The sequence below is a fragment of the Salvelinus fontinalis genome, chromosome 40, assembly GCF_029448725.1.
Source record: "Salvelinus fontinalis isolate EN_2023a chromosome 40, ASM2944872v1, whole genome shotgun sequence".
Classification (NCBI taxonomy): domain Eukaryota; kingdom Metazoa; phylum Chordata; class Actinopteri; order Salmoniformes; family Salmonidae; genus Salvelinus; species Salvelinus fontinalis.
This window is the reverse complement of record NC_074704.1, coordinates 7095895-7167983: the sequence shown is the minus strand read 5'-3', so window position 1 is coordinate 7167983 and position 72089 is coordinate 7095895.

Below are 72089 nucleotides of genomic sequence, written 5' to 3'. Positions count from 1 at the left end.
ATAAACTCAGAGTGTTGTCAGATTGTCCCTTTATAAACTCAGAGGGTTGTCAGATTGTCCCTTCATAAACTCAGAGGGTTGTCAGATTGTCCCTTCATAAACTCAGAGGGTTGTCAGATTGTCCCTTCATAAACTCAGAGGGTTGTCAGATTGTCCCTTCATATACTCAGAGGGTTGTCAGATTGTCCATTCATAAACTCAGAGCGTTGTCAGATTGTCCCTTCATAAACTCAGAGGGTTGTCAGATTGTCCCTTCATAAACTCAGAGCGTTGTCAGATTGTCCCTTCATGAACTCAGAGGGTTGTCAGATTGTCCCTTCATAAACTCATAGTGTTGTCAGATTGTCCCTTCATAAACTCATAGTGTTGTCAGATGGTCCCTTCATAAACTCAGAGGGTTGTCAGATTGTCCCTTCATAAACTCAGAGGGTTGTCAGATTGTCCCTTCATAAACTCATAGTGTTGTCAGATTGTCCCTTCATAAACTCAGAGGGTTGTCAGATTGTCCCTTTATAAACTCAGAGCGTTGTCAGATTGTCCCTTTATAAACTCAGAGCGTTGTCAGATTGTCCCTTTATAAACTCAGAGCGTTGTCAGATTGTCCCTTTATAAACTCAGAGCGTTGTCAGATTGTCCCTTTATAAACTCAGAGCGTTGTCAGATTGTCCCTTCATAAACTCAGAGTGTTGTCAGATTGTCCTTCATAAACTCAGAGCGTTGTCAGATTGTCCTTCATAAACTCAGAGCGTTGTCAGATTGTCCTTCATAAACTCAGAGTGTTGTCAGATTGTCCTTCATAAACTCAGAGCGTTGTCAGATTGTCCTTCATAAACTCAGAGCGTTGTCAGATTGTCCTTCATAAACTCAGAGTGTTGTCAGATTGTCCTTCATAAACTCAGAGCATTGTCAGATTGTCCCTTTATAAACTCAGAGCATTGTCAGATTGTCCCTTCATAAACTCAGAGCGTTGTCAAATTGTTCCTTTATAAACTCAGAGCGTTGTCAGATTGTACCTTCATAAACTCAGAGGGTTGTCAGATTGTCCCTTCATAAACTCAGAGCGTTGTCAGATTGTCCCTTCATAAACTCAGAGTGTTATCAGATTGTCCTTCATAAACTCAGAGCATTGTCAGATTGTCCTTCATAAACTCAGAGTGTTGTCAGATTGTCCTTCATAAACTCAGAGCGTTGTCAGATGGTCCTTCATAAACTCAGAGCATTGTCAGATTGTCCCTTCATAAACTCAGAGTGTTGTCAGATTGTCCCTTCATAAACTCAGAGTGTTGTCAGATTGTCCCTTCATAAACTCAGAGCGTTGTCAGATTGTCCCTTTATAAACTCAGAGCGTTGTCAGATTGTCCCTTCATAAACTCAGAGTGTTGTCAGATTGTCCCTTCATAAACTCAGAGTGTTGTCAGATTGTCCTTCATAAACTCAGAGCGTTGTCAGATTGTCCCTTCATAAACTCAGAGTGTTGTCAGATTGTCCTTCATAAACTCGGAGCATTGTCAGATTGTCCTTCATAAACTCAGAGTGTTGTCAGATTGTCCTTCATAAACTCAGAGCGTTGTCAGATTGTCCTTCATAAACTCAGAGCGTTGTCAGATTGTCCTTCATAAACTCAGAGTGTTGTCAGATTGTCCTTCATAAACTCAGAGCGTTGTCAGATTGTCCTTCATAAACTCAGAGCGTTGTCAGATTGTCCTTCATAAACTCAGAGTGTTGTCAGATTGTCCTTCATAAACTCAGAGCATTGTCAGATTGTCCCTTTATAAACTCAGAGCATTGTCAGATTGTCCCTTCATAAACTCAGAGCGTTGTCAAATTGTTCCTTTATAAACTCAGAGCGTTGTCAGATTGTACCTTCATAAACTCAGAGGGTTGTCAGATTGTCCCTTCATAAACTCAGAGCGTTGTCAGATTGTCCCTTCATAAACTCAGAGTGTTACCAGATTGTCCTTCATAAACTCAGAGCATTGTCAGATTGTCCTTCATAAACTCAGAGTGTTGTCAGATTGTCCTTCATAAACTCAGAGCGTTGTCAGATGGTCCTTCATAAACTCAGAGCATTGTCAGATTGTCCTTCATAAACTCAGAGTGTTGTCAGATTGTCCTTCATAAACTCAGAGCATTGTCAGATTGTCCCTTCATAAACTCAGAGTGTTGTCAGATTGTCCCTTCATAAACTCAGAGTGTTGTCAGATTGTCCCTTCATAAACTCAGAGCGTTGTCAGATTGTCCCTTTATAAACTCAGAGCGTTGTCAGATTGTCCCTTCATAAACTCAGAGTGTTGTCAGATTGTCCCTTCATAAACTCAGAGTGTTGTCAGATTGTCCTTCATAAACTCAGAGCGTTGTCAGATTGTCCCTTCATAAACTCAGAGTGTTGTCAGATTGTCCTTCATAAACTCGGAGCATTGTCAGATTGTCCTTCATAAACTCAGAGTGTTGTCAGATTGTCCTTCATAAACTCAGAGCATTGTCAGATTGTCCCTTCATAAACTCAGAGCGTTGTCAGATTGTCCCTTTGTAAACTCAGAGCGTTGTCATATTGTCCCTTTATAAACTCAGAGCGTTGTCAGATTGTCCCTTCATAAACTCAGAGTGTTGTCAGATTGTCCTTCATAAACTCAGAGCGTTGTCAGATTGTCCCTTCATAAACTCAGAGTGTTGTCAGATTGTCCTTCATAAACTCAGAGCATTGTCAGATTGTCCTTCATAAACTCAGAGTGTTGTCAGATTGTCCTTCATAAACTAAGAGCATTGTCAGATTGTCCCTTCATAAACTCAGAGCGTTGTCAGATTGTCCCTTTGTAAACTCAGAGCGTTGTCATATTGTCCCTTTATAAACTCAGAGCGTTGTCAGATTGTCCCTTTATAAACTCAGAGCGTTGTCAGATTGTCCCTTTATAAACTCAGAGCGTTGTCAGGTTGTCCCTTTATAAACTCAGAGCGTTGTCAGATTGTCCCTTCATAAACTCAGAGGGTTGTCAGATTGTCCCTTCATAAACTCAGAGGGTTGTCAGATTGTCCCTTCATAAACTCAGAGGGTTGTCAGATTGTCCCTTCATAAACTCAGAGGGTTGTCAGATTGTCCCTTCATGAACTCAGAGGGTTGTCAGATTGTCCCTTCATAAACTCATAGTGTTGTCAGATTGTCCCTTCATAAACTCAGAGTGTTGTCAGATTGTCCTTCATAAACTCAGAGCGTTGTCAGATTGTCCTTCATAAACTCAGAGCGTTGTCAGATTGTCCTTCATAAACTCAGAGTGTTGTCAGATTGTCCTTCATAAACTCAGAGCATTGTCAGATTGTCCCTTTATAAACTCAGAGCATTGTCAGATTGTCCCTTCATAAACTCAGAGCGTTGTCAAATTGTTCCTTTATAAACTCAGAGCGTTGTCAGATTGTACCTTCATAAACTCAGAGGGTTGTCAGATTGTCCCTTCATAAACTCAGAGCGTTGTCAGATTGTCCCTTCATAAACTCAGAGTGTTATCAGATTGTCCTTCATAAACTCAGAGCATTGTCAGATTGTCCTTCATAAACTCAGAGCGTTGTCAGATTGTCCCTTCATAAACTCAGAGTGTTGTCAGATTGTCCTTCATAAACTCGGAGCATTGTCAGATTGTCCTTCATAAACTCAGAGTGTTGTCAGATTGTCCTTCATAAACTCAGAGCATTGTCAGATTGTCCCTTCATAAACTCAGAGCGTTGTCAGATTGTCCCTTTGTAAACTCAGAGCGTTGTCATATTGTCCCTTTATAAACTCAGAGCGTTGTCAGATTGTCCCTTCATAAACTCAGAGTGTTGTCAGATTGTCCTTCATAAACTCAGAGCGTTGTCAGATTGTCCCTTCATAAACTCAGAGTGTTGTCAGATTGTCCTTCATAAACTCAGAGCATTGTCAGATTGTCCTTCATAAACTCAGAGTGTTGTCAGATTGTCCTTCATAAACTAAGAGCATTGTCAGATTGTCCCTTCATAAACTCAGAGCGTTGTCAGATTGTCCCTTTGTAAACTCAGAGCGTTGTCATATTGTCCCTTTATAAACTCAGAGCGTTGTCAGATTGTCCCTTTATAAACTAAGAGCGTTGTCAGATTGTCCCTTTATAAACTCAGAGCGTTGTCAGGTTGTCCCTTTATAAACTCAGAGCGTTGTCAGATTGTCCCTTCATAAACTCAGAGGGTTGTCAGATTGTCCCTTCATAAACTCAGAGGGTTGTCAGATTGTCCCTTCATAAACTCAGAGGGTTGTCAGATTGTCCCTTCATAAACTCAGAGGGTTGTCAGATTGTCCCTTCATGAACTCAGAGGGTTGTCAGATTGTCCCTTCATAAACTCATAGTGTTGTCAGATTGTCCCTTCATAAACTCAGAGTGTTGTCAGATTGTCCTTCATAAACTCAGAGCGTTGTCAGATTGTCCTTCATAAACTCAGAGCGTTGTCAGATTGTCCTTCATAAACTCAGAGTGTTGTCAGATTGTCCTTCATAAACTCAGAGCATTGTCAGATTGTCCCTTTATAAACTCAGAGCATTGTCAGATTGTCCCTTCATAAACTCAGAGCGTTGTCAAATTGTTCCTTTATAAACTCAGAGCGTTGTCAGATTGTACCTTCATAAACTCAGAGGGTTGTCAGATTGTCCCTTCATAAACTCAGAGCGTTGTCAGATTGTCCCTTCATAAACTCAGAGTGTTATCAGATTGTCCTTCATAAACTCAGAGCATTGTCAGATTGTCCTTCATAAACTCAGAGTGTTGTCAGATTGTCCTTCATAAACTCAGAGCGTTGTCAGATGGTCCTTCATAAACTCAGAGCATTGTCAGATTGTCCCTTCATAAACTCAGAGTGTTGTCAGATTGTCCCTTCATAAACTCAGAGTGTTGTCAGATTGTCCCTTCATAAACTCAGAGCGTTGTCAGATTGTCCCTTTATAAACTCAGAGCGTTGTCAGATTGTCCCTTCATAAACTCAGAGTGTTGTCAGATTGTCCCTTCATAAACTCAGAGTGTTGTCAGATTGTCCTTCATAAACTCAGAGCGTTGTCAGATTGTCCCTTCATAAACTCAGAGTGTTGTCAGATTGTCCTTCATAAACTCGGAGCATTGTCAGATTGTCCTTCATAAACTCAGAGTGTTGTCAGATTGTCCTTCATAAACTCAGAGCGTTGTCAGATTGTCCTTCATAAACTCAGAGCGTTGTCAGATTGTCCTTCATAAACTCAGAGTGTTGTCAGATTGTCCTTCATAAACTCAGAGCGTTGTCAGATTGTCCTTCATAAACTCAGAGCGTTGTCAGATTGTCCTTCATAAACTCAGAGTGTTGTCAGATTGTCCTTCATAAACTCAGAGCATTGTCAGATTGTCCCTTTATAAACTCAGAGCATTGTCAGATTGTCCCTTCATAAACTCAGAGCGTTGTCAAATTGTTCCTTTATAAACTCAGAGCGTTGTCAGATTGTACCTTCATAAACTCAGAGGGTTGTCAGATTGTCCCTTCATAAACTCAGAGCGTTGTCAGATTGTCCCTTCATAAACTCAGAGTGTTATCAGATTGTCCTTCATAAACTCAGAGCATTGTCAGATTGTCCTTCATAAACTCAGAGTGTTGTCAGATTGTCCTTCATAAACTCAGAGCGTTGTCAGATGGTCCTTCATAAACTCAGAGCATTGTCAGATTGTCCTTCATAAACTCAGAGTGTTGTCAGATTGTCCTTCATAAACTCAGAGCATTGTCAGATTGTCCCTTCATAAACTCAGAGTGTTGTCAGATTGTCCCTTCATAAACTCAGAGTGTTGTCAGATTGTCCCTTCATAAACTCAGAGCGTTGTCAGATTGTCCCTTTATAAACTCAGAGCGTTGTCAGATTGTCCCTTCATAAACTCAGAGTGTTGTCAGATTGTCCCTTCATAAACTCAGAGTGTTGTCAGATTGTCCTTCATAAACTCAGAGCGTTGTCAGATTGTCCCTTCATAAACTCAGAGTGTTGTCAGATTGTCCTTCATAAACTCGGAGCATTGTCAGATTGTCCTTCATAAACTCAGAGTGTTGTCAGATTGTCCTTCATAAACTCAGAGCATTGTCAGATTGTCCCTTCATAAACTCAGAGCGTTGTCAGATTGTCCCTTTGTAAACTCAGAGCGTTGTCATATTGTCCCTTTATAAACTCAGAGCGTTGTCAGATTGTCCCTTCATAAACTCAGAGTGTTGTCAGATTGTCCTTCATAAACTCAGAGCGTTGTCAGATTGTCCCTTCATAAACTCAGAGTGTTGTCAGATTGTCCTTCATAAACTCAGAGCATTGTCAGATTGTCCTTCATAAACTCAGAGTGTTGTCAGATTGTCCTTCATAAACTAAGAGCATTGTCAGATTGTCCCTTCATAAACTCAGAGCGTTGTCAGATTGTCCCTTTGTAAACTCAGAGCGTTGTCATATTGTCCCTTTATAAACTCAGAGCGTTGTCAGATTGTCCCTTTATAAACTCAGAGCGTTGTCAGATTGTCCCTTTATAAACTCAGAGCGTTGTCAGGTTGTCCCTTTATAAACTCAGAGCGTTGTCAGATTGTCCCTTCATAAACTCAGAGCGTTGTCAGATTGTCCCTTTATAAACTCAGAGGGTTGTCAGATTGTCCCTTCATAAACTCAGAGGGTTGTCAGATTGTCCCTTCATAAACTCAGAGGGTTGTCAGATTGTCCCTTCATAAACTCAGAGGGTTGTCAGATTGTCCCTTCATAAACTCAGAGGGTTGTCAGATTGTCCCTTCATGAACTCAGAGGGTTGTCAGATTGTCCCTTCATAAACTCATAGTGTTGTCAGATTGTCCCTTCATAAACTCAGAGTGTTGTCAGATTGTCCCTTCATAAACTCAGAGTGTTGTCAGATTGTCCCTTCATAAACTCAGAGCGTTGTCAGATTGTCCCTTTATAAACTCAGAGCGTTGTCAGATTGTCCCTTCATAAACTCAGAGTGTTGTCAGATTGTCCTTCATAAACTCAGAGCGTTGTCAGATTGTCCCTTCATAAACTCAGAGTGTTGTCAGATTGTCCTTCATAAACTCGGAGCATTGTCAGATTGTCCTTCATAAACTCAGAGTGTTGTCAGATTGTCCTTCATAAACTCAGAGCATTGTCAGATTGTCCCTTCATAAACTCAGAGCGTTGTCAGATTGTCCCTTTGCAAACTCAGAGCGTTGTCATATTGTCCCTTTATAAACTCAGAGCGTTGTCAGATTGTCCCTTCATAAACTCAGAGTGTTGTCAGATTGTCCTTCATAAACTCAGAGCGTTGTCAGATTGTCCCTTCATAAACTCAGAGTGTTGTCAGATTGTCCTTCATAAACTCAGAGCATTGTCAGATTGTCCTTCATAAACTCAGAGTGTTGTCAGATTGTCCTTCATAAACTAAGAGCATTGTCAGATTGTCCCTTCATAAACTCAGAGCGTTGTCAGATTGTCCCTTTGTAAACTCAGAGCGTTGTCATATTGTCCCTTTATAAACTCAGAGCGTTGTCAGATTGTCCCTTTATAAACTCAGAGCGTTGTCAGATTGTCCCTTTATAAACTCAGAGCGTTGTCAGGTTGTCCCTTTATAAACTCAGAGCGTTGTCAGATTGTCCCTTCATAAACTCAGAGTGTTGTCAGATTGTCCCTTTATAAACTCAGAGGGTTGTCAGATTGTCCCTTCATAAACTCAGAGGGTTGTCAGATTGTCCCTTCATGAACTCAGAGGGTTGTCAGATTGTCCCTTCATAAACTCAGAGGGTTGTCAGATTGTCCCTTCATGAACTCAGAGGGTTGTCAGATTGTCCCTTCATAAACTCATAGTGTTGTCAGATTGTCCCTTCATAAACTCATAGTGTTGTCAGATGGTCCCTTCATAAACTCAGAGGGTTGTCAGATTGTCCCTTCATAAACTCAGAGCGTTGTCAGATTGTCCCTTCATAAACTCAGAGTGTTGTCAGATTGTCCTTCATAAACTCAGAGCGTTGTCAGATTGTCCCTTCATAAACTCAGAGCGTTGTCAGATTGTCCTTCATAAACTCAGAGCGTTGTCAGATTGTCCTTCATAAACTCAGAGCGTTGTCAGATTGTCCTTCATAAACTCAGAGTGTTGTCAGATTGTCCTTCATAAACTCAGAGCATTGTCAGATTGTCCCTTCATAAACTCAGAGCGTTGTCAGATTGTCCCTTTATAAACTCAGAGCGTTGTCAGATTGTCCCTTTATAAACTCAGAGCGTTGTCAGATTGTCCTTTATAAACTCAGAGCGTTGTCAGATTGTCCCTTTATAAACTCAGAGCGTTGTCAGATTGTCCCTTTATAAACTCAGAGCGTTGTCAGATTGTCCCTTCATAAACTCAGAGTGTTGTCAGATTGTCCCTTCATAAACTCAGAGCATTGTCAGATTGTCCCTTCATAAACTCAGAGTCTTGTCAGATTGTCCTTCATAAACTCAGAGCGTTGTCAGATTGTCCCTTCATAAACTCAGAGTGTTGTCACAATGTCCCTTCATAAACTCAGAGTGTTGTCAGATTGTCCCTTCATAAACTCAGAGTGTTGTCAGATTGTCCTTCATAAACTCAGAGCGTTGTCAGATTGTCCTTCATAAACTCAGAGCATTGTCAGATTGTCCTTCATAAACTCAGAGTGTTGTCAGATTGTCCTTCATAAACTCAGAGCGTTGTCAGATTGTCCTTCATAAACTCAGAGCGTTGTCAGATTGTCCTTCATAAACTCAGAGTGTTGTCAGATTGTCCTTCATAAACTCAGAGCATTGTCAGATTGTCCCTTTATAAACTCAGAGCATTGTCAGATTGTCCCTTCATAAACTCAGAGCGTTGTCAAATTGTTCCTTTATAAACTCAGAGCGTTGTCAGATTGTACCTTCATAAACTCAGAGGGTTGTCAGATTGTCCCTTCATAAACTCAGAGCGTTGTCAGATTGTCCCTTCATAAACTCAGAGTGTTATCAGATTGTCCTTCATAAACTCAGAGCATTGTCAGATTGTCCTTCATAAACTCAGAGTGTTGTCAGATTGTCCTTCATAAACTCAGAGCGTTGTCAGATGGTCCTTCATAAACTCAGAGCATTGTCAGATTGTCCTTCATAAACTCAGAGTGTTGTCAGATTGTCCTTCATAAACTCAGAGCATTGTCAGATTGTCCCTTCATAAACTCAGAGTGTTGTCAGATTGTCCCTTCATAAACTCAGAGTGTTGTCAGATTGTCCCTTCATAAACTCAGAGTGTTGTCAGATTGTCCCTTCATAAACTCAGAGCATTGTCAGATTGTCCCTTCATAAACTCAGAGTCTTGTCAGATTGTCCTTCATAAACTCAGAGCGTTGTCAGATTGTCCCTTCATAAACTCAGAGTGTTGTCACAATGTCCCTTCATAAACTCAGAGTGTTGTCAGATTGTCCCTTCATAAACTCAGAGTGTTGTCAGATTGTCCTTCATAAACTCAGAGCGTTGTCAGATTGTCCTTCATAAACTCAGAGCATTGTCAGATTGTCCTTCATAAACTCAGAGTGTTGTCAGATTGTCCTTCATAAACTCAGAGCGTTGTCAGATTGTCCTTCATAAACTCAGAGCGTTGTCAGATTGTCCTTCATAAACTCAGAGTGTTGTCAGATTGTCCTTCATAAACTCAGAGCATTGTCAGATTGTCCCTTTATAAACTCAGAGCATTGTCAGATTGTCCCTTCATAAACTCAGAGCGTTGTCAAATTGTTCCTTTATAAACTCAGAGCGTTGTCAGATTGTACATTCATAAACTCAGAGGGTTGTCAGATTGTCCCTTCATAAACTCAGAGCGTTGTCAGATTGTCCCTTCATAAACTCAGAGTGTTATCAGATTGTCCTTCATAAACTCAGAGCATTGTCAGATTGTCCTTCATAAACTCAGAGTGTTGTCAGATTGTCCTTCATAAACTCAGAGCGTTGTCAGATGGTCCTTCATAAACTCAGAGCATTGTCAGATTGTCCTTCATAAACTCAGAGTGTTGTCAGATTGTCCTTCATAAACTCAGAGCATTGTCAGATTGTCCCTTCATAAACTCAGAGTGTTGTCAGATTGTCCCTTCATAAACTCAGAGTGTTGTCAGATTGTCCCTTCATAAACTCAGAGTGTTGTCAGATTGTCCCTTCATAAACTCAGAGCGTTGTCAGATTGTCCCTTTATAAACTCAGAGCGTTGTCAGATTGTCCCTTCATAAACTCAGAGTGTTGTCAGATTGTCCCTTCATAAACTCAGAGTGTTGTCAGATTGTCCTTCATAAACTCAGAGCGTTGTCAGATTGTCCCTTCATAAACTCAGAGTGTTGTCAGATTGTCCTTCATAAACTCGGAGCATTGTCAGATTGTCCTTCATAAACTCAGAGTGTTGTCAGATTGTCCTTCATAAACTCAGAGCATAGTCAGATTGTCCCTTCATAAACTCAGAGCGTTGTCAGATTGTCCCTTTGTAAACTCAGAGCGTTGTCATATTGTCCCTTTATAAACTCAGAGCGTTGTCAGATTGTCCCTTCATAAACTCAGAGTGTTGTCAGATTGTCCTTCATAAACTCAGAGCGTTGTCAGATTGTCCCTTCATAAACTCAGAGTGTTGTCAGATTGTCCTTCATAAACTCAGAGCATTGTCAGATTGTCCTTCATAAACTCAGAGTGTTGTCAGATTGTCCTTCATAAACTAAGAGCATTGTCAGATTGTCCCTTCATAAATTCAGAGCGTTGTCAGATTGTCCCTTTGTAAACTCAGAGCGTTGTCATATTGTCCCTTTATAAACTCAGAGCGTTGTCAGATTGTCCCTTTATAAACTCAGAGCGTTGTCAGATTGTCCCTTTATAAACTCAGAGCGTTGTCAGGTTGTCCCTTTATAAACTCAGAGCGTTGTCAGATTGTCCCTTCATAAACTCAGAGTGTTGTCAGATTGTCCCTTTATAAACTCAGAGTGTTGTCAGATTGTCCCTTCATAAACTCAGAGTGTTGTCAGATTGTCCTTCATAAACTCAGAGCGTTGTCAGATTGTCCTTCATAAACTCAGAGCATTGTCAGATTGTCCTTCATAAACTCAGAGTGTTGTCAGATTGTCCTTCATAAACTCAGAGCGTTGTCAGATTGTCCTTCATAAACTCAGAGCGTTGTCAGATTGTCCTTCATAAACTCAGAGTGTTGTCAGATTGTCCTTCATAAACTCAGAGCATTGTCAGATTGTCCCTTTATAAACTCAGAGCATTGTCAGATTGTCCCTTCATAAACTCAGAGCGTTGTCAAATTGTTCCTTTATAAACTCAGAGCGTTGTCAGATTGTACATTCATAAACTCAGAGGGTTGTCAGATTGTCCCTTCATAAACTCAGAGCGTTGTCAGATTGTCCCTTCATAAACTCAGAGTGTTATCAGATTGTCCTTCATAAACTCAGAGCATTGTCAGATTGTCCTTCATAAACTCAGAGTGTTGTCAGATTGTCCTTCATAAACTCAGAGCGTTGTCAGATGGTCCTTCATAAACTCAGAGCATTGTCAGATTGTCCTTCATAAACTCAGAGTGTTGTCAGATTGTCCTTCATAAACTCAGAGCATTGTCAGATTGTCCCTTCATAAACTCAGAGTGTTGTCAGATTGTCCCTTCATAAACTCAGAGTGTTGTCAGATTGTCCCTTCATAAACTCAGAGTGTTGTCAGATTGTCCCTTCATAAACTCAGAGCGTTGTCAGATTGTCCCTTTATAAACTCAGAGCGTTGTCAGATTGTCCCTTCATAAACTCAGAGTGTTGTCAGATTGTCCCTTCATAAACTCAGAGTGTTGTCAGATTGTCCTTCATAAACTCAGAGCGTTGTCAGATTGTCCCTTCATAAACTCAGAGTGTTGTCAGATTGTCCTTCATAAACTCGGAGCATTGTCAGATTGTCCTTCATAAACTCAGAGTGTTGTCAGATTGTCCTTCATAAACTCAGAGCATAGTCAGATTGTCCCTTCATAAACTCAGAGCGTTGTCAGATTGTCCCTTTGTAAACTCAGAGCGTTGTCATATTGTCCCTTTATAAACTCAGAGCGTTGTCAGATTGTCCCTTCATAAACTCAGAGTGTTGTCAGATTGTCCTTCATAAACTCAGAGCGTTGTCAGATTGTCCCTTCATAAACTCAGAGTGTTGTCAGATTGTCCTTCATAAACTCAGAGCATTGTCAGATTGTCCTTCATAAACTCAGAGTGTTGTCAGATTGTCCTTCATAAACTAAGAGCATTGTCAGATTGTCCCTTCATAAATTCAGAGCGTTGTCAGATTGTCCCTTTGTAAACTCAGAGCGTTGTCATATTGTCCCTTTATAAACTCAGAGCGTTGTCAGATTGTCCCTTCATAAACTCAGAGCGTTGTCAGATTGTCCCTTCATAAACTCAGAGTGTTATCAGATTGTCCTTCATAAACTCAGAGCATTGTCAGATTGTCCTTCATAAACTCAGAGTGTTGTCAGATTGTCCTTCATAAACTCAGAGCGTTGTCAGATGGTCCTTCATAAACTCAGAGCATTGTCAGATTGTCCTTCATAAACTCAGAGTGTTGTCAGATTGTCCTTCATAAACTCAGAGCATTGTCAGATTGTCCCTTCATAAACTCAGAGTGTTGTCAGATTGTCCCTTCATAAACTCAGAGTGTTGTCAGATTGTCCCTTCATAAACTCAGAGTGTTGTCAGATTGTCCCTTCATAAACTCAGAGCATTGTCAGATTGTCCCTTCATAAACTCAGAGTCTTGTCAGATTGTCCTTCATAAACTCAGAGCGTTGTCAGATTGTCCCTTCATAAACTCAGAGTGTTGTCACAATGTCCCTTCATAAACTCAGAGTGTTGTCAGATTGTCCCTTCATAAACTCAGAGTGTTGTCAGATTGTCCTTCATAAACTCAGAGCGTTGTCAGATTGTCCTTCATAAACTCAGAGCATTGTCAGATTGTCCTTCATAAACTCAGAGTGTTGTCAGATTGTCCTTCATAAACTCAGAGCGTTGTCAGATTGTCCTTCATAAACTCAGAGCGTTGTCAGATTGTCCTTCATAAACTCAGAGTGTTGTCAGATTGTCCTTCATAAACTCAGAGCATTGTCAGATTGTCCCTTTATAAACTCAGAGCATTGTCAGATTGTCCCTTCATAAACTCAGAGCGTTGTCAAATTGTTCCTTTATAAACTCAGAGCGTTGTCAGATTGTACATTCATAAACTCAGAGGGTTGTCAGATTGTCCCTTCATAAACTCAGAGCGTTGTCAGATTGTCCCTTCATAAACTCAGAGTGTTATCAGATTGTCCTTCATAAACTCAGAGCATTGTCAGATTGTCCTTCATAAACTCAGAGTGTTGTCAGATTGTCCTTCATAAACTCAGAGCGTTGTCAGATGGTCCTTCATAAACTCAGAGCATTGTCAGATTGTCCTTCATAAACTCAGAGTGTTGTCAGATTGTCCTTCATAAACTCAGAGCATTGTCAGATTGTCCCTTCATAAACTCAGAGTGTTGTCAGATTGTCCCTTCATAAACTCAGAGTGTTGTCAGATTGTCCCTTCATAAACTCAGAGTGTTGTCAGATTGTCCCTTCATAAACTCAGAGCGTTGTCAGATTGTCCCTTTATAAACTCAGAGCGTTGTCAGATTGTCCCTTCATAAACTCAGAGTGTTGTCAGATTGTCCCTTCATAAACTCAGAGTGTTGTCAGATTGTCCTTCATAAACTCAGAGCGTTGTCAGATTGTCCCTTCATAAACTCAGAGTGTTGTCAGATTGTCCTTCATAAACTCGGAGCATTGTCAGATTGTCCTTCATAAACTCAGAGTGTTGTCAGATTGTCCTTCATAAACTCAGAGCATAGTCAGATTGTCCCTTCATAAACTCAGAGCGTTGTCAGATTGTCCCTTTGTAAACTCAGAGCGTTGTCATATTGTCCCTTTATAAACTCAGAGCGTTGTCAGATTGTCCCTTCATAAACTCAGAGTGTTGTCAGATTGTCCTTCATAAACTCAGAGCGTTGTCAGATTGTCCCTTCATAAACTCAGAGTGTTGTCAGATTGTCCTTCATAAACTCAGAGCATTGTCAGATTGTCCTTCATAAACTCAGAGTGTTGTCAGATTGTCCTTCATAAACTAAGAGCATTGTCAGATTGTCCCTTCATAAATTCAGAGCGTTGTCAGATTGTCCCTTTGTAAACTCAGAGCGTTGTCATATTGTCCCTTTATAAACTCAGAGCGTTGTCAGATTGTCCCTTTATAAACTCAGAGCGTTGTCAGATTGTCCCTTTATAAACTCAGAGCGTTGTCAGGTTGTCCCTTTATAAACTCAGAGCGTTGTCAGATTGTCCCTTCATAAACTCAGAGTGTTGTCAGATTGTCCCTTTATAAACTCAGAGGGTTGTCAGATTGTCCCTTCATAAACTCAGAGGGTTGTCAGATTGTCCCTTCATAAACTCAGAGGGTTGTCAGATTGTCCCTTCATAAACTCAGAGGGTTGTCAGATTGTCCCTTCATAAACTCAGAGGGTTGTCAGATTGTCCCTTCATGAACTCAGAGGGTTGTCAGATTGTCCCTTCATAAACTCATAGTGTTGTCAGATTGTCCCTTCATAAACTCATAGTGTTGTCAGATGGTCCCTTCATAAACTCAGAGGGTTGTCAGATTGTCCCTTCATAAACTCAGAGCGTTGTCAGATTGTCCCTTCATAAACTCAGAGTGTTGTCAGATTGTCCTTCATAAACTCAGAGCGTTGTCAGATTGTCCCTTCATAAACTCAGAGCGTTGTCAGATTGTCCTTCATAAACTCAGAGCGTTGTCAGATTGTCCTTCATAAACTCAGAGCGTTGTCAGATTGTCCTTCATAAACTCAGAGTGTTGTCAGATTGTCCTTCATAAACTCAGAGCATTGTCAGATTGTCCCTTCATAAACTCAGAGCGTTGTCAGATTGTCCCTTTATAAACTCAGAGCGTTGTCAGATTGTCCCTTTATAAACTCAGAGCGTTGTCAGATTGTCCTTTATAAACTCAGAGCGTTGTCAGATTGTCCCTTTATAAACTCAGAGCGTTGTCAGATTGTCCCTTTATAAACTCAGAGCGTTGTCAGATTGTCCCTTCATAAACTCAGAGTGTTGTCAGATTGTCCCTTCATAAACTCAGAGCATTGTCAGATTGTCCCTTCATAAACTCAGAGTCTTGTCAGATTGTCCTTCATAAACTCAGAGCGTTGTCAGATTGTCCCTTCAAAAACTCAGAGCGTTGTCAGATTGTCCTTCATAAACTCAGAGCGTTGTCAGATTGTCCTTCATAAACTCAGAGTGTTGTCAGATTGTCCCTTCATAAACTCATAGTGTTGTCAGATTGTCCCTTCATAAACTCATAGTGTTGTCAGATGGTCCCTTCATAAACTCAGAGGGTTGTCAGATTGTCCCTTCATAAACTCAGAGCGTTGTCAGATTGTCCCTTCATAAACTCAGAGTGTTGTCAGATTGTCCTTCATAAACTCAGAGCGTTGTCAGATTGTCCCTTCATAAACTCAGAGCGTTGTCAGATTGTCCTTCATAAACTCAGAGCGTTGTCAGATTGTCCTTCATAAACTCAGAGCGTTGTCAGATTGTCCTTCATAAACTCAGAGTGTTGTCAGATTGTCCTTCATAAACTCAGAGCATTGTCAGATTGTCCCTTCATAAACTCAGAGCGTTGTCAGATTGTCCCTTTATAAACTCAGAGCGTTGTCAGATTGTCCCTTTATAAACTCAGAGCGTTGTCAGATTGTCCTTTATAAACTCAGAGCGTTGTCAGATTGTCCCTTTATAAACTCAGAGCGTTGTCAGATTGTCCCTTTATAAACTCAGAGCGTTGTCAGATTGTCCCTTCATAAACTCAGAGTGTTGTCAGATTGTCCCTTCATAAACTCAGAGCATTGTCAGATTGTCCCTTCATAAACTCAGAGTCTTGTCAGATTGTCCTTCATAAACTCAGAGCGTTGTCAGATTGTCCCTTCAAAAACTCAGAGCGTTGTCAGATTGTCCCTTCATAAACTCAGAGGGTTGTCAGATTGTCCCTTCATAAACTCAGAGGGTTGTCAGATTGTCCCTTCATAAACTCAGAGGGTTGTCAGATTGTCCCTTCATAAACTCAGAGGGTTGTCAGATTGTCCCTTCATGAACTCAGAGGGTTGTCAGATTGTCCCTTCATAAACTCATAGTGTTGTCAGATTGTCCCTTCATAAACTCATAGTGTTGTCAGATGGTCCCTTCATAAACTCAGAGGGTTGTCAGATTGTCCCTTCATAAACTCAGAGTGTTGTCAGATTGTCCCTTTATAAACTCAGAGGGTTGTCAGATTGTCCCTTCATAAACTCAGAGGGTTGTCAGATTGTCCCTTCATAAACTCAGAGGGTTGTCAGATTGTCCCTTCATAAACTCAGAGGGTTGTCAGATTGTCCCTTCATAAACTCAGAGGGTTGTCAGATTGTCCCTTCATGAACTCAGAGGGTTGTCAGATTGTCCCTTCATAAACTCATAGTGTTGTCAGATTGTCCCTTCATAAACTCATAGTGTTGTCAGATGGTCCCTTCATAAACTCAGAGGGTTGTCAGATTGTCCCTTCATAAACTCAGAGCGTTGTCAGATTGTCCCTTCATAAACTCAGAGTGTTGTCAGATTGTCCTTCATAAACTCAGAGCGTTGTCAGATTGTCCCTTCATAAACTCAGAGCGTTGTCAGATTGTCCTTCATAAACTCAGAGCGTTGTCAGATTGTCCTTCATAAACTCAGAGCGTTGTCAGATTGTCCCTTCATAAACTCAGAGTGTTGTCACAATGTCCCTTCATAAACTCAGAGTGTTGTCAGATTGTCCCTTCATAAACTCAGAGTGTTGTCAGATTGTCCTTCATAAACTCAGAGCGTTGTCAGATTGTCCTTCATAAACTCAGAGCATTGTCAGATTGTCCTTCATAAACTCAGAGTGTTGTCAGATTGTCCTTCATAAACTCAGAGCGTTGTCAGATTGTCCTTCATAAACTCAGAGCGTTGTCAGATTGTCCTTCATAAACTCAGAGTGTTGTCAGATTGTCCTTCATAAAGTCAGAGCATTGTCAGATTGTCCCTTTATAAACTCAGAGCATTGTCAGATTGTCCCTTCATAAACTCAGAGCGTTGTCAAATTGTTCCTTTATAAACTCAGAGCGTTGTCAGATTGTACCTTCATAAACTCAGAGGGTTGTCAGATTGTCCCTTCATAAACTCAGAGCGTTGTCAGATTGTCCCTTCATAAACTCAGAGTGTTATCAGATTGTCCTTCATAAACTCAGAGCATTGTCAGATTGTCCTTCATAAACTCAGAGTGTTGTCAGATTGTCCTTCATAAACTCAGAGCGTTGTCAGATGGTCCTTCATAAACTCAGAGCATTGTCAGATTGTCCTTCATAAACTCAGAGTGTTGTCAGATTGTCCTTCATAAACTCAGAGCATTGTCAGATTGTCCCTTCATAAACTCAGAGTGTTGTCAGATTGTCCCTTCATAAACTCAGAGTGTTGTCAGATTGTCCCTTCATAAACTCAGAGTGTTGTCAGATTGTCCCTTCATAAACTCAGAGCGTTGTCAGATTGTCCCTTTATAAACTCAGAGCGTTGTCAGATTGTCCCTTCATAAACTCAGAGTGTTGTCAGATTGTCCCTTCATAAACTCAGAGTGTTGTCAGATTGTCCTTCATAAACTCAGAGCGTTGTCAGATTGTCCCTTCATAAACTCAGAGTGTTGTCAGATTGTCCTTCATAAACTCGGAGCATTGTCAGATTGTCCTTCATAAACTCAGAGTGTTGTCAGATTGTCCTTCATAAACTCAGAGCATAGTCAGATTGTCCCTTCATAAACTCAGAGCGTTGTCAGATTGTCCCTTTGTAAACTCAGAGCGTTGTCATATTGTCCCTTTATAAACTCAGAGCGTTGTCAGATTGTCCCTTCATAAACTCAGAGTGTTGTCAGATTGTCCTTCATAAACTCAGAGCGTTGTCAGATTGTCCCTTCATAAACTCAGTGTTGTCAGATTGTCCTTCATAAACTCAGAGCATTGTCAGATTGTCCTTCATAAACTCAGAGTGTTGTCAGATTGTCCTTCATAAACTAAGAGCATTGTCAGATTGTCCCTTCATAAATTCAGAGCGTTGTCAGATTGTCCCTTTGTAAACTCAGAGCGTTGTCATATTGTCCCTTTATAAACTCAGAGCGTTGTCAGATTGTCCCTTTATAAACTCAGAGCGTTGTCAGATTGTCCCTTTATAAACTCAGAGCGTTGTCAGGTTGTCCCTTTATAAACTCAGAGCGTTGTCAGATTGTCCCTTCATAAACTCAGAGTGTTGTCAGATTGTCCCTTTATAAACTCAGAGGGTTGTCAGATTGTCCCTTCATAAACTCAGAGGGTTGTCAGATTGTCCCTTCATAAACTCAGAGGGTTGTCAGATTGTCCCTTCATAAACTCAGAGGGTTGTCAGATTGTCCCTTCATAAACTCAGAGGGTTGTCAGATTGTCCCTTCATGAACTCAGAGGGTTGTCAGATTGTCCCTTCATAAACTCATAGTGTTGTCAGATTGTCCCTTCATAAACTCATAGTGTTGTCAGATGGTCCCTTCATAAACTCAGAGGGTTGTCAGATTGTCCCTTCATAAACTCAGAGCGTTGTCAGATTGTCCCTTCATAAACTCAGAGTGTTGTCAGATTGTCCTTCATAAACTCAGAGCGTTGTCAGATTGTCCCTTCATAAACTCAGAGCGTTGTCAGATTGTCCTTCATAAACTCAGAGCGTTGTCAGATTGTCCTTCATAAACTCAGAGCGTTGTCAGATTGTCCTTCATAAACTCAGAGTGTTGTCAGATTGTCCTTCATAAACTCAGAGCATTGTCAGATTGTCCCTTCATAAACTCAGAGCGTTGTCAGATTGTCCCTTTATAAACTCAGAGCGTTGTCAGATTGTCCCTTTATAAACTCAGAGCGTTGTCAGATTGTCCTTTATAAACTCAGAGCGTTGTCAGATTGTCCCTTTATAAACTCAGAGCGTTGTCAGATTGTCCCTTTATAAACTCAGAGCGTTGTCAGATTGTCCCTTCATAAACTCAGAGTGTTGTCAGATTGTCCCTTCATAAACTCAGAGCATTGTCAGATTGTCCCTTCATAAACTCAGAGTCTTGTCAGATTGTCCTTCATAAACTCAGAGCGTTGTCAGATTGTCCCTTCAAAAACTCAGAGCGTTGTCAGATTGTCCCTTCATAAACTCAGAGGGTTGTCAGATTGTCCCTTCATAAACTCAGAGGGTTGTCAGATTGTCCCTTCATAAACTCAGAGGGTTGTCAGATTGTCCCTTCATAAACTCAGAGGGTTGTCAGATTGTCCCTTCATGAACTCAGAGGGTTGTCAGATTGTCCCTTCATAAACTCATAGTGTTGTCAGATTGTCCCTTCATAAACTCATAGTGTTGTCAGATGGTCCCTTCATAAACTCAGAGGGTTGTCAGATTGTCCCTTCATAAACTCAGAGTGTTGTCAGATTGTCCCTTTATAAACTCAGAGGGTTGTCAGATTGTCCCTTCATAAACTCAGAGGGTTGTCAGATTGTCCCTTCATAAACTCAGAGGGTTGTCAGATTGTCCCTTCATAAACTCAGAGGGTTGTCAGATTGTCCCTTCATAAACTCAGAGGGTTGTCAGATTGTCCCTTCATGAACTCAGAGGGTTGTCAGATTGTCCCTTCATAAACTCATAGTGTTGTCAGATTGTCCCTTCATAAACTCATAGTGTTGTCAGATGGTCCCTTCATAAACTCAGAGGGTTGTCAGATTGTCCCTTCATAAACTCAGAGCGTTGTCAGATTGTCCCTTCATAAACTCAGAGTGTTGTCAGATTGTCCTTCATAAACTCAGAGCGTTGTCAGATTGTCCCTTCATAAACTCAGAGCGTTGTCAGATTGTCCTTCATAAACTCAGAGCGTTGTCAGATTGTCCTTCATAAACTCAGAGCGTTGTCAGATTGTCCTTCATAAACTCAGAGTGTTGTCAGATTGTCCTTCATAAACTCAGAGCATTGTCAGATTGTCCCTTCATAAACTCAGAGCGTTGTCAGATTGTCCCTTTATAAACTCAGAGCGTTGTCAGATTGTCCCTTTATAAACTCAGAGCGTTGTCAGATTGTCCTTTATAAACTCAGAGCGTTGTCAGATTGTCCCTTTATAAACTCAGAGCGTTGTCAGATTGTCCCTTTATAAACTCAGAGCGTTGTCAGATTGTCCCTTCATAAACTCAGAGTGTTGTCAGATTGTCCCTTCATAAACTCAGAGCATTGTCAGATTGTCCCTTCATAAACTCAGAGTCTTGTCAGATTGTCCTTCATAAACTCAGAGCGTTGTCAGATTGTCCCTTCAAAAACTCAGAGCGTTGTCAGATTGTCCCTTCATAAACTCAGAGGGTTGTCAGATTGTCCCTTCATAAACTCAGAGGGTTGTCAGATTGTCCCTTCATAAACTCAGAGGGTTGTCAGATTGTCCCTTCATAAACTCAGAGGGTTGTCAGATTGTCCCTTCATGAACTCAGAGGGTTGTCAGATTGTCCCTTCATAAACTCATAGTGTTGTCAGATTGTCCCTTCATAAACTCATAGTGTTGTCAGATGGTCCCTTCATAAACTCAGAGGGTTGTCAGATTGTCCCTTCATAAACTCAGAGCGTTGTCAGATTGTCCCTTCATAAACTCAGAGTGTTGTCAGATTGTCCTTCATAAACTCAGAGCGTTGTCAGATTGTCCCTTCATAAACTCAGAGCGTTGTCAGATTGTCCTTCATAAACTCAGAGCGTTGTCAGATTGTCCTTCATAAACTCAGAGCGTTGTCAGATTGTCCTTCATAAACTCAGAGTGTTGTCAGATTGTCCTTCATAAACTCAGAGCATTGTCAGATTGTCCCTTCATAAACTCAGAGCGTTGTCAGATTGTCCCTTTATAAACTCAGAGCGTTGTCAGATTGTCCCTTTATAAACTCAGAGCGTTGTCAGATTGTCCTTTATAAACTCAGAGCGTTGTCAGATTGTCCCTTTATAAACTCAGAGCGTTGTCAGATTGTCCCTTTATAAACTCAGAGCGTTGTCAGATTGTCCTTTCATAAACTCAGAGTGTTGTCAGATTGTCCCTTCATAAACTCAGAGCATTGTCAGATTGTCCCTTCATAAACTCAGAGTCTTGTCAGATTGTCCTTCATAAACTCAGAGCGTTGTCAGATTGTCCCTTCAAAAACTCAGAGCGTTGTCAGATTGTCCTTCATAAACTCAGAGGGTTGTCAGATTGTCCTTCATAAACTCAGAGCGTTGTCAGATTGTCCTACATAAACTCAGAGTGTTGTCAGATTGTCCTTCATAAACTCAGAGCATTGTCAGATTGTCCCTTTATAAACTCAGAGCATTGTCAGATTGACCCTTCATAAACTCAGAGCGTTGTCAGATTGTCCCTTCATAAACTCAGAGCGTTGTCAGATTGTCCCTTTATAAACTCAGAGCGTTGTCAGATTGTCCTTCATAAACTCAGAGCATTGTCAGATTGTCCCTTTATAAACTCAGAGCATTGTCAGATTGTCCCTTCATAAACTCAGAGCGTTGTCAGATTGTTCCTTTATAAACTCAGAGCGTTGTCAGATTGTACCTTCATAAACTCAGAGGGTTGTCAGATTGTCCCTTCATAAACTCAGAGCGTTGTCAGATTGTCCCTTCATAAACTCAGAGTGTTGTCAGATTGTCCTTCATAAACTCAGAGCGTTGTCAGATGGTCCTTCATAAACTCAGAGCATTGTCAGATTGTCCTTCATAAACTCAGAGTGTTGTCAGATTGTCTTTCATAAACTCAGAGCATTGTCAGATTGTCCCTTCATAAACTCAGAGTGTTGTCAGATTGTCCCTTCATAAACTCAGAGTGTTGTCAGATTGTCCCTTCATAAACTCAGAGTGTTGTCAGATTGTCCCTTCATAAACTCAGAGCGTTGTCAGATTGTCCCTTCATAAACTCAGAGCGTTGTCAGATTGTCCCTTCATGAACTCAGAGCGTTGTCAGATTGTCCCTTTATAAACTCAGAGCGTTGTCAGATTGTCCCTTCATAAACTCAGATTATTGTCAGATTGTCCCTTCATAAACTCAGAGTGTTGTCAGATTGTCCTTCATAAACTCAGAGCGTTGTCAGATTGTCCCTTCATAAACTCAGAGCGTTGTCAGATTGTCCCTTCATAAACTCAGAGTGTTGTCAGATTGTCCTTCATAAACTCAGAGCATTGTCAGATTGTCCTTCATAAACTCAGAGTGTTGTCAGATTGTCCTTCATAAACTCAGAGCATTGTCAGATTGTCCCTTCATAAACTCAGAGCGTTGTCAGATTGTCCCTTTGTAAACTCAGAGCGTTGTCATATTGTCCCTTTATAAACTCAGAGCGTTGTCAGATTGTCCCTTTATAAACTCAGAGCGTTGTCAGATTGTCCCTTTATAAACTCAGAGCGTTGTCAGGTTGTCCCTTTATAAACTCAGAGCGTTGTCAGATTGTCCCTTCATAAACTCAGAGTGTTGTCAGATTGTCCCTTTATAAACTCAGAGGGTTGTCAGATTGTCCCTTCATAAACTCAGAGGGTTGTCAGATTGTCCCTTCAAAAACTCAGAGGGTTGTCAGATTGTCCCTTCATAAACTCAGAGGGTTGTCAGATTGTCCCTTCATAAACTCAGAGGGTTGTCAGATTGTCCATTCATAAACTCAGAGCGTTGTCAGATTGTCCCTTCATAAACTCATAGTGTTGTCAGATTGTCCCTTCATAAACTCATAGTGTTGTCAGATGGTCCCTTCATAAACTCAGAGGGTTGTCAGATTGTCCCTTCATAAACTCAGAGGGTTGTCAGATTGTCCCTTCATAAACTCATAGTGTTGTCAGATTGTCCCTTCATAAACTCAGAGGGTTGTCAGATTGTCCCTTTATAAACTCAGAGCGTTGTCAGATTGTCCCTTTATAAACTCAGAGCGTTGTCAGATTGTCCCTTTATAAACTCAGAGCGTTGTCAGATTGTCCCTTTATAAACTCAGAGCGTTGTCAGATTGTCCCTTCATAAACTCAGAGCGTTTTCAGATTGTCCCTTTATAAACTCAGAGCGTTGTCAGATTGTCCTTCATAAACTCAGAGCATTGTCAGATTGTCCCTTTATAAACTCAGAGCATTGTCAGATTGTCCCTTCATAAACTCAGAGCGTTGTCAGATTGTTCCTTTATAAACTCAGAGCGTTGTCAGATTGTACCTTCATAAACTCAGAGGGTTGTCAGATTGTCCCTTCATAAACTCAGAGCGTTGTCAGATTGTCCCTTCATAAACTCAGAGTGTTGTCAGATTGTCCTTCATAAACTCAGAGCGTTGTCAGATGGTCCTTCATAAACTCAGAGCATTGTCAGATTGTCCTTCATAAACTCAGAGTGTTGTCAGATTGTCTTTCATAAACTCAGAGCATTGTCAGATTGTCCCTTCATAAACTCAGAGTGTTGTCAGATTGTCCCTTCATAAACTCAGAGTGTTGTCAGATTGTCCCTTCATAAACTCAGAGTGTTGTCAGATTGTCCCTTCATAAACTCAGAGCGTTGTCAGATTGTCCCTTCATAAACTCAGAGCGTTGTCAGATTGTCCCTTCATGAACTCAGAGCGTTGTCAGATTGTCCCTTTATAAACTCAGAGCGTTGTCAGATTGTCCCTTCATAAACTCAGATTATTGTCAGATTGTCCCTTCATAAACTCAGAGTGTTGTCAGATTGTCCTTCATAAACTCAGAGCGTTGTCAGATTATCCTTCATAAACTCAGAGCGTTGTCAGATTGTCCCTTCATAAACTCAGAGTGTTGTCAGATTGTCCTTCATAAACTCAGAGCATTGTCAGATTGTCCTTCATAAACTCAGAGTGTTGTCAGATTGTCCTTCATAAACTCAGAGCATTGTCAGATTGTCCCTTCATAAACTCAGAGCGTTGTCAGATTGTCCCTTTGTAAACTCAGAGCGTTGTCATATTGTCCCTTTATAAACTCAGAGCGTTGTCAGATTGTCCCTTTATAAACTCAGAGCGTTGTCAGATTGTCCCTTTATAAACTCAGAGCGTTGTCAGGTTGTCCCTTTATAAACTCAGAGCGTTGTCAGATTGTCCCTTCATAAACTCAGAGTGTTGTCAGATTGTCCCTTTATAAACTCAGAGTGTTGTCAGATTGTCCCTTCATAAACTCAGAGTGTTGTCAGATTGTCCCTTCATAAACTCAGAGTGTTGTCAGATTGTCCCTTCATAAACTCAGAGCGTTGTCAGATTGTCCCTTCATAAACTCAGAGCGTTGTCAGATTGTCCCTTCATGAACTCAGAGCGTTGTCAGATTGTCCCTTTATAAACTCAGAGCGTTGTCAGATTGTCCCTTCATAAACTCAGATTATTGTCAGATTGTCCCTTCATAAACTCAGAGTGTTGTCAGATTGTCCTTCATAAACTCAGAGCATTGTCAGATTGTCCCTTCATAAACTCAGAGCGTTGTCAGATTGTCCCTTCATAAACTCAGAGTGTTGTCAGATTGTCCTTCATAAACTCAGAGCATTGTCAGATTGTCCTTCATAAACTCAGAGTGTTGTCAGATTGTCCTTCATAAACTCAGAGCATTGTCAGATTGTCCCTTCATAAACTCAGAGCGTTGTCAGATTGTCCCTTTGTAAACTCAGAGCGTTGTCATATTGTCCCTTTATAAACTCAGAGCGTTGTCAGATTGTCCCTTTATAAACTCAGAGCGTTGTCAGATTGTCCCTTTATAAACTCAGAGCGTTGTCAGGTTGTCCCTTTATAAACTCAGAGCGTTGTCAGATTGTCCCTTCATAAACTCAGAGTGTTGTCAGATTGTCCCTTTATAAACTCAGAGGGTTGTCAGATTGTCCCTTCATAAACTCAGAGGGTTGTCAGATTGTCCCTTCATAAACTCAGAGGGTTGTCAGATTGTCCCTTCATAAACTCAGAGGGTTGTCAGATTGTCCCTTCATAAACTCAGAGGGTTGTCAGATTGTCCATTCATAAACTCAGAGCGTTGTCAGATTGTCCCTTCATAAACTCATAGTGTTGTCAGATTGTCCCTTCATAAACTCATAGTGTTGTCAGATGGTCCCTTCATAAACTCAGAGGGTTGTCAGATTGTCCCTTCATAAACTCAGAGGGTTGTCAGATTGTCCCTTCATAAACTCATAGTGTTGTCAGATTGTCCCTTCATAAACTCAGAGGGTTGTCAGATTGTCCCTTTATAAACTCAGAGCGTTGTCAGATTGTCCCTTTATAAACTCAGAGCGTTGTCAGATTGTCCCTTTATAAACTCAGAGCGTTGTCAGATTGACCCTTTATAAACTCAGAGCGTTGTCAGATTGTCCCTTCATAAACTCAGAGCGTTTTCAGATTGTCCCTTTATAAACTCAGAGCGTTGTCAGATTGTCCTTCATAAACTCAGAGCATTGTCAGATTGTCCCTTTATAAACTCAGAGCATTGTCAGATTGTCCCTTCATAAACTCAGAGCGTTGTCAGATTGTTCCTTTATAAACTCAGAGCGTTGTCAGATTGTACCTTCATAAACTCAGAGGGTTGTCAGATTGTCCCTTCATAAACTCAGAGCGTTGTCAGATTGTCCCTTCATAAACTCAGAGTGTTGTCAGATTGTCCTTCATAAACTCAGAGCGTTGTCAGATGGTCCTTCATAAACTCAGAGCATTGTCAGATTGTCCTTCATAAACTCAGAGTGTTGTCAGATTGTCTTTCATAAACTCAGAGCATTGTCAGATTGTCCCTTCATAAACTCAGAGTGTTGTCAGATTGTCCCTTCATAAACTCAGAGTGTTGTCAGATTGTCCCTTCATAAACTCAGAGTGTTGTCAGATTGTCCCTTCATAAACTCAGAGCGTTGTCAGATTGTCCCTTCATAAACTCAGAGCGTTGTCAGATTGTCCCTTCATGAACTCAGAGCGTTGTCAGATTGTCCCTTTATAAACTCAGAGCGTTGTCAGATTGTCCCTTCATAAACTCAGATTATTGTCAGATTGTCCCTTCATAAACTCAGAGTGTTGTCAGATTGTCCTTCATAAACTCAGAGCGTTGTCAGATTGTCCCTTCATAAACTCAGAGCGTTGTCAGATTGTCCCTTCATAAACTCAGAGTGTTGTCAGATTGTCCTTCATAAACTCAGAGCATTGTCAGATTGTCCTTCATAAACTCAGAGTGTTGTCAGATTGTCCTTCATAAACTCAGAGCATTGTCAGATTGTCCCTTCATAAACTCAGAGCGTTGTCAGATTGTCCCTTTGTAAACTCAGAGCGTTGTCATATTGTCCCTTTATAAACTCAGAGCGTTTTCAGATTGTCCCTTTATAAACTCAGAGCGTTGTCAGATTGTCCCTTTATAAACTCAGAGCGTTGTCAGGTTGTCCCTTTATAAACTCAGAGCGTTGTCAGATTGTCCCTTCATAAACTCAGAGTGTTGTCAGATTGTCCCTTTATAAACTCAGAGGGTTGTCAGATTGTCCCTTCATAAACTCAGAGGGTTGTCAGATTGTCCCTTCATAAACTCAGAGGGTTGTCAGATTGTCCCTTCATGAACTCAGAGGGTTGTCAGATTGTCCCTTCATAAACTCAGAGGGTTGTCAGATTGTCCATTCATAAACTCAGAGCGTTGTCAGATTGTCCCTTCATAAACTCATAGTGTTGTCAGATTGTCCCTTCATAAACTCATAGTGTTGTCAGATGGTCCCTTCATAAACTCAGAGGGTTGTCAGATTGTCCCTTCATAAACTCAGAGGGTTGTCAGATTGTCCCTTCATAAACTCATAGTGTTGTCAGATTGTCCCTTCATAAACTCAGAGGGTTGTCAGATTGTCCCTTTATAAACTCAGAGCGTTGTCAGATTGTCCCTTTATAAACTCAGAGCGTTGTCAGATTGTCCCTTTATAAACTCAGAGCGTTGTCAGATTGTCCCTTTATAAACTCAGAGCGTTGTCAGATTGTCCCTTCATAAACTCAGAGCGTTGTCAGATTGTCCCTTTATAAACTCAGAGCGTTGTCAGATTGTCCCTTCATAAACTCAGAGTATTGTCAGATTGTCCCTTCATAAACTCAGAGTGTTGTCAGATTGTCCTTCATAAACTCAGAGCGTTGTCAGATTGTCCCTTCATAAACTCAGAGCGTTGTCAGATTGTCCCTACATAAACTCAGAGTGTTGTCAGATTGTCCTTCATAAACTCAGAGCATTGTCAGATTGTCCTTCATAAACTCAGAGTGTTGTCAGATTGTCCTTCATAAACTCAGAGCATTGTCAGATTGTCCCTTCATAAACTCAGAGCGTTGTCAGATTGTCCCTTTGTAAACTCAGAGCGTTGTCATATTGTCCCTTTATAAACTCAGAGCGTTGTCAGATTGTCCCTTTATAAACTCAGAGCGTTGTCAGATTGTCCCTTTAAAAACTCAGAGCGTTGTCAGATTGTCCCTTCATAAACTCAGAGGGTTGTCAGATTGTCCCTTCATAAACTCAGAGGGTTGTCAGATTGTCCCTTCATAAACTCAGAGGGTTGTCAGATTGTCCCTTCATAAACTCAGAGGGTTGTCAGATTGTCCATTCATAAACTCAGAGCGTTGTCAGATTGTCCCTTCATAAACTCATAGTGTTGTCAGATTGTCCCTTCATAAACTCATAGTGTTGTCAGATGGTCCCTTCATAAACTCAGAGGGTTGTCAGATTGTCCCTTCATAAACTCAGAGGGTTGTCAGATTGTCCCTTCATAAACTCATAGTGTTGTCAGATTGTCCCTTCATAAACTCAGAGGGTTGTCAGATTGTCCCTTTATAAACTCAGAGCGTTGTCAGATTGTCCCTTTATAAACTCAGAGCGTTGTCAGATTGTCCCTTTATAAACTCAGAGCGTTGTCAGATTGTCCCTTTATAAACTCAGAGCGTTGTCAGATTGTCCCTTCATAAACTCAGAGCGTTGTCAGATTGTCCCTTTATAAACTCAGAGCGTTGTCAGATTGTCCCTTCATAAACTCAGAGTGTTGTCAGATTGTCCCTTCATAAACTCAGAGTGTTGTCAGATTGTCCTTCATAAACTCAGAGCGTTGTCAGATTGTCCCTTCATAAACTCAGAGCGTTGTCAGATTGTCCCTTCATAAACTCAGAGTGTTGTCAGATTGTCCTTCATAAACTCAGAGCATTGTCAGATTGTCCTTCATAAACTCAGAGTGTTGTCAGATTGTCCTTCATAAACTCAGAGCATTGTCAGATTGTCCTTCATAAACTCAGAGCATTGTCAGATTGTCCTTCATAAACTCAGAGTGTTGTCAGATTGTCCTTCATAAACTCAGAGCGTTGTCAGATTGTCCCTTTGTAAACTCAGAGCGTTGTCATATTGTCCCTTTATAAACTCAGAGTGTTGTCAGATTGTCCCTTTATAAACTCAGAGCGTTGTCAGATTGTCCCTTTAAAAACTCAGAGCGTTGTCAGGTTGTCCCTTTATAAACTCAGAGCGTTGTCAGATTGTCCCTTCATAAACTCAGAGTGTTGTCAGATTGTCCCTTTATAAACTCAGAGGGTTGTCAGATTGTCCCTTCATAAACTCAGAGGGTTGTCAGATTGTCCCTTCATAAACTCAGAGGGTTGTCAGATTGTCCCTTCATAAACTCAGAGGGTTGTCAGATTGTCCCTTCATAAACTCAGAGGGTTGTCAGATTGTCCCTTCATAAACTCAGAGGGTTGTCAGATTGTCCCTTCATAAACTCAGAGCGTTGTCAGATTGTCCCTTCATAAACTCAGAGGGTTGTCAGATTGTCCCTTCATAAACTCAGAGCGTTGTCAGATTGTCCCTTCAAGAACTCAGAGGGTTGTCAGATTGTCCCTTCATAAACTCATAGTGTTGTCAGATTGTCCCTTCATAACCTCATAGTGTTGTCAGATGGTCCCTTCATAAACTCAGAGGGTTGTCAGATTGTCCCTTCATAAACTCAGAGGGTTGTCAGATTGTCCCTTCATAAACTCATAGTGTTGTCAGATTGTCCCTTCATAAACTCAGAGGGTTGTCAGATTGTCCCTTTATAAACTCAGAGCGTTGTCAGATTGTCCCTTTATAAACTCAGAGCGTTGTCAGATTGTCCCTTTATAAACTCAGAGCGTTGTCAGATTGTCCCTTCATAAACTCAGAGGGTTGTCAGATTGTCCCTTCATAAACTCATAGTGTTGTCAGATTGTCCCTTCATAAACTCAGAGGGTTGTCAGATTGTCCCTTTATAAACTCAGAGCGTTGTCAGATTGTCCCTTTATAAACTCAGAGCGTTGTCAGATTGTCCCTTTATAAACTCAGAGCGTTGTCAGATTGTCCCTTTATAAACTCAGAGCGTTGTCAGATTGTCCCTTCATAAACTCAGAGCGTTGTCAGATTGTCCCTTTATAAACTCAGAGCGTTGTCAGATTGTCCCTTCATAAACTCAGAGTATTGTCAGATTGTCCCTTCATAAACTCAGAGTGTTGTCAGATTGTCCTTCATAAACTCAGAGCGTTGTCAGATTGTCCCTTCATAAACTCAGAGCGTTGTCAGATTGTCCCTTCATAAACTCAGAGCGTTGTCAGATTGTCCCTTCATAAACTCAGAGCGTTGTCAGATTGTCCCTTTATAAACTCAGAGCGTTGTCAGATTGTCCCTTCATAAACTCAGAGTATTGTCAGATTGTCCCTTCATAAACTCAGAGTGTTGTCAGATTGTCCTTCATAAACTCAGAGCGTTGTCAGATTGTCCCTTCATAAACTCAGAGCGTTGTCAGATTGTCCCTACATAAACTCAGAGCGTTGTCAGATTGTCCCTTTATAAACTCAGAGCGTTGTCAGATTGTCCCTTCATAAACTCAGAGTATTGTCAGATTGTCCCTTCATAAACTCAGAGTGTTGTCAGATTGTCCTTCATAAACTCAGAGCGTTGTCAGATTGTCCCTTCATAAACTCAGAGCGTTGTCAGATTGTCCCTACATAAACTCAGAGCGTTGTCAGATTGTCCCTTTATAAACTCAGAGCGTTGTCAGATTGTCCCTTTGTAAACTCAGAGCGTTGTCATATTGTCCCTTTATAAACTCAGAGCGTTGTCAGATTGTCCCTTTATAAACTCAGAGCGTTGTCAGATTGTCCCTTTAAAAACTCAGAGCGTTGTCAGATTGTCCCTTCATAAACTCAGAGGGTTGTCAGATTGTCCCTTCATAAACTCAGAGGGTTGTCAGATTGTCCCTTCATAAACTCAGAGGGTTGTCAGATTGTCCCTTCATAAACTCAGAGGGTTGTCAGATTGTCCATTCATAAACTCAGAGCGTTGTCAGATTGTCCCTTCATAAACTCATAGTGTTGTCAGATTGTCCCTTCATAAACTCATAGTGTTGTCAGATGGTCCCTTCATAAACTCAGAGGGTTGTCAGATTGTCCCTTCATAAACTCAGAGGGTTGTCAGATTGTCCCTTCATAAACTCATAGTGTTGTCAGATTGTCCCTTCATAAACTCAGAGGGTTGTCAGATTGTCCCTTTATAAACTCAGAGCGTTGTCAGATTGTCCCTTTATAAACTCAGAGCGTTGTCAGATTGTCCCTTCATAAACTCAGAGCGTTGTCAGATTGTCCCTTTATAAACTCAGAGCGTTGTCAGATTGTCCCTTCATAAACTCAGAGTATTGTCAGATTGTCCCTTCATAAACTCAGAGTGTTGTCAGATTGTCCTTCATAAACTCAGAGCGTTGTCAGATTGTCCCTTCATAAACTCAGAGCGTTGTCAGATTGTCCCTTCATAAACTCAGAGCGTTGTCAGATTGTCCCTTCATAAACTCAGAGCGTTGTCAGATTGTCCCTTTATAAACTCAGAGCGTTGTCAGATTGTCCCTTCATAAACTCAGAGTATTGTCAGATTGTCCCTTCATAAACTCAGAGTGTTGTCAGATTGTCCTTCATAAACTCAGAGCGTTGTCAGATTGTCCCTTCATAAACTCAGAGCGTTGTCAGATTGTCCCTACATAAACTCAGAGCGTTGTCAGATTGTCCCTTTATAAACTCAGAGCGTTGTCAGATTGTCCCTTCATAAACTCAGAGGGTTGTCAGATTGTCCCTTCATAAACTCAGAGGGTTGTCAGATTGTCCCTTCATAAACTCAGAGGGTTGTCAGATTGTCCATTCATAAACTCAGAGCGTTGTCAGATTGTCCCTTCATAAACTCATAGTGTTGTCAGATTGTCCCTTCATAAACTCATAGTGTTGTCAGATGGTCCCTTCATAAACTCAGAGGGTTGTCAGATTGTCCCTTCATAAACTCAGAGGGTTGTCAGATTGTCCCTTCATAAACTCATAGTGTTGTCAGATTGTCCCTTCATAAACTCAGAGGGTTGTCAGATTGTCCCTTTATAAACTCAGAGCGTTGTCAGATTGTCCCTTTATAAACTCAGAGCGTTGTCAGATTGTCCCTTTATAAACTCAGAGCGTTGTCAGATTGTCCCTTTATAAACTCAGAGCGTTGTCAGATTGTCCCTTCATAAACTCAGAGCGTTGTCAGATTGTCCCTTTATAAACTCAGAGCGTTGTCAGATTGTCCCTTCATAAACTCAGAGTGTTGTCAGATTGTCCCTTCATAAACTCAGAGTGTTGTCAGATTGTCCTTCATAAACTCAGAGCGTTGTCAGATTGTCCCTTCATAAACTCAGAGCGTTGTCAGATTGTCCCTTCATAAACTCAGAGTGTTGTCAGATTGTCCTTCATAAACTCAGAGCATTGTCAGATTGTCCTTCATAAACTCAGAGTGTTGTCAGATTGTCCTTCATAAACTCAGAGCATTGTCAGATTATCCTTCATAAACTCAGAGCATTGTCAGATTGTCCTTCATAAACTCAGAGTGTTGTCAGATTGTCCTTCATAAACTCAGAGCGTTGTCAGATTGTCCCTTTGTAAACTCAGAGCGTTGTCATATTGTCCCTTTATAAACTCAGAGTGTTGTCAGATTGTCCCTTTATAAACTCAGAGCGTTGTCAGATTGTCCCTTTAAAAACTCAGAGCGTTGTCAGGTTGTCCCTTTATAAACTCAGAGCGTTGTCAGATTGTCCCTTCATAAACTCAGAGTGTTGTCAGATTGTCCCTTTATAAACTCAGAGGGTTGTCAGATTGTCCCTTCATAAACTCAGAGGGTTGTCAGATTGTCCCTTCATAAACTCAGAGGGTTGTCAGATTGTCCCTTCATAAACTCAGAGGGTTGTCAGATTGTCCCTTCATAAACTCAGAGGGTTGTCAGATTGTCCCTTCATAAACTCAGAGGGTTGTCAGATTGTCCCTTCATAAACTCAGAGCGTTGTCAGATTGTCCCTTCATAAACTCAGAGGGTTGACAGATTGTCCCTTCATAAACTCAGAGCGTTGTCAGATTGTCCCTTCAAGAACTCAGAGGGTTGTCAGATTGTCCCTTCATAAACTCATAGTGTTGTCAGATTGTCCCTTCATAAACTCATAGTGTTGTCAGATGGTCCCTTCATAAACTCAGAGGGTTGTCAGATTGTCCCTTCATAAACTCAGAGGGTTGTCAGATTGTCCCTTCATAAACTCATAGGGTTGTCAGATTGTCCCTTCATAAACTCAGAGGGTTGTCAGATTGTCCCTTTATAAACTCAGAGCGTTGTCAGATTGTCCCTTTATAAACTCAGAGAGTTGTCAGATTGTCCCTTTATAAACTCAGAGCGTTGTCAGATTGTCCCTTTATAAACTCAGAGCGTTGTCAGATTGTCCCTTTAAAAACTCAGAGCGTTGTCAGATTGTCCTTCATAAACTCAGAGTGTTGTCAGATTGTACTTCATAAACTCAGAGCATTGTCAGATTGTCCCTTTATAAACTCAGAGCATTGTCAGATTGTCCCTTCATAAACTCAGAGCGTTGTCAGATTGTTCCTTTATAAACTCAGAGCGTTGTCAGATTGTCCCTTCATAAACTCAGAGTATTGTCAGATTGTCCCTTCATAAACTCAGAGTATTGTCAGATTGTCCCTTCATATACTCAGAGTGTTGTCAGATTGTCCTTCATAAACTCAGAGCGTTGTCAGATTGTCCCTTCATAAACTCAGAGCGTTGTCAGATTGTCCCTTCATAAACAGAGTGTTGTCAGATTGTCCTTCATAAACTCAGAGCATTGTCAGATTGTCCTTCATAAACTCAGAGTGTTGTCAGATTGTCCTTCATAAACTCAGAGCATTGTCAGATTGTCCCTTCATAAACTCAGAGCGTTGTCAGATTGTCCCTTTGTAAACTCAGAGCGTTGTCATATTGTCCCTTTATAAACTCAGAGCGTTGTCAGATTGTCCCTTTATAAACTCAGAGCGTTGTCAGATTGTCCCTTTATAAACTCAGAGCGTCGTCAGGTTGTCCCTTTATAAACTCAGAGTGTTGTCAGATTGTCCCTTCATAAACTCAGAGTGTTGTCAGATTGTCCCTTTATAAACTCAGAGGGTTGTCAGATTGTCCCTTCATAAACTCAGAGGGTTGTCAAATTGTCCCTTCATAAACTCAGAGGGTTGTCAGATTGTCCCTTCATAAACTCAGAGGGTTGTCAGATTGTCCCTTCATAAACTCAGAGGGTTGTCAGATTGTCCCTTCATAAACTCATAGTGTTGTCAGATTGTCCCTTCATAAACTCAGAGGGTTGTCAGATTGTCCCTTTATAAACTCAGAGCGTTGTCAGATTGTACCTTTATGAACTCAGAGCGTTGTCAGATTGTCCTTTTATAAACTCAGAGCGTTGTCAGATTGTCCCTTTATAAACTCAGAGCGTTGTCAGATTGTCCCTTTATAAACTCAGAGCGTTGTCAGATTGTCCCTTCATAAACTCAGAGTGTTGTCAGATTGTCCCTTCATAAACTCAGAGCGTTGTCACAATGTCCCTTCATAAACTCAGAGTGTTGTCAGATTGTCCCTTCATAAACTCAGAGTGTTGTCAGATTGTCCTTCATAAACTCAGAGCGTTGTCAGATTGTCCCTTCATAAACTCAGAGCGTTGTCAGATTGTCCTTCATAAACTCAGAGCGTTGTCAGATTGTCCTTCATAAACTCAGAGTGTGGTCAGATTGTCCTTCATAAACTCAGAGCATTGTCAGATTGTCCCTTCAGAAACTCAGAGCATTGTCAGATTGTCCCTTCAGAAACTCAGAGCGTTGTCAGATTGTCCCTTCATAAACAGAGTGTTGTCAGATTGTCCTTCATAAACTCAGAGCATTGTCAGATTGTCCTTCATAAACTCAGAGTGTTGTCAGATTGTCCTTCATAAACTCAGAGCATTGTCAGATTGTCCCTTCATAAACTCAGAGCGTTGTCAGATTGTCCCTTTGTAAACTCAGAGCGTTGTCATATTGTCCCTTTATAAACTCAGAGCGTTGTCAGATTGTCCCTTTATAAACTCAGAGCGTTGTCAGATTGTCCCTTTATAAACTCAGAGCGTCGTCAGGTTGTCCCTTTATAAACTCAGAGTGTTGTCAGATTGTCCCTTCATAAACTCAGAGTGTTGTCAGATTGTCCCTTTATAAACTCAGAGGGTTGTCAGATTGTCCCTTCATAAACTCAGAGGGTTGTCAAATTGTCCCTTCATAAACTCAGAGGGTTGTCAGATTGTCCCTTCATAAACTCAGAGGGTTGTCAGATTGTCCCTTCATAAACTCAGAGGGTTGTCAGATTGTCCCTTCATAAACTCATAGTGTTGTCAGATTGTCCCTTCATAAACTCAGAGGGTTGTCAGATTGTCCCTTTATAAACTCAGAGCGTTGTCAGATTGTACCTTTATGAACTCAGAGCGTTGTCAGATTGTCCTTTTATAAACTCAGAGCGTTGTCAGATTGTCCCTTTATAAACTCAGAGCGTTGTCAGATTGTCCCTTTATAAACTCAGAGCGTTGTCAGATTGTCCCTTCATAAACTCAGAGTGTTGTCAGATTGTCCCTTCATAAACTCAGAGCGTTGTCACAATGTCCCTTCATAAACTCAGAGTGTTGTCAGATTGTCCCTTCATAAACTCAGAGTGTTGTCAGATTGTCCTTCATAAACTCAGAGCGTTGTCAGATTGTCCCTTCATAAACTCAGAGCGTTGTCAGATTGTCCTTCATAAACTCAGAGCGTTGTCAGATTGTCCTTCATAAACTCAGAGTGTGGTCAGATTGTCCTTCATAAACTCAGAGCATTGTCAGATTGTCCCTTCAGAAACTCAGAGCATTGTCAGATTGTCCCTTCAGAAACTCAGAGCGTTGTCAGATTGTCCCTTCATAAACTCAGAGCGTTGTCAGATTGTCCCTTCATAAACTCAGAGCGTTGTCAGATTGTCCCTTCATAAACTCAGAGTGTTGTCAGATTGTCCCTTCATAAACTCAGAGCATTGTCAGATTGTCCCTTTATAAACTCAGAGCATTGTCAGATTGTCCCTTCATAAACTCAGAGCGTTGTCAGATTGTTCCTTCATAAACTCAGAGCGTTGTCAGATTGTTCCTTTATAAACTCAGAACGTTGTCAGATTGTCCCTTCATAAACTCAGAGGGTTGTCAGATTGTCCCTTCATAAACTCAGAGCGTTGTCAGATTGTCCCTTCATAAACTCAGAGTGTTGTCAGATTGTCCCTTCATAAACTCAGAGGGTTGTCAGATTGTCCCTTCATAAACTCAGAGGGTTGTCAGATTGTCCCTTCATAAACTCAGAGGGTTGTCAGATTGTCCCTTCATAAACTCAGAGCGTTGTCAGATTGTCACTTCATGAACTCAGAGGGTTGTCAGATTGTCCCTTCATAAACTCATAGTGTTGTCAGATTGTCCCTTCATAAACTCATAGTGTTGTCAAATGGTCCCTTCATAAACTCAGAGGGTTGTCAGATTGTCCCGTCATAAACTCAGAGGGTTGTCAGATTGTCCCTTCATAAACTCAGAGTGTTGTCAGATTGTCCCTTCATAAACTCAGAGCGTTGTCACAATGTCCCTTCAATAAACTCAGAGTGTTGTCAGATTGTCCCTTCATAAACTCAGAGTGTTGTCAGATTGTCCTTCATAAACTCAGAGCGTTGTCAGATTGTCCTTCATAAACTCAGAGCGTTGTCAGATTGTCCTTCATAAACTCAGAGTGTTGTCAGATTGTCCTTCATAAACTCAGAGCATTGTCAGATTGTCCCTTTATAAACTCAGAGCATTGTCAGATTGTTCCTTCATAAACTCAGAGGGTTGTCAGATTGTCCCTTCATAAACTCAGAGCGTTGTCAGATTGTCCCTTCATAAACTCAGAGTGTTATCAGATTGTCCTTCATAAACTCAGAGCATTGTCAGATGGTCCTTCATAAACTCAGAGTGTTGTCAGATTGTCCTACATAAACTCAGATTGTTGTCAGATTGTCCCTTCATAAACTCAGAGCGTTGTCAGATTGTCCCTTCATAAACTCAGAGCGTTGTCAGATTGTCCCTTCATAAACTCAGAGCGTTGTCAGATTGTCCCTTTATAAACTCAGAGCGTTGTCAGATTGTCCCTTCATAAACTCAGAGTATTGTCAGATTGTCCCTTCATAAACTCAGAGCGTTGTCAGATTGTCCTTCATAAACTCAGAGCGTTGTCAGATTGTCCTTCATAAACTCAGAGTGTTGTCAGATTGTCCTTCATAAACTCAGAGCATTGTCAGATTGTCCCTTTATAAACTCAGAGCATTGTCAGATTGTTCCTTCATAAACTCAGAGGGTTGTCAGATTGTCCCTTCATAAACTCAGAGCGTTGTCAGATTGTCCCTTCATAAACTCAGAGTGTTATCAGATTGTCCTTCATAAACTCAGAGCATTGTCAGATGGTCCTTCATAAACTCAGAGTGTTGTCAGATTGTCCTACATAAACTCAGATTGTTGTCAGATTGTCCCTTCATAAACTCAGAGCGTTGTCAGATTGTCCCTTCATAAACTCAGAGCGTTGTCAGATTGTCCCTTCATAAACTCAGAGCGTTGTCAGATTGTCCCTTTATAAACTCAGAGCGTTGTCAGATTGTCCCTTCATAAACTCAGAGTATTGTCAGATTGTCCCTTCATAAACTCAGAGTGTTGTCAGATTGTCCTTCATAAACTCAGAGCGTTGTCAGATTGTCCCTTCATAAACTCAGAGCGTTGTCATATTGTCCCTTTATAAACTCAGAGCGTTGTCAGATTGTCCCTTCATAAACTCAGAGGGTTGTCAGATTGTCCCTTCATAAACTCAGAGTGTTGTCAGATTGTCCCTTCATAAACTCAGAGTGTTGTCAGATTGTCCCTTCATAAACTCAGAGTGTTGTCAGATTGTCCCTTCATAAACTCAGAGCGTTGTCAGATTGTCCCTTCATAAACTCAGAGCGTTGTCAGATTGTCCCTTCATGAACTCAGAGCGTTGTCAGATTGTCCCTTTATAAACTCAGAGCGTTGTCAGATTGTCCCTTCATAAACTCAGATTATTGTCAGATTGTCCCTTCATAAACTCAGAGTGTTGTCAGATTGTCCTTCATAAACTCAGAGCGTTGTCAGATTGTCCTTCATAAACTCAGAGCGTTGTCAGATTGTCCCTTCATAAACTCAGAGTGTTGTCAGATTGTCCTTCATAAACTCAGAGCATTGTCAGATTGTCCTTCATAAACTCAGAGTGTTGTCAGATTGTCCTTCATAAACTCAGAGCATTGTCAGATTGTCCCTTCATAAACTCAGAGCGTTGTCAGATTGTCCCTTTGTAAACTCAGAGCGTTGTCATATTGTCCCTTTATAAACTCAGAGCGTTGTCAGATTGTCCCTTTATAAACTCAGAGCGTTGTCAGATTGTCCCTTTATAAACTCAGAGCGTTGTCAGGTTGTCCCTTTATAAACTCAGAGCGTTGTCAGATTGTCCCTTCATAAACTCAGAGTGTTGTCAGATTGTCCCTTTATAAACTCAGAGGGTTGTCAGATTGTCCCTTCATAAACTCAGAGGGTTGTCAGATTGTCCCTTCATAAACTCAGAGGGTTGTCAGATTGTCCCTTCATAAACTCAGAGGGTTGTCAGATTGTCCCTTCATAAACTCAGAGGGTTGTCAGATTGTCCATTCATAAACTCAGAGCGTTGTCAGATTGTCCCTTCATAAACTCATAGTGTTGTCAGATTGTCCCTTCATAAACTCATAGTGTTGTCAGATGGTCCCTTCATAAACTCAGAGGGTTGTCAGATTGTCCCTTCATAAACTCAGAGGGTTGTCAGATTGTCCCTTCATAAACTCATAGTGTTGTCAGATTGTCCCTTCATAAACTCAGAGGGTTGTCAGATTGTCCCTTTATAAACTCAGAGCGTTGTCAGATTGTCCCTTTATAAACTCAGAGCGTTGTCAGATTGTCCCTTTATAAACTCAGAGCGTTGTCAGATTGTCCCTTTATAAACTCAGAGCGTTGTCAGATTGTCCCTTCATAAACTCAGAGCGTTGTCAGATTGTCCCTTTATAAACTCAGAGCGTTGTCAGATTGTCCCTTCATAAACTCAGAGTATTGTCAGATTGTCCCTTCATAAACTCAGAGTGTTGTCAGATTGTCCTTCATAAACTCAGAGCGTTGTCAGATTGTCCCTTCATAAACTCAGAGCGTTGTCAGATTGTCCCTTCATAAACTCAGAGTGTTGTCAGATTGTCCTTCATAAACTCAGAGCATTGTCAGATTGTCCTTCATAAACTCAGAGTGTTGTCAGATTGTCCTTCATAAACTCAGAGCATTGTCAGATTGTCCCTTCATAAACTCAGAGCGTTGTCAGATTGTCCCTTTGTAAACTCAGAGCGTTGTCATATTGTCCCTTTATAAACTCAGAGCGTTGTCAGATTGTCCCTTTATAAACTCAGAGCGTTGTCAGATTGTCCCTTTAAAAACTCAGAGCGTTGTCAGATTGTCCCTTCATAAACTCAGAGGGTTGTCAGATTGTCCCTTCATAAACTCAGAGGGTTGTCAGATTGTCCCTTCATAAACTCAGAGGGTTGTCAGATTGTCCCTTCATAAACTCAGAGGGTTGTCAGATTGTCCATTCATAAACTCAGAGCGTTGTCAGATTGTCCCTTCATAAACTCATAGTGTTGTCAGATTGTCCCTTCATAAACTCATAGTGTTGTCAGATGGTCCCTTCATAAACTCAGAGGGTTGTCAGATTGTCCCTTCATAAACTCAGAGGGTTGTCAGATTGTCCCTTCATAAACTCATAGTGTTGTCAGATTGTCCCTTCATAAACTCAGAGGGTTGTCAGATTGTCCCTTTATAAACTCAGAGCGTTGTCAGATTGTCCCTTTATAAACTCAGAGCGTTGTCAGATTGTCCCTTTATAAACTCAGAGCGTTGTCAGATTGTCCCTTTATAAACTCAGAGCGTTGTCAGATTGTCCCTTCATAAACTCAGAGCGTTGTCAGATTGTCCCTTTATAAACTCAGAGCGTTGTCAGATTGTCCCTTCATAAACTCAGAGTGTTGTCAGATTGTCCCTTCATAAACTCAGAGTGTTGTCAGATTGTCCTTCATAAACTCAGAGCGTTGTCAGATTGTCCCTTCATAAACTCAGATCGTTGTCAGATTGTCCCTTCATAAACTCAGAGTGTTGTCAGATTGTCCTTCATAAACTCAGAGCATTGTCAGATTGTCCTTCATAAACTCAGAGTGTTGTCAGATTGTCCTTCATAAACTCAGAGCATTGTCAGATTGTCCTTCATAAACTCAGAGCATTGTCAGATTGTCCTTCATAAACTCAGAGTGTTGTCAGATTGTCCTTCATAAACTCAGAGCGTTGTCAGATTGTCCCTTTGTAAACTCAGAGCGTTGTCATATTGTCCCTTTATAAACTCAGAGTGTTGTCAGATTGTCCCTTTATAAACTCAGAGCGTTGTCAGATTGTCCCTTTAAAAACTCAGAGCGTTGTCAGGTTGTCCCTTTATAAACTCAGAGCGTTGTCAGATTGTCCCTTCATAAACTCAGAGTGTTGTCAGATTGTCCCTTTATAAACTCAGAGGGTTGTCAGATTGTCCCTTCATAAACTCAGAGGGTTGTCAGATTGTCCCTTCATAAACTCAGAGGGTTGTCAGATTGTCCCTTCATAAACTCAGAGGGTTGTCAGATTGTCCCTTCATAAACTCAGAGGGTTGTCAGATTGTCCCTTCATAAACTCAGAGGGTTGTCAGATTGTCCCTTCATAAACTCAGAGCGTTGTCAGATTGTCCCTTCATAAACTCAGAGGGTTGTCAGATTGTCCCTTCATAAACTCAGAGCGTTGTCAGATTGTCCCTTCAAGAACTCAGAGGGTTGTCAGATTGTCCCTTCATAAACTCATAGTGTTGTCAGATTGTCCCTTCATAAACTCATAGTGTTGTCAGATGGTCCCTTCATAAACTCAGAGGGTTGTCAGATTGTCCCTTCATAAACTCAGAGGGTTGTCAGATTGTCCCTTCATAAACTCATAGTGTTGTCAGATTGTCCCTTCATAAACTCAGAGGGTTGTCAGATTGTCCCTTTATAAACTCAGAGCGTTGTCAGATTGTCCCTTTATAAACTCAGAGCGTTGTCAGATTGTCCCTTTATAAACTCAGAGCGTTGTCAGATTGTCCCTTTATAAACTCAGAGCGTTGTCAGATTGTCCCTTTAAAAACTCAGAGCGTTGTCAGATTGTCCTTCATAAACTCAGAGTGTTGTCAGATTGTACTTCATAAACTCAGAGCATTGTCAGATTGTCCCTTTATAAACTCAGAGCATTGTCAGATTGTCCCTTCATAAACTCAGAGCGTTGTCAGATTGTTCCTTTATAAACTCAGAGCGTTGTCAGATTGTCCCTTCATAAACTCAGAGTATTGTCAGATTGTCCCTTCATAAACTCAGAGTATTGTCAGATTGTCCCTTCATAAACTCAGAGTGTTGTCAGATTGTCCTTCATAAACTCAGAGCGTTGTCAGATTGTCCCTTCATAAACTCAGAGCGTTGTCAGATTGTCCCTTCATAAACAGAGTGTTGTCAGATTGTCCTTCATAAACTCAGAGCATTGTCAGATTGTCCTTCATAAACTCAGAGTGTTGTCAGATTGTCCTTCATAAACTCAGAGCATTGTCAGATTGTCCCTTCATAAACTCAGAGCGTTGTCAGATTGTCCCTTTGTAAACTCAGAGCGTTGTCATATTGTCCCTTTATAAACTCAGAGCGTTGTCAGATTGTCCCTTTATAAACTCAGAGCGTTGTCAGATTGTCCCTTTATAAACTCAGAGCGTCGTCAGGTTGTCCCTTTATAAACTCAGAGCGTTGTCAGATTGTCCCTTCATAAACTCAGAGTGTTGTCAGATTGTCCCTTTATAAACTCAGAGGGTTGTCAGATTGTCCCTTCATAAACTCAGAGGGTTGTCAAATTGTCCCTTCATAAACTCAGAGGGTTGTCAGATTGTCCCTTCATAAACTCAGAGGGTTGTCAGATTGTCCCTTCATAAACTCAGAGGGTTGTCAGATTGTCCCTTCATAAACTCATAGTGTTGTCAGATTGTCCCTTCATAAACTCAGAGGGTTGTCAGATTGTCCCTTTATAAACTCAGAGCGTTGTCAGATTGTACCTTTATGAACTCAGAGCATTGTCAGATCGTCCCTTTATAAACTCAGAGCGTTGTCAGATTGTCCCTTTATAAACTCAGAGCGTTGTCAGATTGTCCCTTTATAAACTCAGAGCGTTGTCAGATTGTCCCTTCATAAACTCAGAGTGTTGTCAGATTGTCCCTTCATAAACTCAGAGCGTTGTCACAATGTCCCTTCATAAACTCAGAGTGTTGTCAGATTGTCCCTTCATAAACTCAGAGTGTTGTCAGATTGTCCTTCATAAACTCAGAGCGTTGTCAGATTGTCCCTTCATAAACTCAGAGCGTTGTCAGATTGTCCTTCATAAACTCAGAGCGTTGTCAGATTGTCCTTCATAAACTCAGAGTGTGGTCAGATTGTCCTTCATAAACTCAGAGCATTGTCAGATTGTCCCTTCAGAAACTCAGAGCATTGTCAGATTGTCCCTTCATAAACTCAGAGCGTTGTCAGATTGTCCCTTCATAAACTCAGAGCGTTGTCAGATTGTCCCTTCATAAACTCAGAGCGTTGTCAGATTGTCCCTTCATAAACTCAGAGTGTTGTCAGATTGTCCCTTCATAAACTCAGAGCATTGTCAGATTGTCCCTTTATAAACTCAGAGCATTGTCAGATTGTCCCTTCATAAACTCAGAGCGTTGTCAGATTGTTCCTTTATAAACTCAGAACGTTGTCAGATTGTCCCTTCATAAACTCAGAGGGTTGTCAGATTGTCCCTTCATAAACTCAGAGCGTTGTCAGATTGTCCCTTCATAAACTCAGAGTGTTGTCAGATTGTCCCTTCATAAACTCAGAGGGTTGTCAGATTGTCCCTTCATAAACTCAGAGGGTTGTCAGATTGTCCCTTCATAAACTCAGAGGGTTGTCAGATTGTCCATTCATAAACTCAGAGCGTTGTCAGATTGTCCCTTCATAAACTCAGAGGGTTGTCAGATTGTCCCTTCATAAACTCAGAGCGTTGTCAGATTGTCACTTCATGAACTCAGAGGGTTGTCAGATTGTCCCTTCATAAACTCATAGTGTTGTCAGATTGTCCCTTCATAAACTCATAGTGTTGTCAAATGGTCCCTTCATAAACTCAGAGGGTTGTCAGATTGTCCCTTCATAAACTCAGAGGGTTGTCAGATTGTCCCTTCATAAACTCAGAGTGTTGTCAGATTGTCCCTTCATAAACTCAGAGCGTTGTCACAATGTCCCTTCAATAAACTCAGAGTGTTGTCAGATTGTCCCTTCATAAACTCAGAGTGTTGTCAGATTGTCCTTCATAAACTCAGAGCGTTGTCAGATTGTCCTTCATAAACTCAGAGCGTTGTCAGATTGTCCTTCATAAACTCAGAGTGTTGTCAGATTGTCCTTCATAAACTCAGAGCATTGTCAGATTGTCCCTTTATAAACTCAGAGCATTGTCAGATTGTTCCTTCATAAACTCAGAGGGTTGTCAGATTGTCCCTTCATAAACTCAGAGCGTTGTCAGATTGTCCCTTCATAAACTCAGAGTGTTATCAGATTGTCCTTCATAAACTCAGAGCATTGTCAGATGGTCCTTCATAAACTCAGAGTGTTGTCAGATTGTCCTACATAAACTCAGATTGTTGTCAGATTGTCCCTTCATAAACTCAGAGCGTTGTCAGATTGTCCCTTCATAAACTCAGAGCGTTGTCAGATTGTCCCTTCATAAACTCAGAGCGTTGTCAGATTGTCCCTTTATAAACTCAGAGCGTTGTCAGATTGTCCCTTCATAAACTCAGAGTATTGTCAGATTGTCCCTTCATAAACTCAGAGTGTTGTCAGATTGTCCTTCATAAACTCAGAGCGTTGTCAGATTGTCCCTTCATAAACTCAGAGCGTTGTCAGATTGTCCCTTCATAAACTCAGAGCATTGTCAGATTGTCCCTTTGTAAACTCAGAGCGTTGTCATATTGTCCCTTTATAAACTCAGAGCGTTGTCAGATTGTCCCTTTATAAACTCAGAGCGTTGTCAGATTGTCCCTTCATAAACTCAGAGGGTTGTCAGATTGTCCCTTCATAAACTCAGAGGGTTGTCAGATTGTCCCTTCATAAACTCAGAGGGTTGTCAGATTGTCCCTTCATAAACTCAGAGGGTTGTCAGATTGTCCATTCATAAACTCAGAGCGTTGTCAGATTGTCCCTTCATAAACTCAGAGGGTTGTCAGATTGTCCCTTCATAAACTCAGAGCGTTGTCAGATTGTCCCTTCATGAACTCAGAGGGTTGTCAGATTGTCCCTTCATAAACTCATAGTGTTGTCAGATTGTCCCTTCATAAACTCATAGTGTTGTCAGATGGTCCCTTCATAAACTCAGAGGGTTGTCAGATTGTCCCTTCATAAACTCAGAGGGTTGTCAGATTGTCCCTTCATAAACTCATAGTGTTGTCAGATTGTCCCTTCATAAACTCAGAGGGTTGTCAGATTGTCCCTTTATAAACTCAGAGCGTTGTCAGATTGTCCCTTTATAAACTCAGAGCGTTGTCAGATTGTCCCTTCATAAACTCATAGTGTTGTCAAATGGTCCCTTCATAAACTCAGAGGGTTGTCAGATTGTCCCTTCATAAACTCAGAGGGTTGTCAGATTGTCCCTTCATAAACTCAGAGTGTTGTCAGATTGTCCCTTCATAAACTCAGAGCGTTGTCACAATGTCCCTTCAATAAACTCAGAGTGTTGTCAGATTGTCCCTTCATAAACTCAGAGTGTTGTCAGATTGTCCTTCATAAACTCAGAGCGTTGTCAGATTGTCCTTCATAAACTCAGAGCGTTGTCAGATTGTCCTTCATAAACTCAGAGTGTTGTCAGATTGTCCTTCATAAACTCAGAGCATTGTCAGATTGTCCCTTTATAAACTCAGAGCATTGTCAGATTGTTCCTTCATAAACTCAGAGGGTTGTCAGATTGTCCCTTCATAAACTCAGAGCGTTGTCAGATTGTCCCTTCATAAACTCAGAGTGTTATCAGATTGTCCTTCATAAACTCAGAGCATTGTCAGATGGTCCTTCATAAACTCAGAGTGTTGTCAGATTGTCCTACATAAACTCAGATTGTTGTCAGATTGTCCCTTCATAAACTCAGAGCGTTGTCAGATTGTCCCTTCATAAACTCAGAGCGTTGTCAGATTGTCCCTTCATAAACTCAGAGCGTTGTCAGATTGTCCCTTTATAAACTCAGAGCGTTGTCAGATTGTCCCTTCATAAACTCAGAGTATTGTCAGATTGTCCCTTCATAAACTCAGAGTGTTGTCAGATTGTCCTTCATAAACTCAGAGCGTTGTCAGATTGTCCCTTCATAAACTCAGAGCGTTGTCAGATTGTCCCTTCATAAACTCAGAGCATTGTCAGATTGTCCCTTTGTAAACTCAGAGCGTTGTCATATTGTCCCTTTATAAACTCAGAGCGTTGTCAGATTGTCCCTTTATAAACTCAGAGCGTTGTCAGATTGTCCCTTCATAAACTCAGAGGGTTGTCAGATTGTCCCTTCATAAACTCAGAGGGTTGTCAGATTGTCCCTTCATAAACTCAGAGGGTTGTCAGATTGTCCCTTCATTAACTCAGAGGGTTGTCAGATTGTCCATTCATAAACTCAGAGCGTTGTCAGATTGTCCCTTCATAAACTCAGAGGGTTGTCAGATTGTCCCTTCATAAACTCAGAGCGTTGTCAGATTGTCCCTTCATGAACTCAGAGGGTTGTCAGATTGTCCCTTCATAAACTCATTGTGTTGTCAGATTGTCCCTTCATAAACTCATAGTGTTGTCAGATGGTCCCTTCATAAACTCAGAGGGTTGTCAGATTGTCCCTTCATAAACTCAGAGGGTTGTCAGATTGTCCCTTCATAAACTCATAGTGTTGTCAGATTGTCCCTTCATAAACTCAGAGGGTTGTCAGATTGTCCCTTTATAAACTCAGAGCGTTGTCAGATTGTCCCTTTATAAACTCAGAGCGTTGTCAGATTGTCCCTTCATAAACTCAGAGTGTTGTCAGATTGTCCCTTCATAAACTCAGAGCGTTGTCACAATGTCCCTTCATAAACTCAGAGTGTTGTCAGATTGTCCCTTCATAAACTCAGAGTGTTGTCAGATTGTCCTTCATAAACTCAGAGCGTTGTCAGATTGTCCCTTCATAAACTCAGAGCGTTGTCAGATTGTCCTTCACAAACTAAGAGCGTTGTCAGATTGTCCTTCATAAACTCAGAGTGTTGTCAGATTGTCCTTCATAAACTCAGAGCATTGTCAGATTGTCCCTTCATAAACTCAGAGCGTTGTCAGATTGTCCCTTTATAAACTCAGAGCGTTGTCAGATTGTCCCTTTATAAACTCAGAGCGTTGTCAGATTGTCCCTTTATAAACTCAGAGCATTGTCAGATTGTCCTTCATAAACTCAGAGTGTTGTCAGATTGTCCTACATAAACTCAGAGCATTGTCAGATTGTCCCTTCATAAACTCAGAGTGTTGTCAGATTGTCCCTTCATAAACTCAGAGCGTTGTCAGATTGTCCCTTCATAAACTCAGAGTGTTGTCAGATTGTCCCTTCATAAACTCAGAGCGTTGTCAGATTGTCCCTTCATAAACTCAGAGCGTTGTCAGATTGTCCCTTCATAAACTCAGAGCGTTGTCAGATTGTCCCTTCATAAACTCAGAGCGTTGTCAGATTGTCCCTTCATAAACTCAGAGTATTGTCAGATTGTCCCTTCATAAACTCAGAGTGTTGTCAGATTGTCCCTTCATAAACTCAGAGGGTTGTCAGATTGTCCCTTCATAAACTCAGAGGGTTGTCAGATTGTCCCTTCATAAACTCAGAGGGTTGTCAGATTGTCCCTTCATAAACTCAGAGGGTTGTCAGATTGTCCATTCATAAACTCAGAGCGTTGTCAGATTGTCCCTTCATAAACTCAGAGGGTTGTCAGATTGTCCCTTCATAAACTCAGAGCGTTGTCAGATTGTCCCTTCATGAACTCAGAGGGTTGTCAGATTGTCCCTTCATAAACTCATAGTGTTGTCAGATTGTCCCTTCATAAACTCATAGTGTTGTCAGATGGTCCCTTCATAAACTCAGAGGGTTGTCAGATTGTCCCTTCATAAACTCAGAGGGTTGTCAGATTGTCCCTTCATAAACTCATAGTGTTGTCAGATTGTCCCTTCATAAACTCAGAGGGTTGTCAGATTGTCCCTTTATAAACTCAGAGCGTTGTCAGATTGTCCCTTTATAAACTCAGAGCGTTGTCAGATTGTCCCTTTATAAACTCAGAGCGTTGTCAGATTGTCCCTTCATAAACTCAGAGTGTTGTCAGATTGTCCCTTCATAAACTCAGAGCGTTGTCACAATGTCCCTTCATAAACTCAGAGTGTTGTCAGATTGTCCCTTCATAAACTCAGAGTGTTGTCAGATTGTCCTTCATAAACTCAGAGCGTTGTCAGATTGTCCCTTCATAAACTCAGAGCGTTGTCAGATTGTCCTTCATAAACTCAGAGCGTTGTCAGATTGTCCTTCATAAACTCAGAGTGTGGTCAGATTGTCCTTCATAAACTCAGAGCATTGTCAGATTGTCCCTTCAGAAACTCAGAGCATTGTCAGATTGTCCCTTCATAAACTCAGAGCGTTGTCAGATTGTCCCTTCATAAACTCAGAGCGTTGTCAGATTGTCCCTTCATAAACTCAGAGCGTTGTCAGATTGTCCCTTCATAAACTCAGAGTGTTGTCAGATTGTCCCTTCATAAACTCAGAGCATTGTCAGATTGTCCCTTTATAAACTCAGAGCATTGTCAGATTGTCCCTTCATAAACTCAGAGCGTTGTCAGATTGTTCCTTTATAAACTCAGAACGTTGTCAGATTGTCCCTTCATAAACTCAGAGGGTTGTCAGATTGTCCCTTCATAAACTCAGAGCGTTGTCAGATTGTCCCTTCATAAACTCAGAGTGTTGTCAGATTGTCCCTTCATAAACTCAGAGGGTTGTCAGATTGTCCCTTCATAAACTCAGAGGGTTGTCAGATTGTCCCTTCATAAACTCAGAGGGTTGTCAGATTGTCCATTCATAAACTCAGAGCGTTGTCAGATTGTCCCTTCATAAACTCAGAGGGTTGTCAGATTGTCCCTTCATAAACTCAGAGCGTTGTCAGATTGTCACTTCATGAACTCAGAGGGTTGTCAGATTGTCCCTTCATAAACTCATAGTGTTGTCAGATTGTCCCTTCATAAACTCATAGTGTTGTCAAATGGTCCCTTCATAAACTCAGAGGGTTGTCAGATTGTCCCTTCATAAACTCAGAGGGTTGTCAGATTGTCCCTTCATAAACTCAGAGTGTTGTCAGATTGTCCCTTCATAAACTCAGAGCGTTGTCACAATGTCCCTTCAATAAACTCAGAGTGTTGTCAGATTGTCCCTTCATAAACTCAGAGTGTTGTCAGATTGTCCTTCATAAACTCAGAGCGTTGTCAGATTGTCCTTCATAAACTCAGAGCGTTGTCAGATTGTCCTTCATAAACTCAGAGTGTTGTCAGATTGTCCTTCATAAACTCAGAGCATTGTCAGATTGTCCCTTTATAAACTCAGAGCATTGTCAGATTGTTCCTTCATAAACTCAGAGGGTTGTCAGATTGTCCCTTCATAAACTCAGAGCGTTGTCAGATTGTCCCTTCATAAACTCAGAGTGTTATCAGATTGTCCTTCATAAACTCAGAGCATTGTCAGATGGTCCTTCATAAACTCAGAGTGTTGTCAGATTGTCCTACATAAACTCAGATTGTTGTCAGATTGTCCCTTCATAAACTCAGAGCGTTGTCAGATTGTCCCTTCATAAACTCAGAGCGTTGTCAGATTGTCCCTTCATAAACTCAGAGCGTTGTCAGATTGTCCCTTTATAAACTCAGAGCGTTGTCAGATTGTCCCTTCATAAACTCAGAGTATTGTCAGATTGTCCCTTCATAAACTCAGAGTGTTGTCAGATTGTCCTTCATAAACTCAGAGCGTTGTCAGATTGTCCCTTCATAAACTCAGAGCGTTGTCAGATTGTCCCTTCATAAACTCAGAGCATTGTCAGATTGTCCCTTTGTAAACTCAGAGCGTTGTCATATTGTCCCTTTATAAACTCAGAGCGTTGTCAGATTGTCCCTTTATAAACTCAGAGCGTTGTCAGATTGTCCCTTCATAAACTCAGAGGGTTGTCAGATTGTCCCTTCATAAACTCAGAGGGTTGTCAGATTGTCCCTTCATAAACTCAGAGGGTTGTCAGATTGTCCCTTCATAAACTCAGAGGGTTGTCAGATTGTCCATTCATAAACTCAGAGCGTTGTCAGATTGTCCCTTCATAAACTCAGAGGGTTGTCAGATTGTCCCTTCATAAACTCAGAGCGTTGTCAGATTGTCCCTTCATGAACTCAGAGGGTTGTCAGATTGTCCCTTCATAAACTCATAGTGTTGTCAGATTGTCCCTTCATAAACTCATAGTGTTGTCAGATGGTCCCTTCATAAACTCAGAGGGTTGTCAGATTGTCCCTTCATAAACTCAGAGGGTTGTCAGATTGTCCCTTCATAAACTCATAGTGTTGTCAGATTGTCCCTTCATAAACTCAGAGGGTTGTCAGATTGTCCCTTTATAAACTCAGAGCGTTGTCAGATTGTCCCTTTATAAACTCAGAGCGTTGTCAGATTGTCCCTTCATAAACTCATAGTGTTGTCAAATGGTCCCTTCATAAACTCAGAGGGTTGTCAGATTGTCCCTTCATAAACTCAGAGGGTTGTCAGATTGTCCCTTCATAAACTCAGAGTGTTGTCAGATTGTCCCTTCATAAACTCAGAGCGTTGTCACAATGTCCCTTCAATAAACTCAGAGTGTTGTCAGATTGTCCCTTCATAAACTCAGAGTGTTGTCAGATTGTCCTTCATAAACTCAGAGCGTTGTCAGATTGTCCTTCATAAACTCAGAGCGTTGTCAGATTGTCCTTCATAAACTCAGAGTGTTGTCAGATTGTCCTTCATAAACTCAGAGCATTGTCAGATTGTCCCTTTATAAACTCAGAGCATTGTCAGATTGTTCCTTCATAAACTCAGAGGGTTGTCAGATTGTCCCTTCATAAACTCAGAGCGTTGTCAGATTGTCCCTTCATAAACTCAGAGTGTTATCAGATTGTCCTTCATAAACTCAGAGCATTGTCAGATGGTCCTTCATAAACTCAGAGTGTTGTCAGATTGTCCTACATAAACTCAGATTGTTGTCAGATTGTCCCTTCATAAACTCAGAGCGTTGTCAGATTGTCCCTTCATAAACTCAGAGCGTTGTCAGATTGTCCCTTCATAAACTCAGAGCGTTGTCAGATTGTCCCTTTATAAACTCAGAGCGTTGTCAGATTGTCCCTTCATAAACTCAGAGTATTGTCAGATTGTCCCTTCATAAACTCAGAGTGTTGTCAGATTGTCCTTCATAAACTCAGAGCGTTGTCAGATTGTCCCTTCATAAACTCAGAGCGTTGTCAGATTGTCCCTTCATAAACTCAGAGCATTGTCAGATTGTCCCTTTGTAAACTCAGAGCGTTGTCATATTGTCCCTTTATAAACTCAGAGCGTTGTCAGATTGTCCCTTTATAAACTCAGAGCGTTGTCAGATTGTCCCTTCATAAACTCAGAGGGTTGTCAGATTGTCCCTTCATAAACTCAGAGGGTTGTCAGATTGTCCCTTCATAAACTCAGAGGGTTGTCAGATTGTCCCTTCATTAACTCAGAGGGTTGTCAGATTGTCCATTCATAAACTCAGAGCGTTGTCAGATTGTCCCTTCATAAACTCAGAGGGTTGTCAGATTGTCCCTTCATAAACTCAGAGCGTTGTCAGATTGTCCCTTCATGAACTCAGAGGGTTGTCAGATTGTCCCTTCATAAACTCATTGTGTTGTCAGATTGTCCCTTCATAAACTCATAGTGTTGTCAGATGGTCCCTTCATAAACTCAGAGGGTTGTCAGATTGTCCCTTCATAAACTCAGAGGGTTGTCAGATTGTCCCTTCATAAACTCATAGTGTTGTCAGATTGTCCCTTCATAAACTCAGAGGGTTGTCAGATTGTCCCTTTATAAACTCAGAGCGTTGTCAGATTGTCCCTTTATAAACTCAGAGCGTTGTCAGATTGTCCCTTCATAAACTCAGAGTGTTGTCAGATTGTCCCTTCATAAACTCAGAGCGTTGTCACAATGTCCCTTCATAAACTCAGAGTGTTGTCAGATTGTCCCTTCATAAACTCAGAGTGTTGTCAGATTGTCCTTCATAAACTCAGAGCGTTGTCAGATTGTCCCTTCATAAACTCAGAGCGTTGTCAGATTGTCCTTCACAAACTAAGAGCGTTGTCAGATTGTCCTTCATAAACTCAGAGTGTTGTCAGATTGTCCTTCATAAACTCAGAGCATTGTCAGATTGTCCCTTCATAAACTCAGAGCGTTGTCAGATTGTCCCTTTATAAACTCAGAGCGTTGTCAGATTGTCCCTTTATAAACTCAGAGCGTTGTCAGATTGTCCCTTTATAAACTCAGAGCATTGTCAGATTGTCCTTCATAAACTCAGAGTGTTGTCAGATTGTCCTACATAAACTCAGAGCATTGTCAGATTGTCCCTTCATAAACTCAGAGTGTTGTCAGATTGTCCCTTCATAAACTCAGAGCGTTGTCAGATTGTCCCTTCATAAACTCAGAGTGTTGTCAGATTGTCCCTTCATAAACTCAGAGCGTTGTCAGATTGTCCCTTCATAAACTCAGAGCGTTGTCAGATTGTCCCTTCATAAACTCAGAGCGTTGTCAGATTGTCCCTTCATAAACTCAGAGCGTTGTCAGATTGTCCCTTCATAAACTCAGAGTATTGTCAGATTGTCCCTTCATAAACTCAGAGTGTTGTCAGATTGTCCCTTCATAAACTCAGAGGGTTGTCAGATTGTCCCTTCATAAACTCAGAGGGTTGTCAGATTGTCCCTTCATAAACTCAGAGGGTTGTCAGATTGTCCCTTCATAAACTCAGAGGGTTGTCAGATTGTCCATTCATAAACTCAGAGCGTTGTCAGATTGTCCCTTCATAAACTCAGAGGGTTGTCAGATTGTCCCTTCATAAACTCAGAGCGTTGTCAGATTGTCCCTTCATGAACTCAGAGGGTTGTCAGATTGTCCCTTCATAAACTCATAGTGTTGTCAGATTGTCCCTTCATAAACTCATAGTGTTGTCAGATGGTCCCTTCATAAACTCAGAGGGTTGTCAGATTGTCCCTTCATAAACTCAGAGGGTTGTCAGATTGTCCCTTCATAAACTCATAGTGTTGTCAGATTGTCCCTTCATAAACTCAGAGGGTTGTCAGATTGTCCCTTTATAAACTCAGAGCGTTGTCAGATTGTCCCTTTATAAACTCAGAGCGTTGTCAGATTGTCCCTTTATAAACTCAGAGCGTTGTCAGATTGTCCCTTTATAAACTCAGAGCGTTGTCAGATTGTCCCTTTATTAACTCAGAGCGTTGTCAGATTGTTCTTTTATAAACTCAGAGCGTTGTCAGATTGTCCCTTTATAAACTCAGAGCGTTGTCAGATTGTCCCTTTATAAACTCAGAGCGTTGTCAGATTGTCCCTTCATAAACTCAGAGTGTTGTCAGATTGTCCCTTCATAAACTCAGAGCGTTGTCACAATGTCCCTTCATAAACTCAGAGTGTTGTCAGATTGTCCCTTCATAAACTCAGAGTGTTGTCAGATTGTCCTTCATAAACTCAGAGCGTTGTCAGATTGTCCCTTCATAAACTCAGAGCGTTGTCAGATTGTCCTTCACAAACTAAGAGCGTTGTCAGATTGTCCTTCATAAACTCAGAGTGTTGTCAGATTGTCCTTCATAAACTCAGAGCATTGTCAGATTGTCCCTTCATAAACTCAGAGCGTTGTCAGATTGTCCCTTTATAAACTCAGAGCGTTGTCAGATTGTCCCTTTATAAACTCAGAGCGTTGTCAGATTGTCCCTTTATAAACTCAGAGCATTGTCAGATTGTCCTTCATAAACTCAGAGTGTTGTCAGATTGTCCTACATAAACTCAGAGCATTGTCAGATTGCCCCTTCATAAACTCAGAGTGTTGTCAGATTGTCCCTTCATAAACTCAGAGCGTTGTCAGATTGTCCCTTCATAAACTCAGAGTGTTGTCAGATTGTCCCTTCATAAACTCAGAGCGTTGTCAGATTGTCCCTTCATAAACTCAGAGCGTTGTCAGATTGTCCCTTCATAAACTCAGAGCGTTGTCAGATTGTCCCTTCATAAACTCAGAGCGTTGTCAGATTGTCCCTTCATAAACTCAGAGTATTGTCAGATTGTCCCTTCATAAACTCAGAGTGTTGTCAGATTGTCCTTCATAAACTCAGAGCGTTGTCAGATTGTCCCTTCATAAACTCAGAGCGTTGTCAGATTGTCCCTTCATAAACTCAGAGCATTGTCAGATTGTCCCTTTGTAAACTCAGAGCGTTGTCATATTGTCCCTTTATAAACTCAGAGCGTTGTCAGATTGTCCCTTTATAAACTCAGAGCGTTGTCAGATTGTCCCTTTATAAACTCAGAGCGTTGTCAGGTTGTCCCTTTATAAACTCAGAGCGTTGTCAGATTGTCCCTTCATAAACTCAGAGTGTTGTCAGATTGTCCCTTTATAAACTCAGAGGGTTGTCAGATTGTCCCTTCATAAACTCAGAGGGTTGTCAGATTGTCCCTTCATAAACTCAGAGGGTTGTCAGATTGTCCCTTCATAAACTCAGAGGGTTGTCAGATTGTCCCTTCATAAACTCAGAGGGTTGTCAGATTGTCCATTCATAAACTCAGAGCGTTGTCAGATTGTCCCTTCATAAACTCAGAGGGTTGTCAGATTGTCCCTTCATAAACTCAGAGCGTTGTCAGATTGTCCCTTCATGAACTCAGAGGGTTGTCAGATTGTCCCTTCATAAACTCATAGTGTTGTCAGATTGTCCCTTCATAAACTCATAGTGTTGTCAGATGGTCCCTTCATAAACTCAGAGGGTTGTCAGATTGTCCCTTCATAAACTCAGAGGGTTGTCAGATTGTCCCTTTATAAACTCAGAGCGTTGTCAGATTGTCCCTTTATAAACTCAGAGCGTTGTCAGATTGTCCCTTCATAAACTCAGAGCGTTGTCAGATTGTCCTTCACAAACTAAGAGCGTTGTCAGATTGTCCTTCATAAACTCAGAGTGTTGTCAGATTGTCCTTCATAAACTCAGAGCATTGTCAGATTGTCCCTTCATAAACTCAGAGCGTTGTCAGATTGTCCCTTTATAAACTCAGAGCGTTGTCAGATTGTCCCTTTATAAACTCAGAGCGTTGTCAGATTGTCCCTTTATAAACTCAGAGCATTGTCAGATTGTCCTTCATAAACTCAGAGTGTTGTCAGATTGTCCTACATAAACTCAGAGCATTGTCAGATTGCCCCTTCATAAACTCAGAGTGTTGTCAGATTGTCCCTTCATAAACTCAGAGCGTTGTCAGATTGTCCCTTCATAAACTCAGAGTGTTGTCAGATTGTCCCTTCATAAACTCAGAGCGTTGTCAGATTGTCCCTTCATAAACTCAGAGCGTTGTCAGATTGTCCCTTCATAAACTCAGAGCGTTGTCAGATTGTCCCTTCATAAACTCAGAGCGTTGTCAGATTGTCCCTTCATAAACTCAGAGTATTGTCAGATTGTCCCTTCATAAACTCAGAGTGTTGTCAGATTGTCCTTCATAAACTCAGAGCGTTGTCAGATTGTCCCTTCATAAACTCAGAGCGTTGTCAGATTGTCCCTTCATAAACTCAGAGCATTGTCAGATTGTCCCTTTGTAAACTCAGAGCGTTGTCATATTGTCCCTTTATAAACTCAGAGCGTTGTCAGATTGTCCCTTTATAAACTCAGAGCGTTGTCAGATTGTCCCTTTATAAACTCAGAGCGTTGTCAGGTTGTCCCTTTATAAACTCAGAGCGTTGTCAGATTGTCCCTTCATAAACTCAGAGTGTTGTCAGATTGTCCCTTTATAAACTCAGAGGGTTGTCAGATTGTCCCTTCATAAACTCAGAGGGTTGTCAGATTGTCCCTTCATAAACTCAGAGGGTTGTCAGATTGTCCCTTCATAAACTCAGAGGGTTGTCAGATTGTCCCTTCATAAACTCAGAGGGTTGTCAGATTGTCCATTCATAAACTCAGAGCGTTGTCAGATTGTCCCTTCATAAACTCAGAGGGTTGTCAGATTGTCCCTTCATAAACTCAGAGCGTTGTCAGATTGTCCCTTCATGAACTCAGAGGGTTGTCAGATTGTCCCTTCATAAACTCATAGTGTTGTCAGATTGTCCCTTCATAAACTCATAGTGTTGTCAGATGGTCCCTTCATAAACTCAGAGGGTTGTCAGATTGTCCCTTCATAAACTCAGAGGGTTGTCAGATTTTCCCTTCATAAACTCATAGTGTTGTCAGATTGTCCCTTCATAAACTCAGAGGGTTGTCAGATTGTCCCTTTATAAACTCAGAGCGTTGTCAGATTGTCCCTTTATAAACTCAGAGCGTTGTCAGATTGTCCCTTCATAAACTCAGAGCGTTGTCAGATTGTCCTTCACAAACTCAGAGCGTTGTCAGATTGTCCTTCATAAACTCAGAGTGTTGTCAGATTGTCCTTCATAAACTCAGAGCATTGTCAGATTGTCCCTTCATAAACTCAGAGCGTTGTCAGATTGTCCCTTTATAAACTCAGAGCGTTGTCAGATTGTCCCTTTATAAACTCAGAGCGTTGTCAGATTGTCCCTTTATAAACTCAGAGCGTTGTCAGATTGTCCCTTTATAAACTCAGAGCGTTGTCAGATTGTCCCTTCATAAACTCAGAGTGTTGTCAGATTGTCCCTTTATAAACTCAGAGGGTTGTCAGATTGTCCCTTCATAAACTCAGAGGGTTGTCAGATTGTCCCTTCATAAACTCAGAGGGTTGTCAGATTGTCCTTCATAAACTCAGAGTGTTGTCAGATTGTCCTTCATAAACTCAGAGCATTGTCAGATTGTCCCTTCATAAACTCAGAGCGTTGTCAGATTGTCCCTTCATAAACTCAGAGTGTTGTCAGATTGTCCCTTCATAAACTCAGAGTGTTGTCAGATTATCCCTTCATAAACTCAGAGCGTTGTCAGATTGTCCCTTCATAAACTCAGAGCGTTGTCAGATTGTCCCTTCATAAACTCAGAGTGTTGTCAGATTGTCCCTTCATAAACTCAGAGCGTTGTCAGATTGTCCCTTCATGAACTCAGAAGGTTGTCAGATTGTCCCTTCATAAACTCAGAGTGTTGTCAGATTGTCCCTTCATAAACTCAGAGCGTTGTCAGATTGTCCCTTCATAAACTCAGAGGGTTGTCAGATTGTCCCTTCATAAACTCAGAGCGTTGTCAGATTGTCCCTTCATGAACTCAGAGGGTTGTCAGATTGTCCCTTCATAAACTCATAGTGTTGTCAGATTGTCCCTTCATAAACTCATAGTGTTGTCAGATGGTCCATTCATAAACTCAGAGGGTTGTCAGATTGTCCCTTCATAAACTCAGAGGGTTGTCAGATTGTCCCTTCATAAACTCATAGTGTTGTCAGATTGTCCCTTCATAAACTCAGAGGGTTGTCAGATTGTCCCTTTATAAACTCAGAGCGTTGTCAGATTGTCCCTTTATAAACTCAGAGCGTTGTCAGATTGTCCCTTTATAAACTCAGAGCGTTGTCAGATTGTCCCTTTATAAACTCAGAGCGTTGTCAGATTGTCCCTTTATAAACTCAGAGCGTTGTCAGATTGTCCCTTTATAAACTCAGAGCGTTGTCAGATTGTCCCTTCATAAACTCAGAGTGTTGTCAGATTGTCCCTTCATAAACTCAGAGCGTTGTCACAATGTCCCTTCATAAACTCAGAGTGTTGTCAGATTGTCCCTTCATAAACTCAGAGTGTTGTCAGATTGTCCTTCATAAACTCAGAGCGTTGTCAGATTGTCCCTTCATAAACTCAGAGCGTTGTCAGATTGTCCTTCACAAACTCAGAGCGTTGTCAGATTGTCCTTCATAAACTCAGAGTGTTGTCAGATTGTCCTTCATAAACTCAGAGCATTGTCAGATTGTCCCTTCATAAACTCAGAGCGTTGTCAGATTGTCCCTTTATAAACTCAGAGCGTTGTCAGATTGTCCCTTTATAAACTCAGAGCGTTGTCAGATTGTCCCTTTATAAACTCAGAGCGTTGTCAGATTGTCCCTTTATAAACTCAGAGCGTTGTCAGATTGTCCCTTCATAAACTCAGAGTGTTGTCAGATTGTCCCTTTATAAACTCAGAGGGTTGTCAGATTGTCCCTTCATAAACTCAGAGGGTTGTCAGATTGTCCCTTCATAAACTCAGAGGGTTGTCAGATTGTCCTTCATAAACTCAGAGTGTTGTCAGATTGTCCTTCATAAACTCAGAGCATTGTCAGATTGTCCCTTCATAAACTCAGAGCGTTGTCAGATTGTCCCTTCATAAACTCAGAGTGTTGTCAGATTGTCCCTTCATAAACTCAGAGTGTTGTCAGATTATCCCTTCATAAACTCAGAGCGTTGTCAGATTGTCCCTTCATAAACTCAGAGCGTTGTCAGATTGTCCCTTCATAAACTCAGAGTGTTGTCAGATTGTCCCTTCATAAACTCAGAGCGTTGTCAGATTGTCCCTTCATGAACTCAGAAGGTTGTCAGATTGTCCCTTCATAAACTCAGAGTGTTGTCAGATTGTCCCTTCATAAACTCAGAGCGTTGTCAGATTGTCCCTTCATAAACTCAGAGTGTTGTCAGATTGTCCCTTCATAAACTCAGAACGTTGTCAGATTGTCCCTTCATAAACTCAGAGCGTTGTCAGATTGTCCCTTCATAAACTCAGAGTGTTGTCAGATTGTCCCTTCATAAACTCAGAGGGTTGTCAGATTGTCCCTTCATAAACTCAGAGCGTTGTCAGATTGTCCCTTCATGAACTCAGAGCGTTGTCAGATTGTCCCTTCATAAACTCAGAGCGTTGTCAGATTGTCCCTTCATAAACTCAGAGCATTGTCAGATTGTCCCTTCATAAACTTAGAGCGTTGTCAGATTGTCCCTTCATAAACTCAGAGTGTTGTCAGATTGTCCCTTCATGAACTCAGAGTGTTGTCAGATTGTCCCTTCATAAACTCAGAGCGTTGTCAGATTGTCCCATCATAAACTCAGAGCGTTGTCAGATTGTCCCTTCATAAACTCAGAGTGTTGTCAGATTGTCCCTTCATAAACTCAGAGGGTTGTCAGATTGTCCCTTCATAAACTCAGAGCGTTGTCAGATTGTCCCTTCATAAACTCAGAGTGTTGTCAGATTGTCCCTTCATAAACTCAGAGCGTTGTCAGATTGTCCCTTCATAAACTCAGAGTGTTGTCAGATTGTCCCTTCATAAACTCAGAACGTTGTCAGATTGTCCCTTCATAAACTCAGAGCGTTGTCAGATTGTCCCTTCATAAACTCAGAGTGTGGTCAGATTGTCCCTTCATAAACTCAGAGGGTTGTCAGATTGTCCCTTCATAAACTCAGAGCGTTGTCAGATTGTCCCTTCATGAACTCAGAAGGTTGTCAGATTGTCCCTTCATAAACTCAGAGTGTTGTCAGATTGTCCCTTCATAAACTCAGAGCGTTGTCAGATTGTCCCTTCATGAACTCAGAAGGTTGTCAGATTGTCCCTTCATAAACTCAGAGTGTTGTCAGATTGTCCCTTCATAAACTCAGAGCGTTGTCAGATTGTCCCTTCATAAACTCAGAGTGTTGTCAGATTGTCCCTTCATAAACTCAGAACGTTGTCAGATTGTCCCTTCATAAACTCAGAGCGTTGTCAGATTGTCCCTTCATAAACTCAGAGTGTTGTCAGATTGTCCCTTCATAAACTCAGAGGGTTGTCAGATTGTCCCTTCATTAACTCAGAGCGTTGTCAGATTGTCCCTTCATGAACTCAGAAGGTTGTCAGATTGTCCCTTCATAAACTCAGAGTGTTGTCAGATTGTCCCTTCATAAACTCAGAGCGTTGTCAGATTGTCCCTTCATAAACTCAGAGCGTTGTCAGATTGTCCCTTCATAAACTCAGAGCGTTGTCAGATTGTCCCTTCATAAACTCAGAGCATTGTCAGATTGTCCCTTCATAAACTCAGAGCGTTGTCAGATTGTCCCTTCATAAACTCAGAGTGTTGTCAGATTGTCCCTTCATAAACTCAGAGTGTTGTCAGATTGTCCCTTCATAAACTCAGAGCGTTGTCAGATTGTCCCATCATAAACTCAGAGCGTTGTCAGATTGTCCCTTCATAAACTCAGAGTGTTGTCAGATTGTCCCTTCATAAACTCAGAGGGTTGTCAGATTGTCCCTTCATAAACTCAGAGCGTTGTCAGATTGTCCCTTCATAAACTCAGAGTGTTGATTGTCCCTTCATAAACTCAGAGCGTTGTCAGATTGTCCCTTCATAAACTCAGAGTGTTGTCAGATTGTCCCTTCATAAACTCAGAACGTTTTCAGATTGTCCCTTCATAAACTCAGAGCGTTGTCAGATTGTCCCTTCATAAACTCAGAGTGTTGTCAGATTGTCCCTTCATAAACTCAGAGGGTTGTCAGATTGTCCCTTCATAAACTCAGAGCGTTGTCAGATTGTCCCTTCATGAACTCAGAAGGTTGTCAGATTGTCCCTTCATAAACTCAGAGTGTTGTCAGATTGTCCCTTCATAAACTCAGAGCGTTGTCAGATTGTCCCTTCATAAACTCAGAGCGTTGTCAGATTGTCCCTTCATAAACTCAGAGCGTTGTCAGATTGTCCCTTCATAAACTCAGAGCATTGTCAGATTGTCCCTTCATAAACTCAGAGCGTTGTCAGATTGTCCCTTCATAAACTCAGAGTGTTGTCAGATTGTCCCTTCATAAACTCAGAGTGTTGTCAGATTGTCCCTTCATAAACTCAGAGCGTTGTCAGATTGTCCCATCATAAACTCAGAGCGTTGTCAGATTGTCCCTTCATAAACTCAGAGTGTTGTCAGATTGTCCCTTCATAAACTCAGAGTGTTGTCAGATTGTCCCTTCATAAACTCAGAGCGTTGTCAGATTGTCCCTTCATAAACTAAGAGTGTTGTCAGATTGTCCCTTCATAAACTCAGAGGGTTGTCAGATTGTCCCTTCATAAACTCAGAGCGTTGTCAGATTGTCCTTCATAAACTCAGAGGGTTGTCAGATTGTCCTTCATAAACTCAGAGCATTGTCAGATTGTCCTTCAGAAACTCAGAGTGTTGTCAGATTGTCCTTCATAAACTCAGAGGGTTGTCAGATTGTCCCTTCATAAACTCAGAGCGTTGTCAGATTGTCCCTTCATAAACTCAGAGCGTTGTCAGATTGTCCCTTCATAAACTCAGAGTGTTGTCAGATTGTCCCTTCATAAACTCAGAGTGTTGTCAGATTGTCCCTTCATAGACTCAGAGCGTTGTCAGATTGTCCCTTCATAAACTCAGAGCGTTGTCAGATTGTCCCTTTATAAACTCAGAGTGTTGTCAGATTGTCCCTTCATAAACTCAGAGTGTTACGCTCTCGGAGCGTTCAGAGCGCACGCCGGACGCTCTGGCCGAGGAGTAGGGATGATTTGATCATTCTGACCTAACAACAGCAGTCAAGCACCCAAGCTAACTGGCTAACGTTGGCTACCTTGCTAGCTACTTCCAGACACAAATGAGAGAACAGCTCACTCTTACCATTTTACTGGCCATAGCAGAGCTGGTTAGGCTGTTTTTATATTATCCAGAGTGTTGGTGACTGCAACTGTGTTCCTGCAACAATTGAATTACGTTTTTTTGCCAACGTTTACTGACACCGGCCATATTCAACGGGTGTTGAGCCTTCGTGAAGAAAGTTCAGCAGTGATTGCCCTGATGAATCATCTGTGCTTTGTGGTAACCTTAGTAACCTTAGTGTTCATCTGGGGAATAAGGGGCTGGGAATGGTACCTCAACATCAAAACATATTAGTTATATAGCCATTTATTCTTGAATAGTCAAACTCATAATTGCATCATGGAGCCGATTCAGACTTAGTAAATGTCTCCCTTTTTGACGTGTTTTGGAGAAGGATTTTAGAATGGAGATCAATGAAAAACACACACACACACACATACATACTGTACACACACACACACACACACACACACACACATACACCCACACACAACCATACATACATACATGCATACACCCATACACCCAAACACATACATACATACACCCACACCCACACACACACACCCACCCACCCACCCATACACACACACACACACACACACACACACACACACACACACACACACACATACACACACACACACACAGTCTTGTACAGCTAACCTTGTGGGGACATACAATTCAGTCCCATTCAAAATCCTATTTTCCCTAACCCCTAACCCTAAACCTAATCCTAACCCGTACTCTTACCCTAACCCTAACCTTAACCCTGACCCTAACCCTAAAACCTAAACTTTATCCTAACCCTAAACCTAACCCTAGCTCCTAACCCTAACCCTACAACTAACCCTAGCTCCTAACCTTAATATTTAACTTAATTCTAACCCTAACACTAATTCTAACCTTAACCCTAAACCCCCTAGAAATAGCATTTGACCCTGTGGGGACTAACAAAATGTCCCCAGCTGGTCAACTTTTTGTTCGTTTACTATTCTTGTAGGGATATCTGGTCCCCACAAGAATAGTTAAACACGTCCACACACACACACACACACACACACACACATACACACACACACACACACACACACACACACACACACACACACACACACACACACACACACACACACACACACACACACAATCAATCAATCAATGAAAGACAGCTATCAATACAATTGACACATTCATTTCTTCGACCCATGATGACGTTAGAACAGTAGTATATGATGGAGAAAGTAGGAAACAGGGAAAGTTATATCATTAAAACATTTTGTGACCGCTCAAAGGTTACAGTTTTTAACAATCATTTTGGCACTAATTTCAGAACCTTGTGGTCATTTTTCAAAACTCTAGACTCAAAACTCAAAACGGTCATCACTTGTTGTTGTCATCACAGGCTGTCCAATGTTCAAAACATTGCATTGTGCATTCATATCTTTAAAGAAACCTTGCACTTGCAGAATCATTGGTTCAAATAACTAATGTATCATGAAATACCATAGGAACATTCATTTAGATCAGCCACACACAAGATACCAATAGTTTCACAGTGAAGTTGTTCACACAATCATTACATATTGTAGTACAAAATATGTGATACATGTTTCATTATGGTACTGCACGTAAATACATCACTGTAAAAGGACTAGTAGAGAGAATACTACAGACACAGTGGAATCATTGAACAAAATCTGAAATTTATTGATGAAATACAATAAAATCACAACATAGGTTTCTTTGAATCAAAGCGAAAATAATTAGCTACAAAAAAAGAAAAAACAGTTAAAGGTCAACTGCAGTGTTCCTCACCTGGTTTACTGTAAAAACCAGAACAAATGGTTGATTACTGTACTTCTATATTTCCATCAACCCTGTCTTGTGGATTTGGCCACAGGTTCTCATCCACATCACAATGGATGTTTTCATTAGCCAAACATCTTGGGAAGAATCTTCGGGCCAATCCAGGCCTGACACTGGTCTGCCGTGATGTCATTGCATGCGTCGTCCATAGCCTGGAGAAGGGTGGCGCCTATCGTATACCTTCCACCTCCACGTGGAGAAATATTCCTCAATCGGTTTAAGGAAAGGAGAGTATGTGGGTAAGTACAGGGTGGTAAATTGTGGTTAGGCCTGAAACCATGCTTGCACCATTTGAGCATTGTGGAACCTGACATTATCCCACACAATGACATAGGTCACGCCATCAGCTCGACAGACCTGATTTAGCTCATCAAGGAAGGTTACATTTGAACAGCGAATCATGTGGCTGCCTGCAACTCAATATATAGAGTATATAGAGTAGAGAGCTTTAGATGTTGTTCGACCAAACATTATAACGGGCAAGATGAGTAATCTAAGCAACTTTGGCCGTGGTATGATTGTTGATGCCACACATGGTGATTCCAGCATCTCAGAAACAGCTGCCTTCCTGGGATTTTTACGTACTACAGTCTCTAGAGTTTACAGAGAATGGTGCGATAAACAAAACACATTCAGTGAGCGGCAGTTCTGTGGGCAAAAACACCTTGTTAATGAGAGAGGTCAGAGGAGAATGTCCAGACTCATTCAAGCTAAGAGAAAGGCCACAAACGCTCAAATAATAGCTGTTTAAAACAGTGGTGTACAGAATGGCATACAACACCGTAAATAATTCAGACTGTTGTGGAGGCAAAAGGGGGTCCTACCCAGTACTAGATAGGTAAACCTAATAAAGTGGCCGGTGAGTATACAGTAATGTCAAATCTGAAAACATGGTCTGGAAAAGTGGTACATGGGACCATAGAAACAGTGTCTGATAAAGAATGATGATGAAATATTACATCCATAGATAATGTAGTCCAATTGGTTCATATTCCATGGTAATTGGTGTCAATGGATCTCGTTGTCCTGAAACTTTCATGATCTTAACACTGAATATTGTTTGTCAGTTTCCATAAAACTATGCAGTAAGAGTAACGCAACAGTTACTTATCATTTTGAGCCGTTGTATCAATTGATAGTTAGATCATTGTAATGAAATGAATAGACAGTCATTTCAGATGTAATGTGTGAATTGCATTTTGAAATGGTAGTACTTTGATGTTATGTTGTGTCATTTTGAACCGGTGATTTTAGTTCAATGAACAAATGATCTGAGCTTTATGTGTATTGTATTCAAGCAATTGGAAAAAGTGTTTTGCATTTTGATCATTGGTTGTGAGTTTTGTGTCTAGTTTTGAAAAATGACATCAAGGTTCCCGAAATTAGTGCCAAAGTGATTGTAAAAAACTGTAAATGCTTTGCATTGTCATCACTCGCTGGGCACAGACGTCAGTTCACCGTCTAGCTTTGATTTACATTTGGTTGAGTTGTCAACTAACCATGAATTCAACATAAAATCAACAACAAATGTCACCATGTCATTGAATTTAAGTTAAAAGTTGGGTGAAGAATGCCATCACGTTGATGACTTTTTGGTTATCCACGTTGATTAAGTGTCATCACATTGATTTTTTTTGCTTGAAATGACGTGGAAACAACGTATATTCAACCAGTGGCCACATGCTCCAGGCTGCAGTAGACTACCTATTTGGCTTGAATCATCAAGTTTCATCACTGCAAGTTAAAAGGACATACAGTTCAAATTATGCATAAGGTCACAGCATTCCACAAGGTCACAGCATTCAATAAGGTCACAGCATTCCATAAGGTCCAGCATTCCATAAGGTCACAGCATTCCATATGCTCTGTATACATCAATGATGTCGCTCTTGCTGCTGGTGATTCTCTGATCCACCTCTACGCAGACGACACTATTCTGTATACTTCTGGCCCTTCTTTTGACACTGTGTTAACAACTCTCCAGGCGAGCTTCAATGCCATACAACTCTCCTTCCGTGGCCTCCAACTGCTCTTAAATACAAGTAAAACCAAATGCATGCTCTTCAACCGATCGCTGCCTGCCCCTGCCCGCCTGTCCAACATCACTACTTTGGACGGTTCTGACTTAGAATATGTGGACAACTACAAATACCTAGGTGTCTGGTTAGACTGTAAACTCTCCTTCCAGACTCACATCAAACATCTCCAATCCAAAGTCAAATCTAGAATTGGCTTCCTATTCCGCAACAAAGCATCCTTTACTCATGCTGCCAAACATACCCTTGTAAAACTGACCATCCTACCAATCCTCGACTTCGGTGATGTCATTTACAAAATAGCCTCCAAAACCCTACTCAATAAATTGGATGCAGTCTATCACAGTGCCATCCGTTTTGTCACCAAAGCCCCATATACTACCCACCACTGCGACCTGTACACTCTCGTTGGCTGGCCCTCGCTTCATACTCGTCGCCAAACCCACTGGTTCCAGGTCATCTACAAGACCCTGCTAGGTAAAGTCCCCCCTTATCTCTGCTCGCTGGTCACCATAGCAGCACCTATCTGTAGCACGCGCTCCAGCAGGTATATCTCTCTAGTCACCCCCAAAACCAATTCTTCCTTTGGACGCCTCTCCTTCCAGTTCTCTGCTGCCAATGACTGGAACGAACTACAAAAATCTCTGAAATTGGAAACACCTATCTCCCTCACTAGCTTTAAGCACCAGCTGTCAGAGCAGCTCATAGATTACTGCACCTGTACATAACCCATCTACAATTTAGCCCAAACAACTACCTCTTTACCTACTGTATTTATTTTATTAATTTATTTTGCTCCTTTGCACCCCATTATTTTCTGTCTCTACTTTGCACTTTCTTCCGCTGCAAACCAACCATTCCAGGGTTTTTTTTTAGTTTTATTTTACTTGCTGTGTTGTATTCACTTCACCTCCATGGCCTTTTATATTTTTATTTATTTATTTTATTTATTTATACATATATTTGTTTGCCTTCACCTCCCTTATCTCACCTCACTTGCTCACATTGTATATAGACTTATTTTTTTTTCACTGTATTATTGACTATATGTTTGTTTTACTCCATGTGTAACTATGTGTTGTTGTATGTGTCGAACTGCTTTGCTTTATCTTGGCCAGGTCGCAATTGTAAATGAGAACGTGTTCTCAATTTGCCTACCTGGTTAAATAAAGGTTAAATAAAAAATAAAAAAAATATGGTCACAGCATTCCACAAGGTCACAACATTCCACAAGGTCACATCATTCCATAAGGTCACAGCATTCCACAAGGTCACAGCATTCAATAAGGTCACAGCATTCCATAAGGTCCAGCATTCCATAAGGTCACAGCATTCCATATGGTCACAGCATTCCACAAGGTCACAACATTCCACAAGGTCACATCATTCCATAAGGTCACAGCATTCCATAAGGTCACAACATTCCATATGGTCACAGCATTCCATAAGGTCACAGCATTCCACAAGGTCACAACATTCCATAAGGTCACAGCATTCCATAAGGTCACAGCATTCCATAAGGTCATAACATTCCATAAGGTCACAGCATTCCATAAGGTCACAACATTCCATATGGTCACAGCATTCCATAAGGTCACAGCATTCCATAAGGTCACAGCATTCCATAAAGTCACAGCATTCCATAAGGTCATAACATTCCATAAGGTTACAGCATTCCATAAGGTCACAACATTCCATATGGTCACAGCATTCCATAAGGTCACAGCATTCTACAAGGTCACAACATTCCATAAGGTCACAGAATTCCATAAGGTCACAGCATTCCATAAGGTCACAGCTTTCCATAAGGTCATAACATTCCATAAGGTCACAGCATTCCATAAGGTCACATCATTCCATAAGGTAACAGCATTCCATAAGGTCACAACATTCCATAATGTCACAGCATTCCATAAGGTCACAGCATTCCATACTTTACTGTGGGAAAGGGGCACTTGTTGGTAGCCTTAAATGTTCAGTTTTCTTCCATGGATGGTTTCACATTCATCTTAAACTATTTCTGTTTGTATTTACAATCCCCTTCTCCAAACAGATTAGAACCTACTCATTTACCTAGCTTACATTTTACATATTTTCTTTTTTACATTTGAGTCATTTATTAAATGCTCTTATCCAAAGCGACTTCCAGGAGTGAGTGCATACATTTTCTTAGTTCTTACCAGCTCTTATTAATAGTTCTGAACACTTTATAAATGACAGTGCAGAGATAATATAGATCATCCTGGTGTTATTTCTATCTGAAAAAAGCAAGGAGATGGAACCGACAGGTTCACTTGACCTTATTCATGTTTTCCTCTCGTCTAAAGATGGTGGAATTATTAGTACATTAAGTCAAGTTCAGAACACAGCATATCTGTAGACACACCCCTAACCAGCACCAGGGGGTATTCATTACGCCGATTCTTAAACATATCTCTAGACACACCCCTAACCAACACCAGGGTGTATTCATTACGCAGATTCTTAAACATATCTGTAGACACGCCCCTAACCAACACCAGGGGAGTATTCATTACGCCGATTCTTAAACATATCTGTAGACACACCCCTAACCAACACCAGGGGGGTATTCATTACGCCGATTCTTAAACATATCTGTAGACACACACCTAACCAACACCAGGGGGGTATTCATTACGCCGATTCTTAAACATATCTGTAGACACACCCCTAACCAACACCAGGGGGGTATTCATTACGCCGATTCTTAAACATATCTGTAGACACACCCCTAACCAACACCAGGGGGGTATTCATTACGCCGATTCTTAAACATATCTGTAGACACACCCCTAACCAACACCAGGGTGTATTCATTACGCAGATTCTTAAACATATCTGTAGACACACCCCTAACCAACACCAGGGGGTATTCATTACGCCGATTCTTAAACATATCTGTAGACACACCCCTAACCAACACCAGGGGGTATTCATTACGCCGATTCTTAAACATATCTGTAGACACACCCCTAACCAACACCAGGGGGTATTCATTACGCCGATTCTTAAAAATAACTGTAGACACACCCCTAACCAACACCAGGGGGTATTCATTACGCCGATTCTTAAACATATCTGTAGACACACCCCTAACCAACACCAGGGGGTATTCATTACGCCGATTCTTAAACATATCTGTAGACACACCCCTAACCAACACCAGGGGTATTCATTACGCCGATTCTTAAACATATCTGTAGACACACCCCTAACCAACACCAGGGGGTATTCATTACGCCGATTCTTAAACATAACTGTAGACACACCCCTAACCAACACCAGGGGGTATTCATTACGCCGATTCTTAAACATATCTGTAGACACACCCCTAACCAACACCAGGGGGTATTCATTACGCCGATTCTTAAACATATCTGTAGACACACCCCTAACCAACACCAGGGGGTATTCACTACGCCGATTCTTAAACATAAGAAAACTGAACGAAATGGGGAGGGACCTACTTGAATTTGTCCAATAGAAACTCTTGTTTTAGTTGCAAAATGGCTGGCACATATGTTAACCCATAATTAAGTTTAAGGTCAGAATACATATATATAACAAAATACATTAAAAGGAGTGATGTTTCATTTATACACGCAAAACTCGGGTAGGAATTTTCCCCCATGAGTTTAGTTAAAATAATCATTGTTAACAAACACTATAGCTTGTTTGTTTAAAATGAGCAAAACATAGTTAAAACTGTAATTTTTATATCATGGTCAGTCCTTGTACTCATACCTGTGTTTATGAATTTGTGATGGATAGATTTCTACAGGCGCATTCCTCAGCCGTTTACCAAAACGTGGCTGAGTAACTACTTTTTAGGGAATTTGAATCCAAGATTACACCTTGCGAATGCCTTTAATATCATGAGTAAATAACTCATAATGATTTCCATCAAAGTTTTATTTGCCTTAAACATCATGTAGATAGTAAATTACATTAATATACATTAATATAAACACAATAGGGTTGAGGACAAAAACTAGATTAAAATACATTTGGCCCTGAAGATGATTGTAGTCATCAGAGTGTGTTCAGATAAATCAACAAAATGGTGGAAATCATTATGAAACAACACTTGTGGATACAACGTCTGAAAGTAAAACAGTTGAATAGAAGGAAGGTTGGGGATTGGTTCAAAGTCCATGTAATCCCATCAACATACAGCAGGGGGCACCATTCAACTCATATAACTGAACAAGCTTCATCACTACTGATAACAGACTATTTGAAATGTATTTTCAACATCATCTGCCAGGCCTGTAAAATGCAATGACATTTTATACAGTCAGCTCTAATACTTTAGTGGAGGCGTCTTTCAGGGCAGGTAGACTAGCGGGTAAGAATGTTGGGCCAATAACCCAGAGGTCGCTGGTTTGAATCCCTAGAAACATCTGTCAAAAGGCTCTTGGGCAAGGCACGTAACCCTAATTGCTCCTGTGGTTCACACTGGATAAGAGCGTCTGCTAAATGACTTACATGTAGAACAGCAGAAGAGCAATCATAAATATAATTTAAATTACCAAATCTAGGCCAAATATGTGTGTTAACATGAGAGCAGGGTTTACTGATTCCATGACAGATATGAGTGCAGGGTTTACTGATTCCATAACAGATATGAGAGCAGGGTTTACTGATTCCATGACAGATATGAGAGCAGGGTTTACTGATTCCATGACAGATATGAGTGCAGGGTTTACTGATTCCATGACAGATATGAGAGCAGGGTTTACTGATTACATGAAAGATATGAGAGCAGGGTTTACTGATTCCATAACAGATATGAGAGCAGGGTTTACTGATTCCATGACAGATATGAGAGCAGGGTTTACTGATTCCATGACAGATATGAGTGCAGGGTTTACTGATTCCATGACAGATATGAGTGCAGGGTTTACTGATTCCATGACAGATATGAGAGCAGGGTTTACTGATTCCATGACAGATATGAGAGCAGGGTTTACTGATTCCATGACAGATATGAGAGTACGGTTTACTGATTCCATGACAGATTGAGCCGACAGCAATAACAACATAGTTGAGATTAGTAGTGACCAGGGCCCGTAGGAGTGCTGATCTAGCATCAGATTGGACTTTAGATCATAATGAATATATGGACAGATCTTAGATCAGTACTCCTACTCTGAGATGCTTTCTGGATACGGGATGTGATCTTAGCCAGAATGTGTTGGGTTGACAGTCACTGGATCGGGGTTCTAGTGGGATCACTATGTTTGTTTACATAAACGATGATTTGATAATGTATATATGGTGATCCAGTCATTAGTTCTTGTTGCTGTTATTTGTAAGGATTTTACAGGGTAGGATGAAGGTCTTTCATTGGCCTGGCCATAACTACTGTCACACAATATCTGAATACTTGGTCAGATGAAATCAGGGAAAGATATTTCTGGATGAATCTCTGTTTTAATCCCTTCATGACTAACAGGTTCAGACCCATATCAGAACTGACTTCACAGAAGTAGGTTAGCACTGGTGATGAATATGAGAGTTTCATCTCTCTTTAAAAATAATCAATATATTCTCTGTTTCTTTTCTCTCTTTATTGGGATTTTATTCACTTCCAAATGATTCATAATTAAAGTTTGATAATTGCATCAAGAAACAAGACCCACCACTTATGCCCTTCTATCTATACATGTTCAAAAAGTTTTATCCTCCAAATGTCTTTATAAAAGTAGATCTACACATGGTGTCTGTCTGTATAAAAGTAGACCTACACATGGTGTCTGTCTGTATAAAAGTAGATCTACACATGGTGTCTGTCTGTATAAAAGTAGATCTACACATGGTGTCTGTCTGTATAAAAGTAGATCTACACATGGTGTCTGTCTGTATAAAAGTAGATCTACACATGGTGTCTGTCTGTATAAAAGTAGACCTACACATGGTGTCTGTCTGTATAAAAGTAGACCTACACATGGTGTCTGTCTGTATAAAAGTAGATCTACACATGGTGTCTGTCTGTATAAAAGTAGATCTACACATGGTGTCTGTCTGTATAAAAGTAGATCTACACATGGTGTCTGTCTGTATAAAAGTAGATCCATAGCCTACACATGCTGTCTGTCTGTATAAAAGTAGATCTACACATGGTGTCTGTCTGTATAAAAGTAGATCTACACATGGTGTCTGTCTGTATAAAAGTAGATCCATAGCCTACACATGGTGTCTGTCTGTATAAAAGTAGATGTACACATGGTGTCTGTCTGTATAAAAGTAGATCCATAGCCTACACATGGTGTCTGTCTGTATAAAAGTAGATCCATAGCCTACATATGGTGTCTGTCTGTATAAAAGTAGATCCATGCACTACACATGGTGTCTGTCTGTATAAAAGTAGAGCCATGCACTACACATGGTGTCTGTCTGTATAAAAGTAGATCCATGCACTACACATGGTATCTCCCAGTGAATCAGGGGCTCCACCAGTTCCTGACCAGTCCTGTTGTAAACCATATCAACGCCCCTGTCAACCCTCCCATGACAACACCCCCAAAACCACCTGTCAGAACTCCCATCAACACCCCCGTCACTATGGCGACAAAGAGCTCCAATCTGTCGCCGACGATTCTCTGCCTGTCCTCCTTCCTCCACTGGTATCTGTAGCGCTCCCTCTCCTCCACCTCATTGGTCCGCACTGCCAAGAGAAAGACACACCCCTCTTTACTCACAGGGAGAAAAAGTCACCAAGGTGGAAGAGATCTATGTTCTTTGAGGAAAGTGTATGAAAAATAACCTCATAAATACTATATTGTTCTGTATTTTACTGTATTTTAACTATTGTGAATAAGTATAATTAAGTAAATGGCACAGATTATTTATTCAACATATTTCACAAATCACCACTAGATGGAGGGCTTTCACTAAAAGACATGAAAAGGAGATATTTCGCTCTATGGAGAAAGATGAAGAAGCCCTTAGAAACTGACCTGAGGTCAGATCTGTGTTTCTGACCTATAAAGGGGGCCTGGCAGAATTGGAGAGGTGCAATCAAGGTGTAGAAATGTCCACAGAGCCTTTCAAAGAGTAAGGTGGAACTACAGTACAGCTTTAATACAGGTCCTAATGGCTGTCCTAGGATCAGATTACCCTGACTAAATACTAACCACACCATTAAAGAGCTCAATCACATCAGATATATAGGTGCCAATATGGAATGTAGTATGTTGCTTTATGATGAGTCACTCACCCACTGTAGGTCTCTGAAACACAGGAGTACTCTGTGCAGCTCTGACCAGGTCGTCTTTGTAGGAAGTCACCAGTTGTCTCTGGACTCTATCTTCCATGATCCTTTGCTGATACTCCTCTGGGTTCTGCCACAGTGGAACTGGCTGATGAGGTGGGAAATTTAGTTATTGGACTTTGGTTCTGTTCTGTAACATTCTCCACGTCGGAGTTTGGCCTGAACAAGGCACTACAACAGGATATTTAGTGATTTCTCAATCTTTAGTATTGTTTAATATTAGGAAATAAGGAAGTCAAGAATAGTTCAGAACTTACTCTGACGCACTTCCATCTCTGAATAAGCTGTAACCTGCTCTCGCATATGCATGTACCCCCCCAAAAATGCAGTATTACATTCATTACTTCGACAAAACCATGGCCTAAAGTCTCCTCTCTCTCATGCCAAGTCAGAAATTACAGGTCTACAACTCCTATGAAACAAACCATTTTGGGATGAACAAACCATTTAATAAAACATTTAAGATTAAAACACTTCCTCACAAACCGTGCCAACACTTACAAACACCGAGAGTAACCGATATA